Here is a 59,464-nt window from a genome sequence, read left to right as displayed (position 1 = left end):
AGGGGACTGGCTGTGGGGGCTGAGCAGCATCAGCATCAGCCTCTCATAGCACAGAGATACCTTTCATCAAGCCAGGGAACACTGAGGATGAAAACTGACATGGGCACAGTGGCTCAGGCACTATACAGAAGAGGATTTAAAAGCAGTCATTATAGGGAAATGTTCCTGTGCGTTATTCAAGGCTGGTAAGTTAAACAGCAGGCAGAAATTTGGCATTTTACTGTAGGAACAGAGACTGAAAGACAACTGAGAGGTGAGAAAGAGCGGGTGTATTATTCCTACAAATCGAGCTTAAATTAGTTTTTAGATTAGTCGATAAACAGAAAGTCAATCTGCAATTTCAGTGATCAATCGAGTTTTGTTTTTATTCTTCAGCAAAAACACCCAAAATTCACAAATTAGCTTCTTAAGCTTATTTTCTTTCTTTTTCTTTTTCTTTTTTTTTTTTTTAATTTTCAGACTTCTGCAAAAGTAAACTGTTGCTGGACTGTTGAACAAAACAAGAAAACTGAATGCCAACTATTTATGCTATCTCCTGACATTTTATCGGGAAAATAACCCGGTATTGAGAATGAAAATCAACTAAATACTATAATAATCAATAATAAAAAAAATAACAGGTTGGTTTCCAGATTAATATTTGTATAAATCAGTTATTTAATGTTTTTTTGTTAATATTGGTTAATTAATACAGGTATTATTTTTCATCTACAAATCAAAAATATTTCATATATTTATCGGCATATATGAGTGACCTACCTGACCATAACAATTCCTAATGTATTTAATTGATTGTTAATATCAGTTATTTTCTTGATTAATCGTTGAATCATTTGCTATATAAAACACTAGTGTGCTCAGTTCACTAAAATATGACTTGAGAAGCTGGAACCAACACATCTGACCCATTTTTAACTGGCAAATGAATAAACGATTAATTATTTTGAAACTGATCGACTGATGAGTTAATCAGCAAATTATGTCAGCTCTAATGAAAATAAATGACGAATATTTTAAACTTTTTTTTTTTTTTTTACAACAGAGACATTCGCGAGGTTTAAACAATTATCAAATTACACCTTTTCAAAATAAACAAATGTTTGGTTGTAAAATCAAACAGTTGTATTAATTTGACGTGCACCTTTCCTCTCCGTCCCCTTTAAACGGGGAGGTGCTCCGGTGCTCACCCCCAGCCCGGGGCTCTCCGCTGCGCTGCGGGAGGGGCAGAGAGGGAGCTCGGGCTGGCTGAGAGCGGACGCGTCGGAAACCTCCCCGGAGGGGCCCCGTGTAATTCGATGCATGCTGTTAAAGCTTAGAGTATATTGTCTTCCCTTTGCTTATGAAGCCTCCACCCACCGGCCCACCCTACATTTAGCGGATCATGTGACTCGGGGTAAGTCATTTGCAAGTACAACAGTTCTCTGTGCGCTCCCATTCATTTCCTGAGAACTGCCTGAGCTGAGCAGCTGAGAGGCAGAAGGGGAGGGAGCTGCTCACTCACACTCACTCACACACACACACACACACACACACACACATACACACACACATTATCACACACGTACATACAGGCAGAGTGAGAGGAGAGAAGAGGAGAGGAGAGGGAGAGGAGGAGAGGAGACAGAGAGGACTGTGGAAAGGAAAACAGTCTCCTAGTCTCCACGGCTCTGCAGCTTCTGACAAGGTCTGTGCGTTTTTTTTTCCTCGTCCTGTTCCTCTGCTGGCTGCTGCTGTGTGCTTCGTTTGTCACGTTGCTGGGCTTTGTGCTTGTGTTGAGCGCGTCTCGTTCAGCTGTCATTTCTCTGTCAAAGCAGATGACAGCTCAGATCACCTATGGCATTGTGTTTGGTGACTGTCAGTGGGAGGAGGGGGGGGGGCAAGAAGACCCTGCATGGGGCTGACCGGACATGCAACACCTATTCTATTCCCTGTGCAAATCCAGAAGCTGTCATGACGAGAGCAAACAAAACTGATTGCACACTGAGTGACCACGAGCACGAGCAGCATCCTGACTTCACGGTGCCGGCACCGGTTGTGAAGTCTCCCTCGTCTCACTTATTTACCTCTGAAGCAACTTCAGGACTCATCAGCCCGCTGTAGAGCAACACTGACTGAGCGTCTTGGTGGGGAACAGACGCAGAGTGTGAACTCAGACAGCACCGCACCAAACTCTCCCTCAGCACTTCTCGCTGGAAAAAAGTTTGCTGCTTGTCAGAGTTTTGTGCATGCCTTAAGAGAGCTGTGTGTGTGTGCGTGTGTGTGTTTGTGTGTGGGTGTGCATTTGTGTGAAGCATTATGGTGTGTGTGTGTGTGAGACAGGCTTGTTTGCCTACCGTTTCCTACTGTAGCAGCTTAGAGACAGAGAAACGAAGCTGTTAGCAACGGGTTAAACATTAGGAGGCTCGGGTAGCGGAGGAAGGACACTGGGGGGTTGTGTGTGTGTGTGTGTGTGTGTATGTGTGTGTGGGAGTGTTGCAGGGGTGGTGTCTTGGATGTCATCGGCAGCGCTCTCACTTCCAGGGTAATAGTCATTGGTATTGATGGGTGGCTGTCAGAGAGGCAGAGAGCCACCAGGTTGGGGAGAGTGGCCGGGGGCTGGCCCTTGGCTGTTATTTTCAATTACAGGGGACTGGGGCAGAGCTGACAGCAAAGGCATTTGTACATCCAGCAAGGGGGAGGAGGAGGGTGTGTGTGTGTGGTGGGTGGGTGGTAGTGGCGAGAGGAGGGGAGGGCGGGGGAGCAAGAGAGAGCAGGAGGGAGGGAGGGGAGTGGGAGGGGGATGAGACTCTGGCCCCTGCTCCTGGGTTTGATGTGGAAACTGAGCACTGACCTCTGTGACTTTACCCCCACATTGTGGAGAGGCCCTGCCTTGCCTTTAACTATGTGACAACGGTAGGGTGTGTGTTTGTGTGTGTGTTTAAGCGGGGGTCTCATCCACAGGAAAAAAATAAAACAGAAAAGGAGGGGTCATGTGTGTGTGTGGATGAGACCCCCTGCAGCTCACGGATGTTCAGTGAGTGAGATTAGTGGCCATTTAAACTCTCACTTAAATCCATTTACAAAGGGGGCCTTCTCCCTGTGCATGAATAATCAGGCTGATATCACCACACATGCAGGGACGACTCTTGTTGGAAGAAGAATCATATTGGAGCTGTGAAACAGAAAACATACAAATATTTCCTGGCGTCGTCGACCAAGTCAGCGAGGCTTGTTATTAGAGGAGGGTGATATTAGCTGAAAATAATATCATAATTCTGCAGGGCATTTTTTTCAGCTCAGTCTGTGCTGTACTGAGTTCAGCGGCTCAAACCAGCAGCACTGACTGCACCTGCTGTCTGAATCAGCGCTGAGCATCACGGCCGTGCACTGATGCTGATGTATATGCTAAAATTCAGCTGGACGGTCATGCGATTGGTCGGCCTGGAAGAAAAGTGAGTGAACTGGAGTCAGTGTCCTCTAGCTGCTATCTCCTTATAGCATTTTGTGTTTATGTCAGTTCATGTGTTTATCAAAACAAAACTTGGCCACTTCTTCTTGTCTTGCACTGTACGTCATGTGGCGCATGGCCAGTAAGTCAAAGTCCCCCGAAGTAAATAACAAAATACGCTGTTCGTCCATGCTGATGATATCGTTTCTCTGTGCCGTTCTCTGTGGTTGAAGGTCCGGTGTGTAGGATTCAAGGGCATCTGTTGTCACAAATGTTGTGTTTTTATTAGCGTATAATCACCTTGAAGTAAAATCTTGATGGGCTCATGCTTCTACAGTAGCCCAGAATGGACAAACCAAACACCGGCTGGGGAGGGTGAGGCGAGGGGTGTTCAGTTGCTTGCAATCTGCTGCCTCACCACTAGAGGCCTCTAAATCCTCCACACTGGACCTTTAATGTTTGGTTAGGCACAAAAACAACTTGGTTCAGTTTAGAGTTATATGACTTCAGGTTAGGGGTCCTTTAGCATCATGATCTCAACAACAGTCTCCTTGTTAAAAAGCAACCTCTGTCTCTCCCTGTACTCAGACAGGTGCTTCATCTTGAGATGGTGAAACTCTTTTGCTTGTTGCTTCTTTCCGTACAATGCTGTTGAACTCCCGACATTTTAATCACATAGACAAACTACACAGGTATTATCGTGAACAGTATGATGTGTTGCACCTCTGCTTGTTTCACCCCACAGCTGCATCACACTGCTACTCCCTCACTGCTTCCTTCAATGGCTCACCCCCCCCAACCCAAGACACGGTCCAGGGGCTTATGATAGAGATCAGTGCAGGTGGGGGCACTCAATTAAAAAGCCAATCACCAGCGGATAGACTCTATCTGTCCATCAACACCGCTCTGCCCAGCACACTTAATTGCGTGGCAGGATTCCCCCACTAACGGCATCGTCTGCCTGCCACAGATCAGAACGCACAAATTGGCCGCGTGTTGACAGATTGAATCTTTCAGGAAGATGTGGCGTGCTGTCTTATTCAGGGAGATGTGAAATTCCCAGTATTACCCCTAATCAGCTGGGTTAACTGCTGGCATATTGACTGACCGCTGTATCATTGATCCAGGTGGGTGTTATGGAGTGTATCATCATTGATTGCAGATAGACTGCAGTGGACTTTATTGCTGGATTCATTTGGGTCCCTGACTGTAAGACAGGGCCGAAGAGGAATGAGGCAGATTACAGAGATTGGGCATGCTAATGGTGCATTGTGGGATATCCTGTGGCCCCTGGTGTTAGAGGTGGCATTGCGTCAAACCCGGATCTTCAGCCGCAGGAGGCGGCCGCACGCAAAGACCCTGAAACACATACACAATGACACACACACACCCACGGGCGAGCCAATAGACTAGCATGTCAAGGGCATGCACATGCAATGTGCAAGATACAGTGCACCCAAAAAAATGGCTGGCTTTGTATCCTGATAGATGCACCTGCCCAAAACAACAAAGTCCACAACATCTGCTGTTGTTGTGCTGCAGTTTCATTCTGAATATCAAGCCATGCACTGCTAGTTACGTCGAACTTCCTGTGCACAGAATAAGAATAATATTAATAGGTGACGGCTGTGAGCTGAACTCCCCGCGCTGCTGTTTCACCATGTCAGAAGATGACAAAATGTTCTCTCTCCCTTTGCGACTTCTCTTGTGGATTCAACCTTTGACCCCAGTGTCCAGCCCACGTTTGTTTACCAAAAACTGAGTTAAGGGTGTACAGAGAGAGAACGAGAGAGAGAGAGAGAGAGCACGGAAAGTATTGTGCAACAGCCAGCGACTCTGAGGCTGATAGTCTAAATAGTGAGCACAAACAGAAAGAACTACAATCTAACATGGGTGTTTGCAGTTCGTCAAACATGGACGTGAGTATTCTGATTCCTCGCTGCACTGCTCTGTGAATACTTACTGAATGAGGAGCCTCAGTTGCTCCTAACTGGAGCGACCAAGCTTATCTTTTGATGGAAAACTCTCCTCGAACAACAAACATGCAGCCCGACCGGCGCAACGATCCAAGTTTTTTTTTTTCCAGTTATGACACCGACTCTAGAGTAGCACACTCGCAGCTTACTGGAAGTGACTCATTTAGCAGAGCTTGCCCCCAGATTTGAGGCTGCTCGACATGTTTCCATGGCTGAGATGGAAAGGTGTGTGAATGAGAGGCCTGTCTATCTCTGCTAATGTTTCCCCTTTATTTTACTGTAGCCAAATATAGTCAGTGAACAGGAGGAAGGAGAAAAGGCAGGAAGCCAAGAAAATAGGATGGGAGCGCACTCAAAGTCAGCGTTTTCTGAGTGCTTTGGACCCTTTTCTGAGCTGGTTTTACAGGAAGAGTTTCACTTTACAGACTCTTTGGGGAGCTGCATCGCTCTAGCCCCTGTGCAGATGGTTTCAGCAGACCTGCACCAGGATGCTGCATGGATCCCTGTGAACTTTGTTTCCAGTTGTACTGTAGGTCAACTGTTAGGAAAGGAAGTTATACATGCAACATGTGGAATCCATTTGGGGTGCCTGCGGCATTCCACGGGCTCTTCGGCTGTAGCATGCCACGGACCGTAACTCCCCCCAATTAGCCGCTCTTCAACCAGGTATCAGCACGGCACGGCATTAGCTAAAAAAAAAAAAAGAGCGGAAAAATAGTCACAGTGAAGGCGTGAGTAGATGAGTAATAGAGGTAAGCGCGGCTGCTAGCTTTTAATTGAGTGGTGTTGCAGAGCTGGAATGGGTCAAACCAAGAGGAAAATAAGTGCGCGCGCCTTTGATGTAACAAGTGTCAGTGCGCTGGAATGTTTTGGTTGGTCCGTCCCTGTCTGTTTCCATGTGCCGTGCCTTGTGTCAGCACAAAATGAGGTTAGATGGGGTAGGCGCCTTGCGACGCCGCATCGAGGACTCTGCAACACCATTGAACACGAGGCGAGATGCATGCGTGCTTATGTGTTTACATCCATGCCTGCACGCATCGCTTTGTTTGTATCACAAGAGATAGCGAGTGAGAAAAAAAGGGCACAGGGAGAAAAGTGAAAAAATAACAGGGTGTGTGTTTAAGTGTCTGAGCTTGTATTATTTCTTTATGACTTGTTTACCGCAGATACTGTAGATGAGTCAGTGTGTTGGTGCTTCTGCATGCTTGCGTTGTACAGTTACTGTAAAACATCTAGGTCGATCTTCGAGAGTGCATGTGAGTGCACAAGTGCTGTGATGCATGCAGTAGACAAGCTATTGTGAGTGGTATGTACACAGTGCATATGTTGGGGGGAGGGGGACCGCTCACACACACGCATTCAGATGTAAATGTTGGAACACAAGCACACACACACCATCAGAGCCTAAGGGGTATATAAGGCAGTAGCCTACTCAAAGAACCCCCCCATTAGGGCAGGAGTGTACTGTACTGTCATCCCTTGGGGAGGGGAGGAAAAGAGAGAGTATGTGGGTGGTTGGTGGTGGTGGTGGTGAGAAGGAGGCAGGTTATTGTGAGGATGCTAATCTAATGCATCCCACCTCCCTGTTAGGGCGACAGACGAGAGCGAGGTTTCACTCTGACCCTCTGCTCCGGCTCACAGAGAGCAGCTGTAACCTTTGCATGAGAGGAGACATGACTTGGTGTCATGATTCTCTTGCCTTCACTATATGTTCTCACAGGGTTGTTTTCTGAACGCAGACCGTCCACAGCGGTCGCCATTTCTCCGTTTTCTAGCGGTTTCCTTGTGCTGCAGCCATCGAAGCATTCATAAGAAAATAATGCCAACATTTTCCAGTATTTTATTTACAGTGAATTCTGTACAGGCCTGTGCCCACGTCGCACCTCTGTCGGCCTGAGATGATTATGAAGTACCGCAGTGTGGTCACCTCAACCTAGGACCTGTGCACTCAGAGTAAATAAGAGACGAGAACAGAGTCACCGAGTGCATTTTTTATTGATTCACTGGCGCTAACCTCTTTCTATCTCCCTCTCTCTCTCATGCACACATGCTGTACAGTATGGCCCTACAGTGCGTAAACTTCACCATGAACATGCAAAGAATATCGCAGTATCCTCCTGAAAGCTTGTGCAAGCATTGCTCCTTACGTTTATCCTGTTTTGCTCGGCTCCACCTCCCCCCTCCTTTGGTACAAGTGAGGTTTTTGTGTCAGAGGCTATTTTAGATGCACAGCCACTGACCCTACTGCATTTACTGAGGTGTGTGTGCCTGTGTGTGTGTGTGTGCGTGTGCGTGTGCGTGTGCGTGGACGTGTATTACTCTTTTTACACTGTCACAATATGGGGACTCATCCTCCTTATGGGGACAAAACAATTCCCTTAGTGTAAATCATTAAATTCTATGGTGAAGACAAGTAGTGGTTATGGTTAAGTTTCCAGGAAATGAACATACGCCTAAAAGAATCACCCTAAAAATGATGGAAACATAACTGTGTGTGTGTGTGTGCATGCGTGAGGGGCGATCTACAGAGGTCTCCCGATTATGTCGAGACACGAGGGCCTCAGCGTATTGGCTCTTTAGGAGCTGTTTTGTGGCGTCTGTTTGTGGTCCCTTCAGCGTCGAGCACAATTCAGCCCTCACGCAGAATATTTAACTTATTCTTTCTCAAGATTACATCAAAATGATCTTCAATTGGACATAAACGGTCCAGAACGGTGTCACAAATTGCTTTGACTTCTAAGTTGAGGCTCGCTTGAGTAATGCCACCTCACTTTAGCGCTGTCACGGTCACAGCTTGTTTAGCTTTCTCTGCAGCATTTGAGGCACATGATGCAAGAGGATGTCAGACTCTTCTGTTTACCTCTCTCTGGAGCACTGTGGAGGAGTACGTGTGTGTATTGCGCGTGTAAGTGTGTGTGCGTGCGCCTGTGTGTGTGTGTGTGCATGCACTGTAGGTGTGTGTGGGTGGCTGTTTGTGTTGAATGGGCATCTTTATTCTTCTTTCATGAGCGCAGCAGCAATATTGAGAGACAGAGTTGCGTGAGTGCGTCTGCCTCCTAATCTAAGATAAATATGGTTCGTTGTGGGTGCAGGCAGAGGTCACGAGGTTTGCGAGTGTGGTAGCCAGATTGGAGAACAGAGCAGGGGCTCAGGAAGTCAGTTTTATAAGAAGTGCGTTTGACACGCAGGCTGAGACAGACAAACCAGACAGCGACCGGCTCTTCTTTTCGCTTTGAGTGTTTCCTCTCAGAATAAGTAGCTTCTTCATTTCCCACAGTTTCGCTGGCGGAGGTGGGGAGCTTTCACAAAGACAAAAAGCCACAGAAAAAATTCAAAAATTTGCGAAAGATTTCCCTTTTGCCCTTTAAAAAGCTAATATTTGAGACGGTTGATAAAGAAAAGCAAGGTGTTGAGCCTTTTATCCCGACAGCTGACATTTTAAAGAGACACTAGAGACAAATCTGGTTGAAGTAGTATTTCTGACACAACTCATGTTCAGCTGAGTGTGTTCAGGCTGACTTTTAAAGTGTGTGACAGTGACAGTATGTGAGGTTTTGCTGACTGTTTGAGCACCTCTTATTAAAATCTGCACGTGTTTTCTTGTGTAAACATACTGACACACTTGTGGTGTTGTATGTTGAGTCCACTCAGCAAAGTGCTCCGACACATCATTTTCGTGTGTGTGTGTGTGTGTGCGTGTGCTAGTGAAGGCAGTGGACTTGAGCTGCATCCGGCGACCTCATCCCCCTCATCCCGACAGGATTACTGACACAGGATCCCCCTGCCCCTGGCAGAAATAGCAAGGACCCAAGGGCAATCCACCAGAATATGGGAACTTCCGTGGGCCTTGCTAGTGTGCAAGTGTGTGTTGTTTGTGTGTGTGTTTGTGTGTGTATGTGTGTGTTGTCTGTGTATTTACATGGGTATCAACTCTATAAATGGAGCTGGTTTCCTCCCAGGTGCTGAGCTCCCTGGCTCAGGCAATAACATGAGTTCACTGCTCTCTCTCTCTCTCTCTCTCTCTCTCTCTCTCTCTCTCACACACACACACACACACACACACACACATTGCTGAGCCCACTTCCATGAACAGATACTGAACCCAGGCTCATTTAACCTTACATGCAATCCAATCTGCATTGCACAAAATGCACTTTTTTTTTTTTTAATTAAACGACTTGCTGTCCCCTGTAAACCGGACCACTGAAGGCTGTAAGAGTGAAGGTCTGTCATCTGTGAGGAGTGCCACAGTGTGTCTGTTTTTCTAAACTGGGTCACAAATGTGCTGGGTTTTTTTTTTTAGCTGGGTTACACCACAATGGAGCTTGATTTGTATTCTGACGTGCAGGTCAATCAGATCAATACTCACCCTTTGCCGTCTCCATTCACCCTGCGCACATTGTTCTCGTGTCCATCTTTGCGGCTTTCTCAGCCTATTCTCCTCCGTGTCTTTGCTTTTGTAAATGCTTATTTTATTCCGTACATGGCATTTTTTGACGGGCATTTTGTCGATAACATCCTCCCTAAGAGTGGTCATGTTCCATTAAGTCATGAGTCTTAGAGTATTTTGTTGCTGTTGGCAGGCTATTTAAATAAAATTAGCCTTTATTATGTGTTTATTGTGCGGCCGAGTTTTGTTACGTCACGAAAAAAGGCCATTAGATGTGTTTTTGAGTCGCAGGCTGCATGTCTGAGGGCTTTCATGTACATCATATCAAATTCAACAAGAACCGATGCCTGGATAGCATCACACAGATAGAGAATGACGTTCAGTTTAAATTGATGGGACCTGATAAGCTCCTCGTGTTTTTCCTGTATGTCCCAGAGATGAAAACATCCAACACATGAGAAGTGTATTCAGTCTAATAATAGCTGTGCTCATGAAGAAAGCTGTGTTTTCCCTCTGTGGAACTGATTTATTCCCAGAGGAAAAGGGCAGGGTGTTTTGAGGTAAAGTGCATCAGTTGAGTGCATCTCTAAGGGGTTTTTAACCCTAAAGGGAGCTTGTTTGTTGTTGTTTGTTTTTTTTTTCAAAGGGTAGTGCATATAAACTGTGGTTTGATACCACGGTGCTCGTCGGGGGTTACAGAAGTCCACGCTTCTGTGAGCAGCGAGGTAGCAGCACTCTGCTCTCTTGAGCCCCGTTCAAAAATGTCCCAGAAGCATCCAAAAGACTTCACTCGCAGCTCCTGCCAAGGAAAATACGGCTTATGAAATGGAAATTCTGAGACCATTCACAGGGTGCCAGGAATGATTAGAAAAAAATGGCTATGTCCATCTCAGTACATCCAGGAGTGAAGTCTGAGGGAAAGCACACATCCCCACCTTGCTCGCACAGACACACATAACAAACAGCATCAGCACTGCTTACCTGGGCTGTGTGGGGTTAGAGAGTCATTCAAGGGAAACTCCACCGATTTCATACATGAAGGTCAGTTACCTCGTCATGGGGAGTACTGCTCAGCTTGTGAAAACAGTTGTTATGTACCCTCCGTGGCTCTGGGGCGGGGGTGGGGGGTTGGTTCAAGCCTGACAAAATCAACAATAAGTGATGTCATCAGAGGCTGGAGACAAATTCCTAACGACACAAATTGAAAACATCATTTTAAAAGTCGTGGTGTTTACCAGGCAGGGAGTATCTAAGGAGAAAACAAAAGAAAGAAAGCACTGGCTGCATTGTGGGAAATGCAGGAGCCGATCGCTTTGGAGCTCGACCCTAAAGGGCTAAGAGTCAGGGCATGTCAGCCTGTGCTGCTCTGATTTTACAACTTTGATCTGTCTGTTGTGAGGGCGCAACTGTATCGACGTTTGGGGAAGTTTCGAGTTCATCTCAAGTTTTTGTCTGAGCAGAGGAAGAAAACACTCTGTGGGAGCTTAAGTCAGCCATTTTTCACTTCCTCCTATGTAGAAAAAAGGGTTTGAGGTTGAGAGGCTGCTTAGCCAAAGAGTGTAACAAGTGCACAAGTTGTTAATCTTTCACTCTGTGCTGTCTGACGATGATTCTCACACTGCTGTGGCAGTCCAGAGGACTGGGGACTGGGGAATTTACACTTTATCCTCTCGTTATGATGTTGCTTTATGTGGCATAACTAGCTCAATTACCAAGATGTCGGGGCATCAAAATGCATTTTTTAATTGAAGGAAGCATTCCAGAAAAAGTTGGTAAATTAAGCTTTAGCTAGACCTGCCTGAGACTGCACTCAAAAATCACACATTTCCATGGCGTGTTTTTTTCATACAGTAAAATATGTCCAAAAGTCAGATTCTGGTTTGGACTAAACATGCAGTTTATGCATTTTGGCTTTGTATGGCAGCGCTGACCTCTGTGGGTTGAAGGATCAATTCTGTTGAACCTTCGACCACACCAAGCGCCGTTATTTGCCAGAGTGCAGTTACTCTTTAAGTAGTAACTCTGCAGGGAACCATTTGAACAGCCTCTCAAGACCGGAATGAGGCCAACAAGATGAGGTCACGAACAGACACGGCTTAACATGAAGCAGACTGAGGTTGAGATCGAAAATCAGCTGTGATTCAGCTGTTGCTCCGTTGCGTCTCCTCTGCCAGAGAACGACATGACTTTCACCAAACATGTTTCAGACCCTCTTCTCCAGAGGTGTCACTCCGCCGGGTCTCTTTCTCTAGCGCGTGTTTTCTTTGTTACCCGTCTAAGGAGCCTGTCGTCAGCATAGTCAGCTCACTGCTCTGCTAAAAGTTGCTGCGGCGAGTGACTCAAAAGAGAGGAAGCGGAGGAGTGCGCTGGTGGGCTTGCAGTTGCGGGCCGGTTATCGGGCCGACGTGTCACATTGGGGTGTCCAGGGGCACAGAAGAGGGAAGTGAGTCGCGGCGAAGGCCAGCGGCACACAGCGCAGGCAAAAACACAGGAAATGCTCGTCTCACATCACCTCCAGCCCTGTCCTTTTTGTGCATTTTCACATCCAGCGCTAGCTAATCGTTTGTTTTTCGTTTGCAACATTCTGAAATGTTTTCCCTCCCTTGCTTTTCCTTTTTCTCCCTCTCTCCTCTTTGGTGGAGGACCGGGTGGGAGGGGGTCTGTTGGCATTCTTGCACCGTGTGCTTTGCGCTCGACCGGGCCTTGGCTCGGGTCCATATCCCCTCTCTACCCTCTCTCGCTTCTCTGACTCCCACCCCCCCCCCACCCCCCCTTCTCAACCTCTTCAACTCCCCTTGGTTGCTTCCCGAACCACTACTCCTGCCAGCAACTCCGTGCTCTCCGACAGGCCCCCGCCCTCACTCACTTCTCTTGCTATCACCTTCCTTCCTCACTAACGCTTCCTCATGTATCTCCCATAATTCATCGCCCCCTTCCCTTCCCCTCTCCCTTCTCCACCCCTCTTCCATCCCAGCCCGTGGCAGCAGGTCCAGCCTCTGTGACACAGATGCACCCAGTTGCTCGGGGCGCTCGACATGGGAACGGAGCATCGGCGGGGCCGTCTGTTGCAGTGCGTTTCGGGCTGTGTGGTGTTCGTGTGCGAGTACGTGCACACGGGAGGGGGAGATGAGAGAGGTTTCAAGAGTTTGCTTAAGATTAACTTTGACAAAAAAAAAAGAAAAAAAGGCTGCTGTGTGAGCGAGCACCCAGAGGCGGTGTTGAACTCACAGCACAGGTGAGGTGAAGCTGAGAGGCGTGTCCTGGATGAGCCGGGGACCTGCTCGAGCGGGCTTGTTCAAATCGTTGCGTGTTTTCCTTTTGAGATGTTTTGGGTTGGTGCGTGTGGACATCTGCACATGTGTGTAAAGGCGTGGATGATATCACCAGCGTATGAGGTCAACGTTTGGTCTCAGAAGGTCTGAGGCTTTCTAGAGACGCTTGTCACCTCTAATTGATCCAGCTAGTTTGTTCAGGGTCGCCTTGCCCGGGCTTCATCCTTCCACTCCAGCTGGCTGCGATTGCCTCCATCAGCACAGAGCCGATAGCCATCAGCGAACTTGGAGATAGTGGACCTGAGGTCATAGATGCAGCTATGTGGTGGGAGTTTCAGTCCATACTTCGAAATGCATTAAGAGACACACAAATAAGCACAAACAGGAATGGGAAGAGGGCAGCGCACACTGAAATATGTATATTTGAAGATTTTCTTGCTGTGGGGACTGGCCTCAATCTTCACCTGCTCCCTTTGCCGTTTTTTATTCTAGGGATTTCGGTGGGGACAGGAGGGCGGGGAGGAGAGAGAAATGAGATGCCTCAACACTCCACTGCCCTCCTCTCTCCATCCAACTCCCCCACACACCTGGGATGGCCATTTCATTTCAGAGTGCAGCAAATGGAAAGGTGATCTTAATCTACCCTGTTTCCCTCTAACCCCCCTCCCTCTCTCCATCTCCCACACACAGAGCCTCATACCGCTGATGGACAGCACACTGCTGTTGCCTAAGCCTGCCGCCAGCAGACCAAATTTAGTGATAGAGAACGCTGGATCCACATTGGTTTATTACCTTGAACAAATTCTCCTCATTTCAAACTCAATCTTTGTTCATATTGTTATCTTTTCGGTTTGCGGTCCCGGAGCGCTAACTGGCTGACATGAGCCTTTCACAGGAACAAAAGCAGCTGACAGTCGACTTCGGTCAAAGTATTTCGACATGACCTCCTCAATAAACAGCTCCCCGCTGTTAGCTCATTACTCAGTGTTAGGTCTCTCTCACTGCTGTTAGCTGTTTAATCATTACAGTCACAGGCAGAGGCATGCAATGGCTATTGATTTCCTATGTATAGCCCGCTGCAGGCCACTTCATTAGGAAGGTGATCACAAACCACTGGATTAACTGGACTCTAGGCACATTGGGAAAGGTTGTTGCTCTGACTGTGCCATGCTGTGCAAAATTTAAAGGTGCTTGCATCTTTAATTCCCAGCAACAGGAGCGTGCACGTTTAGCATAGGGCGCAAATAAGTTTGGACGATGTGAACTTTATTTAGGCTCACAAAAGAACCTTTTGAAAAGGCGATTTTGCGTGAAAAAGCTTTCTTTCCCCTCCGAGGAGGACAAAATGCCAGAATGATGGTCATCTTGAGGAAAACAAACCTCACTTTCTGCCTCTCGCGGTGCACTCCTCTCTCTTCTTCTCTTGGCTTGAGGCTGGACTGAGGCTGCAGCTCCACCCGCCCAGCCGTTACTATGGCAACGCTATCTGGGCCTACCAAGACCTGAAGCCGAAGGACATCCTGGACAACAATACAATAGCAGCACAGCCAGGGTACCTGAGGGACTTAGACCTGAGAGGCGAGATCTGGGGGGTTGCAGATTGAGAGAGTAAATCCTCCCTCTTTCTCTACCTCCCTTGCACACAAACACAGTCAGGATTAGCCTTCCGCTTGAGAATCTAAGAGGTAGTGGAACAATACGTGGCATTAAATGATTTTTCTCTCGCTTTTTTTGTCGAAATCTGTAAAAAGAGATGTTTTTGCTAACTATCTTGAGTGGATTTCCTGGTGAGTAGAAACAAATCTTGATTACTGGACGGGCCACACGGACAGCAGTGTTATATCTGACATGGTTAGCGTGGTGAAACGATCAGGAGGGCAGCTCCAGAGAGAGAGCGTCACGTCATTCCTGATCGGCTGAGCCTTTTTTGCCTCCACACCAGAGTGGTCATGATGGCTGCGGCGCTGCTCACTGCGAGGACTGGGCCACACATCCTGCTGCTGGTGCCAGCAGTGGAGAGTAATAGAGATGTTTAGAGTCTATTTGCCGTGCTTGCATTCCTCCATGTACTGCTGCTAAAATAATAAGAGGGAGGGTTACCTCAGGTCGGCCCCAGCTGAGGGATACGGAACATGCATTGTTGTCATTGGCTTCATCTGAGTATCCCTCTTAAAGCCACAGCGCGGAGCTGAGGAGCCGGGCAGCGCTGCCCACTTTGCAGAGGCACGGTGCTCAGAGGCAGCAGAGCGAAGAGTGAATGTATGGAAGTGCTGAGAAGTGTGTGCTTGTGTGTGTTTGCATGTGTGCAAGTGTCATATTGTTGTGTTGACATTACAAATATCACCATGAGTGTAAAACAATATATTTAGGAGTGTCAAACATGTCAAAATTGCACTTTTCCATCTCCAAGTTCTCAGTTATTGTTTTAGTGTATCAGTGGTGGGAGAGGAAAGATTGTCTTGCTTTCTCCATTGCTGCTGAGTAACTGTATATCAAAGCAAGTATTTGTATTCCATTGAAGTGTTAAGCGGATTTTATTCAGCGTCATGATGTGTTATTAGCCCTGCAGCAGCCCACCAGGCAATTGAAAATCTTTATTATGGAGAAGAGGGAATCACGCTGTGCACCGACTGAGTTTACTCAGTTTGTGTGCATCTTTTGTCTGTCAGCTTCTGATGGTTTTTGAAACATGAATCCGTGTCTATTTAAAATGTGTTTATTTCTCAGTGGGTGCACAACATTGTAGATGTCCATGTGTGAATAACTGAGTGTGGGACCTGCTTAGTCATGCTAAAAACACCCGTCTTACACCTCCTCTGTATCCCTTCACAGGCAGCCTAAGAAACAGGATGTTAATGCTTGACGGAATGCCTGCAGTCCGAGTCAAAGCTGAGCCCCTGGAATCGGAACAAGGGGTAAGAGAGCAGTTGTTTTCCAGACAATTCCCCTTTTCTTTTTTTCTTTCCTGCTTTCCTTTCCGTCTCTCCTCCTCCCAGCAACGGGCCGATAATCACTCCCAGGCCTGAGCGAGTGAGCGAGTGAGCGTGGGGCCTAAGAGGAGTGGTCGGAGAGCATGGTAGTAAGCGGGAAGAGGAGAAGAACCAAGAAGAGGAGGGGAGCCACAGCTGGAGAAGGAATGCACTGGGGTGTTTTCGGGGAGGTGACTGGGGCCAGCAGAGAGTCTGTGCTGGCTGAGGGTGCTTGCGCAGATGTAGCTGCCGCTCCGGGGAGGAGGGTCACATGGGGAGCTCTAAATCTTATCCGTCTGCCCCTTTACGTTTCCCCTCGTCCTCCCACACTCTTCTCTCTCACTCACACACACCAGCAATCTGTCTTTCACTGTAGCGGAGAATGCAAATAGGCAAACACAACTCACCTCACGATACGGTTCCTCTTCAAACAACCGCCACGGCTCCGTCTCTGCCTCCGCTCCGTCGCTCCCATCCCTCCTTTTGAATCCATCACAGGGAGGAAGTTAATTGTCACTGCAGGAATTGTGAGCTTTAATCGTCCCTTGTCTTGTCTCTGATGAGTTTGTTTTAATCAAAAGGCCACATTGCATCATCCGGTCTCATTCCGAGCATTACGTTCAATTAGTCTGTGTGTATCGCTACCATGTTAGGAATAATGGAGTCACCTCATGCAGGCCCACATACAGTATCAGTGCTCTCTGGTCCAGCATACCTAGAAATAAAGTGGTCTTGTTATGGAGAAGCTGTTGCTAGGTTACTGGGGCTTTGTGTTGCTGCCACAGCTGTGTGTGAAGTGGGTGCAGGCCACTTAATATTTGTAATCATGATGAATTAGTGTTCGGTTATTATTGATTTCCATTCATAACATATCAATAATATCTTGCCCCTTAATGCATCACCAAGAGCACTTTGTGGGACGAGAGCGAAGCAGTTTCTGTTGAGATGAAGCCGGCAGCATTAGCTCTTGATAGATGAGAAGCATACCGGCTGCTGATAACCCACCAGGTTGCCTCGAGTCTTGCAAAGAATTGTTTGGTGTGTCAGTGCTTTGTATTGATAAGAGCTGATTCGGTCTCTGCTCGTCGTGACAGAGAGGCAGCAGGTGGCTCCTTCCTGCTCCCAGCTGTGGCTCGAGGGTCTGCGAGCCGCGCTCCTGTGCTGCTACCTAAAACCTGGGGCTTGAAGTCATCCTCCATGCGCGTAGTGATGTCAGTCACAGACAGGATGTGAGCACCGCAGCCCACACGGCTTTGAAGTGCACCGAGATCCAATCTCGCCCTAACAGACTGTTCCTCCCTTCAGACGGCAGACACAGACAGACAGTTTAGGCTGCTGCAGAAACGTGGTCTTCATTTGGGTGGCGGGGGGCCAAGGGCTTGCTGGAAATGGTCTGCCTCGTTAGACAATTCGCCCGCAAGGGGCTGGAAAATCTGCCCTGCTAAAGAGTATCCCCTAATAAAGACAATGGCATGTGGACAGAGGCAGGCGGGCGGGTTGAGCATATCTTTATATGTGTGTCAGCGTGTGTGTGCATATGTAGGTTCGAGCGCATATTTGTATTTGTATCTGTCAAAGTGAAAGTGGGGGTGGCTTCAGTTTTCCATTCGTGCTGCTTGAAATGCATCTCAGAGTCTAACCCCAGCATGCAACTAACTTTCTGTTTTCCACTTTTGTGTATCACTCTGTTGTTTGGGCCTTTCCACACAAGTGTTCCCCTTTTTACACCGGCGTCGCACAGGATTGGCCAGTTTTACCGGCACGTTAGTAACTGACTTAATTCCTGTCATGACGCTGACGATCACTCCTCCAACCAGCAGAGGGGCTAATGACAGCGAGCCTGACCCTTCTGAATGGAATGGAACAAATGAAAAGTGGGATTCATCAGCAAAAACAATCACCCCCCTTCACGTCAGTTCACTTTGTTACACTTGGTCGTTATTGCAATTCTCATTGTTTTTTTTTCATCCATACACGTTGAAGACCAGCCCCCACTCCTCCTCTGATTGGGTCCCACCTAGACATTTTTTCTAGCCATTGCAATCTAACCCTAACCCTAACCAAGCAACAAACACGAGCCAATCAGGACCCTTTAAATTGGTCTTTTAAATTTTTATTTGAATAGATTTTTCTGCTGAATCTGCTTTCATGTCTCCATTACAGACTAAATGAATGAACGAATTCATGCTGTTTCTTCTAATGTTCTCTTCTAGTTCCTTGACTCAAACTATGTAATTACTCCATAGAAAATTATGACAATTTCACTTTACCGCTTCAGTGACCATGCTTCTTTCTTCTCTCTTATTTCCGAAGTTATGCTGATCATTTCCTCACAGACATTTGGGAACAAATGCCCAAAACGTTTCCTGTGTTTCTGGTAGTTGCTGAGCTCTGAGGAAAACAGAAAGCGATGCGGCTGTCTTTGGGTCAGCAACGGCAACAGTAGTACCACTTTGAAACACTAGAGGGGGGAAAGTTGAAAAGTTGTTTGTGTTTACACTTGAAAAATAAATCTTACTGCTTTTTTCTAAATTTCTGACCTGCTAGCTCTTCTATCTGTTCGACATGTTCAGTTGTACTGATACGTCTGCAGTAAGTGAAAGCTGGCCTCTAATTCAGGATCCAGTTGCATGAACAGGTGTGTGTATATTTGCCACAGCAGCTTCAAACATGGCTCAGGCTATCAGAGTTTAGGGCTGGAACGACACGTGAGTTTTGTTAAGCGTGAACAGGTTGGCACATATCTGTTTTCTTCAGCTTCCTCTTTTTAGTCGGTCTTCTTTCCGTGGAAGCGAGAACTGGCAATACTGCAGAACTTCAGTAGCCGACTAGACACGCTCTAAGAGCCCTTACCGAGTGAGACAAGATTTCCAAAACACTGAGATCAGCCTCAATGGGTCTAATGACTTCAAAGCCTTCAGGCAGTATAGCTCCAGGCGGTCCGTGACACTCACATCGTATACCGAACATGCAAACGCGGAGACACCATGTGCAAAAGCAGCTGGATGATAGCCTGAGGGTCTGTCAAGAAAGGCGACATGGAGTTGATGCAAGAGAACCACGGAGGGCATCTGACATCTCAAACACACATATTATCAATTAAATGACATTTCTTTTGAAATGTTTTTCGATGTAAAGCTGTGGAGCAGCAACAATAGACAGAAACTATAATGCAGCAGAGATCAGTATTTCTAACACTAACTCCTCCTGTGGGCATACATATGCCTGCAGGATAATTTATGCACAATAATATAGTAATGAATAAAATGCGCTCATATCTGTGAACAACTACATTATAAAGCATTTATTAAATGTTTGCTTACTTCTTTAGTGTCACCGACTCTGCTAACAAGGAGGGTCAACAACGCTGACTCCAATCAGCTGAAAGGGAATCCGTTGCTATGCACCTTTGAGTGTAAGTTTGTTGTGAAGAAAACTCTCTCTCTGCAGAAGTGACTGTGTTTACGCGAGTCTCCGGCCATCAGAGCTGGAACTTAGCAGTCACCCCGGGGACCCGACTTACAGCTTCATGAGTGACAGGCGACACTTGCAACTTGAAAAAGGAGCGTTAATTCAGGCAGAGCAATAAAGCGGGGCTTACGTCAGCTGATTGACGTCAGCTGCTTCATTCATGCTTTACCGCTCATTCGCTAGCTGTTTGGCCACCAGCTGACTTTTCAAATCCAATCATACCCTTACAGGTGTTCAGCATTACAACCTGACACCTCTCACCGCTAAGACCCTCATGCTGCAGCTTTCTCTGGCCTCCTCCTGTTCTGACAATGATCTATCATGTGTTTATTAAGGAGGTTGCTTCTCCCCTCCCCTCAAATAACTATTTGCTATAAGTGGTCAGATCCTTGAGTGAAGTGTCACTGACTGAGCTGTGCAGCCAGAAAGAAACTAAAGAGGTTCCATAATGGTTTCTTTACCACAGCACAATAAAAATAATAATTTAATCAAAAAGGCTGGGGTTAAGCTTGCGTTATCTCAGCCTTCATATTATCCTAATGTGTAATAAAGCTTTAAATTATAAACATTTTTTGCCTAAGCACCTAATTACATACATAAATCTGCATATAACCCAATAAAATGCTTGGTGGGTGGTAAGATGAAGCAGACCATAATGTGCTGTGAACCTTGACTTGACACCGCTGACCCTGAGCTGAACCCCACCAAGGTCCAGAGGCCGTCAGAGGGCATATTTCACGGGGTAGGGTTTGTTTTCCAGCTGAGGAGGAGTCACACAGGGAGAGGCACATTTTGATTCACGGGGTCGCAACATTTCCTGTAGGCCGAAAACGAGTATACAAGTCTGGAGTAAAAATAGTAGGCTACTACATAAAATAACACACACACACACACACACACACCACTCAGAAAAATTGGTAATTCACCACAGACCCACTCTCAGCCAGCATTACATAAGGGGAAAGAAATGCGAGCCTCGAAAAAACAAAAGCGAGGCTGGAAATCCACGGTGGAGAACGTTCCTCATATCTGCTGCAGCTGGAGAGTTTTTCCCGTTACTTTAATGAGCTTTTCCTGTACGATCAGCAACGAATCCTGGATGCGCTCGCTCCCCGATGGCCCTAACGGTGACTCAGCCTCTGAAAGGCTCCACTGTGAGGATCAACACCGCTCACCACACACTCGAGCACTCCTCCCACATCGAACACAGTCAGTCCAGGTCTGCTGCATCACATCTAACGTGCCTCATTTGACATTCTGACAAAAAAAAAAATTTGCGCTATCAGAGGAGGTCCGGAGTTTGGAGTCCGGAGGAGCAGATAGCTAGTAGCGGGGTGAGCGCTGCTTTTCAACTGTGCATGTTCTTCATTAACTTTTCCAAGTAAACAGGTTCCTGAGACTGGTGCGGACAGATGGAGCGGTTGTGTTACAGTCTGCTTGGTGTTAAGTGAAAGATGTGTTGAGGGAGACGCCGAGCCACCGGCGTCGGCCTTAGGAGGCCCATCGCTGAGAGACAGAGAGAGAGACGGTCAGGAAATTGAGCCCATATGATGTTTTTCCACCGTCACAGAGGAGATTTAGGAGAGATACGAGGGGGAGCCAGGAGAGCTACGATTCCGTGGGAGTGATGGAAAACAGGAGGAAGAGAGCGAGAGAGCGGCCCACGCCAAGAGAAAAGAAAGAGAGAAGGAGGCGAGTGTGAGAGACGCTATCTTTGCTCCTCTGCGTTTCATCAGAGAGTGACATCATGCTGACCGAGGGGACCTCGCGGGAGGAGCTGAGCGTTTGAATGAACATGAGGAAATTAACTGCTCCCCTCTCAATAAATGTCACTGCACATACCTTTCTGACATATCTCTATCACGCAGTGTTATTGTTCCTGAGACTGAATACCTGCTCAATAACAGCCGTCCTCGTCCTGAATTCATTAACATATCAATTTCTGCCCACAAACAGATTAATTGTTGGCAGATTGTCTCGCTCATTTCTTTCTTCCCTGGTGTGTGTGGCAGTTGAGTGCATTTTTAAGATGTTAAAATGCCAGTCAGTGGAGGAAAGCTCTAACTTCAGCTCTTCTTTTGCTCCCGCAGTCACCTAAAGTGCGCCCTTATTCTGCGATGGACGGCGTCCCCTTCTTCCTCAGCAGAGTTAAAGCGGAACCTCCGGAAGACCTGCTCGCTCACGACCTGCACTTCCACACGCAGACTGAGCCCGTCGACCTGTCCATCAACAAGCCCCGTCCCTCCTCTTCATCCACCACCCCTACCACCGCCTCGTCATCTTCCCCTCTCAGATCCGCTTTCTCCCCGTCTTCTTTATCGTCGTCATCCTCCTCCTCCTCCTCTCCATCGGTTATCACCTCAGCCTCATCGGTGCTCACGCCGGGGCCTCTGGTTGCCCCCGGAACCGGGGTGAGAGGTCAGCCGTATTTGCACATTCTGCACTCTGTGCCGCCGCCTCCATCCAGCCCTCTGAGCCTGCAGGGAGCAGGGAAGCTGGCCAGCCATGTTCACCGCATCCCAGTTGTGGTACAGTCACTACCCCTCATGTACACCACTGCCGTTCGATCACCCTCCAGCCTCAACAACGCCATCATGCTACCTCTGCTGGACGAGGTCAAAAGCCAGGGCAAAGGTGAGACCATCCTCCCCAAATTCACTCCATATTCATACGGCTGACTTAAAACTTTAGGGATTTCTATGAAACCTCTTTCATTAATTCCAGTTAGAAACTCTGGAATTTCAGAGGTGTGCCAGCAATTATTCAAGCACTGATAGAACTGTAAAGGAAATGGTGATGCATCATGATTATTTTAGTTTCACTCTCAATTAGAAGCCAATTATCTCACAAAAACATATTCTCCTAATCAGTTGGGTTGAATATTTTCAATTAATTCAATTCAATGAAATACACTTAGGGACTAATCTTTCTCAGGGGTGTTTTAAAGCCCCCATTCATCTGACTTAAAAAAGGCCTGTGACAGATTGGGCTGTTTCTGGGTCACAAAACAAGAGATGGCAGAGACACGTCCGTGCTGGCATCAGGCGGCGAAGAATTAGCCGCAGCGCCTATGTGATGTGGCGAGAGATATTCCAGTGACAAGCTGTTTGTGATGGTATGTTTGTCTTCCCTGACGCCCTACTGTCTTCACTCAAACAACTTGCAGACAGAACGCTGCGAACGCTGACAGTGTGTGCGCGCTCTTTGAGAGACGGCCCCTCAGGCGGTAATGTTCCACCTTCAGAGCGAGGATGAGGTTTACAGGTTGAAAGGCTCTCCCATCTTTAACTGACAGAGATTTTGCTTGGCTGTCTCGGATAGCCTCTGGTGCAGGCAACCGGGGCCACTCCTGTTGTTAACTTTCTTCCTATCGGGAAGCAAATATTGAGGCAGTTTGCGTGTTGGACCTTGCTGCCCTGGCCCAGACTGCGTTATTGGTTTTCTCTCTGGGTGTGGTTTTACTGCCAACCACTGGGCCTACAGAAGGTGCTTCTGTCCAACTCTGAGCACACACAGGCCAACGGATGGCTGTAAAGAGCCTCGCGTCTCGTCCCTCCCTGCAGGATGGACAGACACACTTAAGTCACACCCGTGCATGTTCTCTCCCTGAAAGGTAAACAAACAGCGATGTGTAATTAGAGCATGCGTTCAGACGCTTGGATGGGACGGTCCCCTTAGAGACGGGCGTTTTAAATGCTGGATGTCTGCTCCCAAGGATAGGAGAGGGAAGGAGGAGGAAGGACAGGAAAAACAAGGCTTGCATAAGAGGGTGTGGATGGATATTGAAGATGGGTGGCACTCGCGCAAACACACGCAAGCACACATACGCACATCGGCCCGGCATCAGCTCTGCCCAGCTCTGAAGGCACCCAACACAAAGGAAATGGGCTGAATGAGTGTTTTAATGTCGGGTGTGGTGCGCCCAGTCACTTTTAATGAGATGGCAACCAGCAGACAAACAGAACGTTTAGCTATTTGTTGCACTTAATGAGAAGATTTACATAAAAATTCCCACAGTCGGAGGTAAATGAAATAAGTGCTGCAAGATATCGTATTTGTGTTTGGAGTTTTCCCTTTCAGGTGTCACTATTGGTTGATGGGCGCAAAAATAAGTTGTTGGCATCAGGGGAGTCACTAAATAAAGCCCATTACGATCATATGAAGTTCAGCGAGAGGGTCAGGAGGCCACTTTTACCTCGTTTGACTTGATGCAAACCCGACAACCACGCGCAATGATGCAAGTCTCAGTCATACTGAAGCTTTCAACAGAGATACAAAACCACTCACATGCACACACACTTCCACTCACCCTCATGCACACACACACACACACACACAGGTTGGCCATCCTCTTTAAGAGAGGGTGGGTACCCTTCCTTTCACTGCTGTCTCCCTGTCTCCGGCAGGAGGTTGCCATGGAAACAGGGCTTGACTGGAAACAACAGGAGAGAAAGAAAGAAATCCGGTGCTCTGCCCACCTCTCCACCAATCCTCCTTTGTGTCCCTCGCTCAAAATACCCCTTTCCAGCACACGATGCATTTCGATCTAATTACAGGTTTTCCATAGGGTAGGCGAGCTGGTGACCACTCTGCATGTCTTAGTCTGCATCAACAGTTTGAAACCTTTAAAGGAAAAAGCTCCAGCGGAGTTACAGTATTATTTCTGCAACCCACCCCCTGCCAACCCCCACCCCCCGAGTAATAACACCATGTATGCTCCTAACTCTAGACCCTTATTATGGGCCATTACGGCCACAGTCTCGGCTGGGAGGGCAGAGGGGTGAAGTCCTGATAGCTTGTAAAAGCACCAGGCTTACAGTAGCTGGATGTTGCAGAACTCGGTGGAAAATGCATCCCAGTGCATTTGGTGTTTGTGATGATTACATCTTCACAAATAAGAATAGCTATTCGTTATTGTAATATCTTAGCCACGCAGTTTCCAAGTCCTGTCTTCTTCAGTTTTTTTTTCTAAATTACTATATAACTTAATCAGTGTTTAATTGACTGGATTTCCAGCAACTTTTCTGTGACGAGTAGTCCCTTGCAGGTTTTTATTTCATCCTTTCTTTTTTTGCATTCATCTCTGGAGTTATCCAGGATGTACGCAGCCTGTGTCCATGGAGACGGAGATGACAGAATGGCTGCAGGCTCTGGCAATATATCCAATGAGTTGTTCAGGGGAGAAGTTGTCACAACTGTTGGAATAGATGTAACTTTGTCATGCAGCTCCAGAGACAGAGACCCCTGCGCTCATTGGCTCAGAGGGTCATGGTTAATAGCACGCTGGCCAGTCAAATGTTCAACATGTTTTTTTTGTTTTGTTTTTTTTAGTTACTGTGCAAAATGAAAGAATCAAAGAAGGGAGAAAGCTAGCTTGCTAGTTATCAGGATGTTCTGTGAAAAGAGCGCAGCAGCAGCAGCAGCAGCGAACAGATGGATTCAGACTTTTGTGTTGTCTTCAGGCCTTTTATGTTGTGTCATTACCATGAATATGATTCTCTGTCAGTTGCACATGTAGGCGAAAAGAGAGCAGAGTTCTCGGCTGAGTCGCACTCATGCATGCACACATGCTTTCAACTTGGACATATTCGATGTTCACACACACACACACACACACACACCTACACAGTCATGTTCCATTACTTCTGGGGACATTACACAGATATTCATTTTCTGGACTTACCCTAACATGACCACAGCCACCACTTGCCCAACCTTAACTCTTACCCTAACTTTAACCCAAGTCTTCACCCTTAATGACTTACACTATGGGCCCTTGTGTTTTGTCCCCGTAAGGCAGGCGAGTCCCCACAACATGAGTAATGCACACGCACACACACACACATTCACACTCACAAACAAACGCACAAATGTTTCCACTGACTTCCATGTCTGTGTCCCGTCCTGACAGCACACACAGACCCCAGCGGCCTGTCGCCAAGGCAGATCAAAAGTGACAGCGATGACGACGACCTGCCAAACGTGACCTTGGACAGTGTTAATGAGACCGGCTCCACTGCGCTGTCTATAGCCCGCGCCGTACAAGAGTGAGTATCATGATCTGTGCACACGTGTGAGGGAAATGTTGAATCTCCACACTGACTTTTCTCCTCTACTGACCCTAACAGCTCTAAAAAAATCCCTGTATCTCTGTCTTAAGCGGTTATTTCTGTGCTGTCATGTGACCAGAAGATGTCTGGGAGGTACGGCCTTCCTCCTCATGCTCTTTACTGTTGCTTGCTGTCAAAGTTGGTGATATTGGGCTTTCAGTTTGTTCCACTGTTGGAGACAAATAGCTTTCCTTCTCTACTGTAATAAATAAATAAAGTGTCACTTCTTCTAGAAACTCAGGCTGCAAATAACAGCTATTTTCATTATCATTTTATCAGCTGATCATTTTCTTGATTAAACGATTAGTTGTCCATAAAAAGCCAGAAAATGGTAAAAAAAAAAAAACGCACTTTTTGTTCAAACAGGCTTTGAGGTGAAATGTGTTGTCTTGTCCACAACCCAAAGATGTTCAGTTTACTGGCATAGAAGAGTAAATAAACCAGAAAATATTCACATTGGTGGAGCTTAAATCAGAGAATTTGGCCATTTTTTAAATAAAGAAATGACTCGGTTATCAAAATAGTTGGGGATTAATTAAATAGTTGACAACTAATTTTATTTTATTTTTTAAATGTTCTTAGAACGTCTCAGAATACGTGTGTGTGTGGATCTCTGTTCTTTTATTTTGAAGATTTAGTCCTCTGCAGTGGATCTGGTTCCAGTCTGGGCTCTCAGGACTCACTTATGCCTTTTATTAGTGGTGGGGAAAAATCATGATGGGAGATATTCCTTAATGTTACTGGAATATTATCATCATGACTGCGATGATTGATCTAAATGATCTATTTTTCTTCACATGCTTAGCATAAACGACATGTGTGCTGCAGCAGACTGTGTTGCTAGCACAGTCTGCTACTCTGCAGCCTAAACACCAGCTACAGCAACGCAGTACAGTGTCATATGTGAAGGATATTAATTTAAACTGATTTCTTATGGCACCAGTTTAATGAGCAGGAAGAACTAAATCTAGCATCTATTTTATTTACCACTTTTACATGCAGTATAGCAACGTTGCTGCTGAAATGAAAGAAAGACTGACTGACATGTGACGTTCGGTGTCTTTGGAAATATGACTCGTGATATTAAGTCTCTAAAAGTGTCATAAAGCAAACAAAAATCGCAATAAATCATAATATCTGATCACAATACTTGTAGAATCCTCGTCCTTAAGTTTCCAAATACACATTGAATCAGCACCCAAGTATCGTGATAGTATTAGTAGTATTCAGCTCTATTGTTTATCAAGCTGCTGTGGCTGAAATTTTCAGGCTTCAATGTCGATTTGAGGGATTACAAAAATTCACAGCGTGAACTTTTTAGAAAGTTTGATAAACTGTACAAATTAAAAAGTACAATGTATGCTAAGCTGACGAATCAGAGCTCTGACATCAGAGTTGAGAGTACAGAGGTTTATTCTCCCTGACATTGCTCATTGTTAGTCGCCCTGGATGAGAGCATCATTTCCATGTAAACCCAGTGTAAAACAGAGCGTTGTGCATAACTCCATGCTCTCGTAGCTGCTCTCGCACATTTGGATGCATCGGTGTGGGTGTGCAGCTATATGCCTGACTGCGTATGGCTCAGACATACTTTATGCCCTGTTCGGCCTGCAGACATCACAACTCCTGCGGTGCCAGTCCATCTGTGTTGAATGAAAAGACTTCCCTCTCCAGTGGATGACAGCTTACAGTATCCCGATCAGAAACAGGAAATCAGACGCAGAGAAACATTTGGCTCGGCCCTGCCCTCCTCCCCCGGCCGCCCATAAACCCGGAACAGTCATAACTCGCCGCCTGGCCAGACTCAAGTTAATGCCCATAGGACTTTTATTTAGACTAACTGTAAGGAAAGTATTCCAGGACTCTGTGAGAATCCTGCTAATGATGTAGCAACATTAACAAGGCCGACGCTGACGGCGGGCCAGCCCCAACTGGCTGCGTTTCGGCTGTAACGAGTCCAGTCCAGCTTATGGGGCTTACATTGTGTACAAGACATTGCATTGTTTGCTTGTGCATTGCTGGCTGCGGGAATATCTACAGTAACAGAACTAAGCAAATGATTGTGGTGGCACTGTGCAACAGAAACCAGTTCTCTGGCTGTGCTTGGTTAGCGGTAGTGGAGGGTGCCATGTTTCAGGGAAGACACACACACACACACACACACACACACTGCAGGACTCAGGTTTCTGTGCAGGTTATTGAAAGGGACAGGCGTGCCCCTGAGTGCCACACGTGGGCTCCGGGTGGTCAGAGGAGAACAGGGGTTGGCAGGACCCAACCTTTCACTGCCCAAGCTTTCACTATGGAGAGAAATCACCAGCCGGGCTTGGCGATGCCCTGCCAGGGCCTGCCCACACACTCACTTCTCTGTGTGCAGAGTGCAGGCTGTGCTGTGTGGAAACTGCGCTCCTGTGTGTGCGGCTGTGCACGGAAAAAGTGCGCGTGCACGCCCGTGAGCGTCGGTCCTCCGGTGTGTGCGTGTCGGTACTGTATGCATGCACGTGTTTCTGCACAGTGGACAGAACAGCTGGTTCCAGAAGGAGGTCAGCCATTGTCAACAGGAACACAGACTTGCATGTTTGTCTGTGAAAAACAAAGCAGTCTGTAGTCTTCTTGAGTTACACGCCGGTTTGGCCACATAGAGGGAGAATGTGCATTCTGTATTGACACAACACATGCGCTCTGTGGACATCTGCACTGCAACAGAAGCCGACAGCACTTCTTTGAAATATATCGGGCCATTGTGTTGCTGTATTTCTTTTCTTTTCATTTGAACGGCTGCAGTGTGAGTACAGACAGAACTGCTTTATGTAATTTAGTAGCCACATTTACACAAGCAGTCATAAAGAGTGTATCAGAGAAGTGCAAGGGCGGAGGCTGGGAGTGCCTGCAGCTTCCAATCCAGGTATCCATATATAAATAAATGAGTGAAAGGAGAGAGAGAGTGTGTGTGTGTGTGTGTGTCATGTGCTTCTTGGGCAGACTCCTCCATATTCATGCGTTTCCCTGGGGACGGGTGGATAGGCTATTGTGGGAGAGCACGAGTGAAAGAGAGGAAGACAGTTGGAGAGAGAGAGGAGAGGGAGAGAAGGTGTGTGTGTGAGTGTGTGTGCGTGTGTGTGCGTGTTGGGGTTTAGGGGCTTGCATTGGAAAGGTTGGCTCTGCTGAAGTCTGGCTGGTCCCCAAGGGCCTGGAGGCCACGAAGCAGAGCAGGTGGAGGGAGGGGAGGGAAGGGGGGTGAGGCAAGGGGTAGTGGCCTCGGACAGGTACAGGAATGCCCAGTGGGCAGTCTTCCAGTGCGCACACACACACACACACACACACACACACACACACACACTGCATTTCCTGTTTCTTGGTAAATCCGCTATCACTGCAGGCCTGTTTGAGAACTGTGTAGCTGTCGTTCTGACCTTGTTTCCTCTAAGAAGTTAGATAAATGTGTGGTGTGTTTGCATTGTATTGCATTGTGGGAAACGCCCATTACAGGTGACGCACACGCACACACTCCCTCGCCGCTCCTCCTCTTCTCCGTCTGGCGGTCTAGCTCGCGCAGAGCGGCGGATGAAGACGGGGGGACAAAGGAACCAAAACAGAGGTCAGCTCTGTTTGAAATCCTTCTCAGCTGTACTTCCTACTTCTCCGCGCTGCTCTGGGAGACACAAACAGACACATTCACACAGCTATGATGCCGCGGTGACACAGAGTTCAAGGCAGTGTGAGTTTGCCCCTGGGCTCACATGAGAAAACACAACAAACTGATTCTCACAAAACAGCAAGGACGCATATAGCCAGAGATGTGGAATTAAAGATATATTGTCTATGCAAATAAATACATACTGATGACTGTTTATTGTTTTCTACTGATTTTGCCACATTTTTTGTCTCACAAGATGAGAAAGACGTTGCTGGTTTACACCAGAAGTGTGAGCGCAGGGATCATTTACTATGGATGTACAAATACAGTAAGGCTGCTGATATAAATAGCAGCTAGCCACAGCTAGTGGCATCTTTGAGAGGCGAAGTGGAATAGATGAGCAGTGGTGAAGTCTTCTCAGCCCACAGAGAAGCAGGAAAATCCTTCACCTGCAGCCGGGACATGGCGAGTTATGAGTTTTGTCTTGTTTGTTTTTTTCACATGACATCTGGAAATGAGCGCTCGCATTTAGGGCTGCAACTGTTAATGAACTGATATTTGTTTCTCCATAATGATCTTCATCATAAAGAGCTGAGAGCGTTGTCTTTAACTGTCTAATTTTGTCCAACCAGCAATTGAAAACCCAGATTTCAAGTTTGCACTGATACATAGCAAATGTTTGTCTTTTTTAAAATTTCACATAAATGGCTTAAATGATAAATAGAGCATCAAGGTAGTTTCTTTTCTGTCGATTGACCAGCTGATGAATAATCTCTCGTTATTAATTGGATTCCCAGTGGGCAGACATAAAAAATTCTGATCCTTCTCACATGGTTCGTAAATCTAAGTGGAGTGTCTGTTAACCTTTGTTTTGCTGCTGAGCACTCATAACGAGTTTGTGTCTGTGAGGATGAAGGATCAATAATCAGTAGCATGTCTCACGCCGTGAAATTTCAAGAGTCCGAAAAGGATTAAACCTAGAAATCTGTAAGTGGGCTCTTGAAGTGGAGCAGTGGCGACCGCAGAGTTGTCACCAGCAGCGGAGAGGCAGTCGAGGCACGTTGAATGAATGAATTTATTATGAGAGGGGAGCCGTCGTTCCCTCTTTGTTTTAGAAGCTGTTGTACTCAGAGCTTCCTAAATTATATCATAATCATGGAGTCACTTCATGGATGAAGTCAAAATGTAAACATCCGCCTCATCTGCTAGATGTCTGAGCTCAGAGTGTTACCACTGTTAATCCTGCCTCTCCTCGTCACTGCACCGCACACACACACACACGCACACTCACACACACACACACACACACACACACAGAGAGTTTGGATTAGATTAATAAAAGGTCTGGTAATCATGCCGAATGTTCTCCTCGTGAATACACTTCTTAACTAAACTTCTAAATGTTCAGTTTTGACATCACGTTGCAGTGCGATATTTTCTGAACTTAGAGAGAGAGAGAGAGAAAGAGAGAGAGATGAGAGAAAGAAATGAGAGAGAGAGAGTGAGAGAGAGAGAAATGAGAGAGAGAGAAAAATGAGAGAGAGAGAGATGAGAGAGAGAGAAATGAGAGAGAGAGAAAGAGAGAGAGATGAGAGAGAGAGAAATGAGAGAGAGAGAAAGAGAGAGAGATGAGAGAGAAATGAGAGAGAGAGAAATGAGAGAGAGAGAAATGAGAGAGAGAGATGAGAGAGAGAAATGAGAGAGAGAGAAATGAGAGAGAGAGATGAGAGAGAGATAAATGAGAGAGAGAGATGAGAGAGAAATGAGAGAGAGAGGGAGAGAAATGAGAGAGACAGAGAGAGAGAAAGAGAAATGAGAAAGAGAGAGAAAGAGAAATGAGAGAGAGAGTGAAAGAGAAATGAGAGAGAGAAATGAGAGAGAGAAATGAGAGAGAGAGATGAGAGAGAGAGAAATGAGAGAGAGAGATGAGAGAGAAATGAGAGAGAGAGAGAGAGAGAGAGAAAGAGAAATGAGAGAGAGAGAGATGAGAGAGAGAGATGAGAGGGGAGTTGGAGTCCACTTCATATCTGACCTGTGTGCTCATTTCCTGTACAGCTTCAGATTGGCAGTAAGCCAAAAGCAACAGGTGATCTGTATGTATGAGTGTTTTTCTATATATCTGTGTGTTTGTGGAGCCTGTGTGTGTGTGTGTGTGTGTGTGTGTGTGTGTGTGTGTGTGTGTGTGTGTGTGTGTCCTGACTGCATGAGCACATCTGAGTCTGCGTTTGACAACTCGTGCTTCTGTGAAACAGACAGGAAAGACAGGAAGTGGGTTGTGTGCGGTGGAGACAGTTCACTGGAGGGCCCGTCTGGCAGCCCCTGCTCCTCTTTTCAGATCCCTCCAGCACGAGCGAGGCCGCTCCTTCCGTGCCCTCCCTGCTCCCCCCTTCACCCCCTCCCCACCGCCCCCTCTCTCACAGTACCTGCTTTTCGATATCCACAGCAGAGACTCTGAGACCTGGAAGAAAAGCAAGTGCACTCCAGCACTGCTGACAGTTAAATATATCCCACAGATCTTACTCCTCCCTGCTAGTAAACAGAGATGTTCTTGTTCTCTGTCTCTGCTGTATCCTTTTCTTTTCTCGCCCATTCGTTGTGTGTGTGCAGCAGTCATGCGTTTATCGCTGTGTGAGAGGCTGTGTCACAGCCGGCATGAAGTGCAGACCATCCACCACAGATCTACCTCCTTTTTGTTCTTTCCTGGATTTCTCCCTGAGAGTGTGTGTGTACGGCATCCTGTTCAGAGAAACGATGCAGGAGGACATTCAGATTTTCCTCAGATATGATATGCCACCACACTGCGAATACCTTGCATGCAGAAGCACACGCTCACACACTCACACGCACTTTGCTACAGGGCTTCGCTGTTAGAGGTGACAAATTATATAATCAGCAGAGATATTGACGAGTTATTGGAGAGGAAACGTCATGCCGAAATGTACTGATGGCAGAAATAACTCAGGAGTCATTAACCTCATTGAGCAACATTAAAAAATAAAACTCCTCCATCCCTCCACCTTTGATTGATGAAGGTATCGGAGCAGTGAGAATACCAGCCTGCTTACCTCATCTACTCCCTCGGAGTTACTGGGCAGCAGTGTTGCACTGCCCCCTGCTGGTGGAGCTACTGCAACACCACTTCACATGGGAATTGAATGTATTATATTCACCTTTATAAAATCCTGTATATACTATAAACAGCAATTTTAAATTGACAGCTAAACTTCACGAAAGAGACAAAAAATATATAATATATAATAAATATATTTTTTCAAACATTTAATATAAATTTATTTTTTTCTGAACTGTTTCCACCTGTATTTTTGCAGCTGTGTGCAGCTCCTCACTTTCATTTGTGCACAGCAGTGTGCGAGAATAGTGTCCAACATTGAATTCAAAAATCTACATTTAAAATCTGCATACCACTGTTTTCTGTGTGTGTATTTTGTAGCATTTTCAGTCTGAACACACTGCGTAATGGAAACCTGCTTAGGCTTAACGTGCAGAGTCATCATCACACTCTGATGATGCTTTTATGTTGATTCCTATTCTCATTCTGTTGCAGCTCCATGTCCCCGTTCAGCATTGACAGCATACGGCGCCCACGGAGGTCAGAGTCACCAGACTCCAAAAAGAGGAGAATCCACAGATGTGACTTTGAGGGCTGCAATAAGGTGTACACCAAAAGCTCCCATTTAAAAGCACACCGGAGGACGCATACAGGTCAGTAGGTCTTAACGCTGTGATGTTGTCCGTTCAAGTTGTACAAAAATAAGAATATTTACACGCTCAGAAAGTCACAATCTTATTTGTGTTACACAGTGCCATGGGCTTGCAAATGTGTAATCTTGGTAATATTGTGCTAAGAACTGATCTGGAACAGGTCAGAGGTTAATGCCAAATCCAGACTGAGACCAGAGCAATGTGAGTAACAAACCACAAAACAAGAAGAAAACAATAAATGCCCATGATTCGTTCTAAATGTGGACATAAATCATTAAAAACCAAGTAAAAATGAGCATCTTTAAGCATCTTTCAGATCAATACCTGAGCTCAGACGTATGGAGACACTTTCACACACTGGTTTCAACACACTGACACACTCTTCATGTAGCTTGAGTGGAGGACAAAGGCTGATCGTGGAAAACTGGCCAGACCTGAACCGAAACAGGCTTAAAACCAACACAAGGATCAAGAATAAGATATCCATGAAGGGCCCATAAGGCTGGGTTCTCTTAATCTTGTTCTCAAACTCAGATGACAGATGTGGCTGTAGTAATGCATTGTGATGTCTCATAACTGCAGTCATAAGGAAGAGCAATCACCTCAGTTTGTCACAACCCCCCCTCATGTCTTTCTTTAATCACAACGGAGGGAGACGGCGCTTGTGCCCGCTGTGAGGTCGCCCCCATGCCTCATTGTCTGCTTTGAGCCGAAGGTGTGTGCTGTTATTGACTCAGCCATCGCATCGCGTGTCACACTCACGTGTCACGCTTCGAACAGCCAAGCGGCCACGGCCACGTGCTGACGTGTCACATCACGACGACCTCTGTGACCGTGTAAGCCCGAGCACCGGCGGCGCTGTGCGTGGTAGCGTTTAACTTGCGTGAGGTATTTCTCATGTTGAGACGTTTGCTTTTTACAGTCGCTGACAGGGTGTAACGAGGCATTTGGTTTCATTTAGGACTGAATGAGCGGAAACTGGACTCGTGCATGTTTGTTTGTTTGTTTACAGTAAACAGAAATAATACAAAGAACGCTGTCACTGCTAATTGATTTGATCCTACGGAAATGAATGGAAGCCACCGGATGCCTGAAAATGCTTTCAAAAATCTGTCAAGTGGTCAGCTGTACATGTGCGTTATGCTTTATAATTGCTTTAAATTAAGGAGTTTTAGCTCCTAACTTGAATAGCATGAGTGTAAGTACGGTTTGAAAAGCTCCACACGCTCTCTGGTGTGGTTTTAAACACTGACCTCCTGAAGGTGCTCTGGAATGCAGCCACCACGCCCTCGCTCTATTGTGACTGCATGAGCTCTCAGGAAGAACAGTCATTTTTGTACAAGCAATTGTGACGTGTGGCCTTTTAAAATGTTAGGATCATGCAAAACCTGATATAAAGATATAATAAAGGCTTTAAGCTGTTTTTATAATCACTCATAGGAAGACTTCATTATTCATACGGCATCAAATCCAAAGTTTGGCCACATTAGAGTTACTAAAATGTGTAAATGATCAAGTGGCAGGACTGAACATGTGATCTACAAGCGACTGACCGTGCCCTGTGTTTCCTGTGTCCCTCTCCAGGGGAAAAGCCATACAAATGCACCTGGGACGGCTGCACGTGGAAGTTCGCCCGCTCCGACGAGCTGACGAGGCATTACAGAAAACACACGGGGGTGAAGCCCTTCAAGTGCGCAGACTGTGACCGCAGCTTCTCCAGATCTGACCACCTGGCCCTGCACCGACGGAGACACATGCTGGTGTGAATCAGACGGAGAGAGATAAAGAGAGAGAGAGAGAGAGATCAATGAAACACACACACACACACACACATGCACACACACACACACACACACACACACACAGGCAGCCGGGGGAGCGGGATCTCCCTATGAATGTTTTTCCGCTGGCCTGGACACACACACACACACACACACAGTCATGCACACACACACACACACTCTCATCCGTCACGAGGAGGGAAGATGGAGAGGCGCACAGAGCTTGTGGAGCACAAAACAGGGTCACTTCTGGATCCTCCTTGGGTTGGAAGGAATAGACGGCAGGATCTGTTATTGTCATTGTTTGGAGTATGATAGGGAACTGTCTTTTACAGCACTGTTTGTAAATGTTTCACTTTGATTTTTAAGATGAATTCGCACTCTTCATTTGGACAAAAAAAAAATATATATATAATGCAACCTGCAGCTGTCTCTTTTTGGTATCTTTCTTTTCATTATTGTTCAAATGGCTGCTTTTCCAGCATTCATAATGTGAACGACCCCTTTGTATGGAACGGATTCCCTGTGCGAGCAGAGAGAAGCTGGGCTGGATCACAGGAGAGGACTTGGGCCTATGTGGAGTTAAAGGCAGTGTTGCCTCCCTGTGAGTGTGATTTGTGACCAGCAGAGGGCGCCGTTTCACCACGGATGGTCCCCCCTGTTCTATCCGAGGCACGCCGTGTAGAAGCTAACATGGGGCTGGACTTCCACCTCTCTCATCGCCAGCACACAATAAAATGACATTAACTCAAACAGCCACAACCGGAATGGATCAACCTCATCAACACATCCACTGTTTTCAGATGCTCACTGCTTTATTTCGAACAAACGACGACCGGACATGCATATCATCATCACCAGCAACGAAACACGCCGCTAATGGCCCGCTCACAAGGCCGCACAACCCCAAAATCTCATCCGTGCTATTCTTTATGTTGAGCCTCTTGAAAGCATTTTCTTAAAAAAAAAATCTTTGGTGGATTTTGTGCTGTGATTAGCAATCAGTAAAGTGCAATCTTAAAGGATAAATATACTTTCAGTATGACAACGTTTTGTTTTATTGAATCTTGCTTCTTCTTCTTTTTTTGTTTCTTTTAAATGCCTGCTTATTGCTTCTGTTAGACTCAGAAAAATACAACCCCTCATGTACAGTGAACTTTGAAACAATCAGAGGAGATATCGAGTATGTGACAAAAAAAATAGAGGCACCTTACAGACTCTGCTTTCATTCTGTCCCGATCTATCTGTTGTTATTCTTCAGCTCTGCTTTCTCAGCTGGGTTTGACCGTGAAAGGAACTCGCCTTGTGGTTTTGCACAGCAGCACTTGACCATAAGCTGAAACTGACATCGGCTGCAGTGTTACAGGGATAGCGTGGTACCTGATGTACAATACAGAAGAGCAATACATACTGAACAAAGCGATGAGGAGGATCGTCAGCCTCCTCTTTGTTCTGTTTGCTGATGTCAATATCAATATCGGGGGAGAGGTTTCTAGAACTGGGCCGACTTCTCGCTCAGTGCCACGACTCCCTCTTTTGATTGGTTTGTAGCTCCGGCGCAAGGCTCTAATCTGATGTTTGTTTAGTTTTATTTTATTTGTCTCAAATACAGACAGTCACTTGAAATGTTCTCACCTCAGACCAGATATATGTCAAGATTATGATCTGATGTACCTGAGATTTGGCCATATTATTTGCTGACAAATGGAGGAATCACATATGCATACACACGAAGTACATTTCTACATGCATGAATACTACGTGCATGTAGAGTGGGACTACATTTTAGATGCAGTTACTGGCAGAAATATCTCTTAGAGACCAACACTTGACCTCAATCAGGAAATTCAATTAAAAAGTATATTTTTACAGTCCTAATAATACTTTTCATGCTGCCTAAGACCTGCAGACTTAAACTCAGAGCATCAGGCCAACTCAAATTATCCGATAGTGCTGCTAAATGCATTTATTGGACCAAAGCCAGTAAAAAGAAAAGGTAACCTTTTTGATAATAGCACCTTGAAGACCACACACACACACACAAACACACACACACACACACACACACCTGCACACTTGCATTGAGCTTCCTCCCTTTCAGTGAAGTAGCCAGATCCAGGACGTCATGTCCACACATGCAGCCCAGTGCGTGTGACAGCCCTTTGATGTAACGGAGAACGGTTATGTATGTCATCATTATTTATGTATCTTGTTTGCGCACATGTCATTATGCCCAGTCGTATTATCATTTTGGCAAAAGCATATCAGCACCTTGTTTGTTTATTCGTATGATTTTTCAAATTATTTTATTTCAGATGTCAATTTATAAACAAATAATCATCATCGTATTTTATCATCCATATAATGTATGAGGACATTTTATTATTGAGGGGCACTTCATCGTTGCATATAACTCTTTTTCTTCTGTAAAAAGGATCTTTTGAAATGTTGTAATATATGTGATAGTGAAGATAAAACTTATTACAAAGTTCTACAGCCTGTATATACATTGGAAAAATAGGGCTTTTGATTCGTAGATGCAGGAAATACATTTATACATGTAAAGTCTTTTTCAGAGACTGTAATTTATCTAATTTGATATACAGTGAAATGGGGCTAATGGTATTCATCATGTAAATGATCATATGTGATGTTATATAACAGTTTGCTTTCTTTGGTTTGTGGTTAAATAAGATCATGGTCAAATCATTTTTATTCCCAAGGCTGAACCAGTGTTTGCTATAACCACCAAATTATTTATATACATTGACCGTATTAAGGTACTCGATTCCCTGTGTTGCTATTTTGCTATACCTGGACAAGAAATTCTAACGACCAAGCACATATCAACCACACGTGTACTCTCGTATTCAGTGTATGACGTTGCATGCCTTAATGCACCAGCTTTCGCTCAATTTAATTAGACTTGAATATGGTGTCTCCACAGGACAGGGTGTATTATATTTCCCTTCAGCATCTCTTTCCTCATTTTGAAGCATAATTTTGTAACGGTAACCAGGGTCAAAGTTATGCAATAATAATGAATAGTGCCTCACATTGCAAACTCGTAATATCAGCTGCTCTGCGCAGACTTTCGATTTCAGCATGTGTGCTCAAATTAATAAATTTCAAATGGGAAACCATGGATTTTGGAAAAAGCACAGACAACGTTATGCAAGGCGGACCTCTAATGTTTCACTTTCTTTTCGCACTGAGCCTTACGCCATCGTGTCCAATGCAGCATCCTTCCATAACACTTTCACAGGCTGTTAATAGCTCACGTTGTTACTTTGCTTGCAATAAGTCACTTCCTCTGAGGGGAGCGAAACTGAGTTACAAAGGCCTCTTGATGTTTCAGCTTCATCACATGAACTCATCACAGTGGCTCCATGGAAGATAATGAGGAGTCCTGCTCACAGGGAACAAGTCCTGTGGCTGGGATTCTGGCTGTAGAGCGACGCCTTTGTTAATGAATACTGATCTTACACTTCTCTATCAGTTCAATATCTATTTTACTTTCTGTGTAACATCTGATTTTGAGTTCCTGGTTTTGAAAATTTAAGTAGTGAAGCCAATGCCTTTGTTTCGAGTTTGCTGATATTACGTACAGTAATCGTTGTTCCTGTATTTATGTAAAGTGAGTGTAGTGTAAATATATTCAGATCTTTTCATTCTTACCGTTCAAAAAAAGAAAAAAGAAAAAAGAAAGAAAAACAGTGGTATTGCTCAGCATCGCTTCAAAAGGGAGATTCTGCTCACGGAATTCCACATCTGTAAAAGAAATTTTAAATCCTGATATTTTTCAAAACTTCAAGAACAGGTGTCCTTCTTTTTCTTTTTTTTTTTCTTTTTCGGTTACACTTTTTTCTTTTCTCCAGCAGTTGTTTAAGTATCCAGTCAGTGTTTTGCCTTTTTCTCTGTATTTTTCATATGGATGGAGCTGTGAAATTAAAGTTCAAACATATACATGTATATCAATATGAATGGAGGCATGAAGGTTAATAAAGTTGCATTTTGTATGTAAGACACTGGTATGGAGCTAGTTGCTATCTACGACTGAGATGGATGGTATGTGGTTTCGATGTCACTTAGTCATCCGAGTACTGTACTCACATTCTCCGGCATTCAGAAACCTAATCTTGGTATTAGAGCAGGCATTTTAAATTATGGGTGATATACAGTACAGTAGCATGTACACATCTGATCTCCACAAGAAGGGCAACCATTGATTCACCTGCTTAGCTCCATGTACAGCATGCATATAAAAACTCTTTGGTACATGAAAATCCTCGCTCACATATTTAACATACAAGCCAAACATTGCATACCTCTGTGTGCTATCATGTTGCTGTGTTATCATCTAGTACCAACACAGGGCGGTATTTAAAGAGCTGGTATGTTTTAACACAACATGCAGTGAATACAGTTTCTGAGAACAGGTTGCGAAAAGAAAACGCCCAGTACATCCTGTACCGTGCTCTATTATAACTGGATCTGGATGAATGTCTCTGTCAGCCAGCAAAGGATTCAGATGATCACAATAGCAAGGTTTCAATTCCCACATCACAAAGCATCTCTGCGCGCACCGTACCACATGCGTGATTTATCACTCAGGAGGGCCCGTGCTGTGGAGGCTGCACGGTGCAGGGAAAAGGAGCTGAAGCGACATCAGAGCGCTCCTCGGAGCGAGGTGCCCCCGCTCTCAGGACAAGCTCAGACAGCTCTTCTGGTTTGCACTGCCTCTCCTGGCACCGTCTGTCAGCGCCTCTGCTATGACTCACGTCAGTGACTTTTTCCAAGAATTAAAAAAACAAAAGCAGGAGTAATCTTCTGTTTTCGTGACACCGAGTTGTTAGTAAGAACAAGTGCAATAAGGGTGTGCTCCTGACAATCACAACACCGACGATCAAACACTGGGGGGAGAGAAGGACGAGCATGACTCGTAGTTTGGAGGTCAAATTCTGTAAATATCCCACCTGCCCTGTCTCTTGTTTCCTCTTGTCAGAATCACCTTAATAAGAACAGACTTTTTGATAAATATGTTCACAACACTTTCAGCTTCTAACTGTAACATCTCTGCAAAAAAAATACTAGTTCTTTTAATGCATCCATGCTATTTTCATACAGTATACAAAAATTGTAAAGAAAAATAAATAACAAAGGAAAATCTATGTCAGTTACCTGAATGACAGTTCTAATCTACATCAATACCACCAGTGTATGGATATAATAAAACGCTGTAAAGGTATGAGAGCTCTTGTGTGCTGAAAAGAACTTTTACAAACAGAAGGACCGATGGAGAAAATTAACTTTACTTTACCACTAACCGTCTAAAAGCTTAATGTACTTAAAAAAAAAGTGAGTAAATCTAAAATGAAAAATGTAGAGAAAAACTCCAAAAGTTAAGCATTTAACAATATTTGAAAAATCAGACACTCCCAGAGAAATATTCAACACAAAACCTTTATTTGCACTGCGAGGGTCACAGAGCTTCATAGCACGTCTGATCAGTTTACACTACGTCTTCATGTTATGAAGCTAAGACATAAAATACTGCAACAGGGCGTCTGTTGCAATACAAATATGTGTATGTTTTGAAGTACTGCAGTAATTCACTGGCACATACTCCGCTGAGCTGCTCTCTTGGCTGGATGTAATAACATTCTATAGTTTAATCCTTGTTAGACTTTAACAAAAATAAAAAATAAACAGTCTCTGTGATTAAAAAAATTGTATCCTGACACAGCAGATACAAAATATATACATCTGAACAAATTATAGAGACTTCAAAAATCAATTTTGTTCCAGCTGACTGAAATTAGAGAGAAACCTGTTCAGAAAAAGAGACAGAGGGGGGGCAGCCAACACGCACAATCATTTCAGCAAAACAGAGTACCTGATAAAAGAACACCGTCCCAACGGGGCAGCTTTGTCTCTCATTCATCCAAAAAAAAAAACCAAAACAAAAAGGAAAGCAAAGCAGTTAAAGGCACTTTCAAAAGGTGTTTGAATATGTTGATGGTAGTCAAAGAAACCAAAAGCTTACACAGATGTTCAGACTGGCAGGTGCTTAGCCTAAATCTAAAAAGAAAAAAAAAGAAAAAAAAAAAATCTCAAGCTCACAGACGCCACTTTGAAAGCACCTCTGGAGACGACTCACCAGAAACACGATGCTGTAATCCCGACATAAGACGCCTAATGCTCGCACACATGACTCACTACCAAAACAAAGTCGGGTGAACCAGTCTCGATTCGTCCGTCGCAACCACTTCCGGGAGAAGGAAAATGACTCTGACCTGCTGCTGAAGTTCACTCCTCGTCCACCGTCACTCTTCAAATGAGATGCTGCTGTGTGGCCCATTGAAATAAGTTAAACCTTTTCTAGAATTAAATAAAAACAACACAGGGGCGTGGATGCAGAACATTCATAACGCTGTCCGAATGACCACGATTAATATCTCATGCCATTATCTTCCTCTCATTTCAGTGCTGTGAGTAAATGCAGATTTTGAGCAAAGTACTGTATAAATCTGGCAGTGTTGGAGTCGCGCTGCGAGCACTGCGCTCACACAGTGCTCGTCCCAACATTTCTTCCTCCTGCGGGGTCTTTTAGCAAATCTAACAACTTGCTTACGTGCAACTGTAACTAACCGCTGTCCATTTCTTTATTCCGCGCACACACACGCGCTCACACTATCAGTCTTGTGACCTTCAAGCTAAAGCAACACATTCTTTGACCTTCCAGCTCATAGCAAATACTGCACCAGCACTTCCAGTATGGCAGTTTGTTATTTAGGTTACTTAAATACATGACATGACATTGCTGAAGTGATCTGTACAAACCAATTTAAGTTGTTTACGTACTTTGCAGTGCAATAAAATAATGAAAATAAAGGCTTAAAAAGATTCAATATTATCTCATTATTACATTTGGCAATTATTTTCTTTTGACTGACACCTTTGCAAATGTCCCCCAATATCGGGGCACATGTGCGGAAATAAAATAAGGCAACAGTAGCATTTTGTCTTTTTACAATAAAAGAAATTACTCGTGGGCCAGCACTGCTAATGATAGCCCCACTGGGGCGTGAGTGGAGCAATCCACAGTTTTTAATTTGTTTCTTTGCTGATATGTAAGTCCACGTTGACTGAGACATGATTTGCAAGGCGTGGGTTTCTAGCTCTGGTGTCTCTTCATGTGCAGCGCCAGGTGATCGGAGCGGGAGAAGCAGCGGCTGCACACGCCGCACTGGAAAGGCTTCGCCCCGGTGTGTTTCCTGAAATGGCGAGTCAGCTCGTCAGAACGGGCGAAGCGCCACTCACATCCCTCCCAGGAGCACTGGTACGGCTTCTCTCCTTCAGCAGACGAGATTTAAAAAAAAAAAAAAAAACGAAGCAAAATGAAGCCACCTCAGACAGACAGCACATATTTGGAGGCATTAGGATCAATAAGGCTCTAATTACTGACAAATGAGTGTCGAGTGATGAAGAATCTGATGCTTTTTCATATGTGCAGCCCCGCTGCGAGCCATAAATCAGAGCGTGCCCTGTCTCTCTCCCTGCCCCCTTCAGGAGAGCTGCAGGCTTTATGTGATTTGACAGCGGCGAGGTGCGGGCCACGTCTGTCAGCAGACTGAATGCATCTGCATGCCAAGTACCTTTTTATGCACTCACCACCTTCACCCCAAAACAAGAAGAGCGACTCGAAACATTTTACCTGTGTGGGTCCGAAGGTGGGCTTTTAGATGAGAGGACTTGGTGTATACTTTCTTGCACCCTAAAGAGAAAGAAAGCTCATTGACATCAAAATACTGTCCTCTCAGTCGGATGTGGTCTAAAGGTAGAAACAAGACTCACCGGGGACGTCACAGTGGTGAATCCGCCGTCTCTCCAGATCAGGATTATTCCTTCTGTTGTTCTTATATGGAGCCGACTGGGCCAACACTGGGGACATTGGGCCAACACCCGGTGCCGTCTGAACTGGTGTCAGGGTTGGATGCTGGACTGGCACAGGACCTGGGCTTTGGACTAATCCAACATTGGAATTCTGGTCTGGGCTTTCGATAGGAGCTACACCAGAAGGCTGCCCTGGATCAATTGGATTATGGGTCTGAAAAGTTAACTTAGAGGCGATGCTGGCTTCGTAGGATGGAGGTGGGGACAGATTGTGAAGGAGCTCCTTCCCCCTGTCTGGACTCGAGGGCTCGGAGTTTGGCGGAGACGGCGGCAGATAGGTCGGTCTGTGCTGATGGCCTACATGTCGAAAACATTCATTCTGAGAAGTGCTTGTGGGTTTGGCGCAGTTCTGCGCCGGGCCTACGTGGACGTTTCCCATGGGAAGACTCAAGGGGGCCATGGGGATGGAGTTCAGCTGCGATCCGTGAACGAGCTGCTCCAGGTCAGAGTTCAAAAGCTGAAACAGGGGAACATCCTGGAAATCTGGCACTTCTTGCTTGATGTAAAAGTTCCCGCCAGTGGTGTCGGCTGCACTGAAAGCACCTGGGTACTCTGGGAGAGCTGGTGGCACTGCGTTGCCCTGACAGGTGGCGTGCATCAGGGAGTGTGATGGCTCTGTTTTGATCTGTCTCATAGTCCTGCAGAGACCAGGGTGCAGGTACGTGACGTCAGGAAGGAGCAGGCTCATGTTGACGCTGTAAGGGGAAGCGAAGTCCTCGGTGAAGGGCGGCTCCAGCATCAGAGCGCTGTCCCTGCACAACATTTTGGAGTTTACGCCGTCCTGTGGAGACAGATAGCTGTCCATCTCTGATTTACCCTGAAAGACAGAAAAGAGGGGGGTGATCAGCTCAGCCGCGGAGCAGTTTGGACCTGATTCAGGCTCCCACATGGGTTATTGGTGTAAATCTGTTGATTCTGCAAAAGCAGTAAGACAGATGCACATTCAGCACTACATTCATCACGGACCCTGAACGCCCCAGTAGTTTTCTACTGTTGTTCCTCTTCTAAAATAATAATTCCAAATGCCCAAAGAAGACCTCCACGCATGACCACAACTACCCACCATTCTCCCCAAACAACAGCACTGACTGTTGTGAATGCACTCGGGGATGCGTTTGAGGCCTGCGCTTGTGCACACACTGCCACATCAGAGACGCCACCGGCACCCCCTCCTTTCACAAGCAGCAGACGCCCTCCTGAAACGCTCCAGCCCGAGCTGTTTGGAAATACATGGCCGAAATTAGAACATCCAGTTGCTCTGCAGCGCCACGCATCTCCTCCGCGCAAGTTTCGGGGGGCGCGGGCGCAACGCTTCGCGTCCCAGCCGTGCCGCGCGTGGTGTTCAAGGCAATGTCAGCATCGGCGCACGGAAGATGCGAATTTTGGAGCAAACAAACACGCAGGCCTGCCTCCAACATCGGGCTCACATCTTTACGCGAAATCAGCCTGTTTTGCTCTCATCAGCAACATGCGGCGAACCAGCGGGTATCAGTAAACAACGTGATGCTGTGAGGCAGATGCAAAGGAAGGAAAAGAAAATGCAATCCCCTACCAAATTGTAATCATGAAGAGAGGACGCTCCCGGGTCGGCATCCCTCGTGTTACACAGCACTTGCCCATGATCTTCACCTCTGAGACCGTCGGCTGTCAGTGGCGCGGCGGGTTTACGGAGAAACTGCGCGTCCTGCCCCGGAGCGACCCAAACATTATTCCTCACGGCAGCGGCCATAAACGCAAAGGTACTGTCTAATTATCCGAAATCTTTCACGAATAAATGAAGCATAGGTGGTGTTTTGTTTCACGGCAGTCTGTACGCGCATAGAGCCAGCTGTCAAACGTTCATTCTGCCTATTTTGCGCTCGCTTGTCAAATTACGCAACTGCGTGGAATCGGCGCGTCTGCAGGGCGGGGCCGAACATGTACAAAATAAACAGGACGAGCAGGCGATCAGGATACGCCTAACGTAATGAATACTGTGGTTGTACGGCGAGGTGAAATGGCTGAGGGTGGAAGCCACACGGAACACGTGGGGAATAAAGAGGCAGCTGGGGGAGGCGAACGAGGCGAGCCACCGGGCGGTTTATTCACACTACAGAGTGGAGGGAGTCGGCTGCTTTAACCGGCGCAGCCGCCTTCTTTGACTCATATGACTTGCAGTCTGAGCAGCCTTAGAGAAGTCAAACTGCAATCGAACGCAATTATTTATTCAGAAAGGGTCGGTTTAGTTGGGAACTGTGTCACCTGCTCACCTGGCCCATCAGCTCAGCACAACTTCCCCATCATTTCTTTCTTTATTTTTGACGCAGTTCTCTGGTTTTCTTCAGAGCCTCCAGCACGCTTGGGTCCTGGTCTGGCATGTTAAAAACGCCACTGCAGTGCAGCTGTCTGTCAGGACTGCATACTTGATGCCAACATTCCTGAGCCAGCAGTGAAGCACACACACACACACACACACACACACAGGCAGTGGATGTTTCTATTAAAATAGCTCAGCATTTCACTCAAACGCATCGTGGGCCACACTTGCATTCAGCAGTGATGATCTGCACTGAACCTGCCTGCAGTTGTCTTAACTTTTCCTATAATAAACCAAAAGTGCTGCATTCAAGTACTTATTTATACTTGCACGTTTTCTCGTGACCTTGCAAGAACTCAAACATATGTTTATCTGCCTTTTTTTTTGTTGTTTTGCACATCCTTGGATATACTCTAGATATCTGGCTCAGCAGTGACAAAAGATCAGTAATCCAGCCTCCAGCAGTCTTGTGATCACGTGTGGCAGCAGCTTTATACCTCAGCTTAACAAAGCAGAAGTCACTTGACTGGGTTTTGTTTTTTTTCCCACACAGGTGTATGAAGTATTACCACATGTCAACGATATTGCCAGTGCAACAAGCTGGAACTGGAAACACAGGTATGCCACAACGCTGGCACGGATGTGGACCGAGGCTAAGCAGCATTGCTTTGGAAGAAGAAAAAAAAAAAATCTGTGTGTGTGTGTGTAAAAGGATTTTTTTTAATGTGACATTTACGGCCGCTCCCATCCGCGTTTTTCTTCAGGCGGTTTCTGTCCTCGCATTAAAATGTTGTAACTGCACCCACTGAAGGCTTGACTGAACACGTTTTAAATGCGGAGTATCTCCGAGGTTAGCTCGGGTCATATGTGAAACCTAAACATATTGAAAAAGATGTTGCAGGAAAGACGGTTTTTACCATTCGCACACAGGCTCAAACTCAGATCCAGTGTGTGGAAGTGAAAGGTCTTTGCTGTTCAGGCCCTTCAGCAGTGAAACTCAAGCACAAAGTCTTTTTCCTCTCCTAGATCCCTCTCAAAACTGTTTTTTTTAAACAGTTCCCCAAACTCACTTCTCATCTCGTCATTTCTTTTATTTTTTTTTCATTATGAGCTCCCTTATAATTTGAATTTCACTTATTTTTTAACCTTCTATCACTGTTATTCTTCATGTTCTGTGAAGCACTTTATTATGTTGTTTTTGAAAAATGTATTAGACATAAGTTATGATCAGTATTGTAATTATCAGAAGTTGTTTTGTGTCTACTTAATTTATTTTGATTATGTGAAGATATTGTTGAGGATATCACACAACTATTAATATAATCACAATGATTGCTTGTACATGTACATATTTCTCACGATGCAGGAAAAAAAACACCCCAAAACGTATTGAAATGGCCGCTGATCATCCAATTAGGAGGCGACTGATTGCCCGCAGTGTGCTGACCTTTCCGAGTGCAATCCAAATCCACGGATGTCTCAGCTCCAAGAGGAGCAACTGTCATTCTTGGCCGCGGCTCTTCCTGTACAGCGAATGTGAGCCGAGCCCTCCTCCATATCCCCCCGCATTAAAACCTCACAATATGCCCAACAACTGCACAGCAGTGGAGAGAGAATGCACGGTATGTGCTTACAGCATCACAACTCTCCTCTCCTCTCGCATGGACTAATATGGCCAAGCCAGGAGGGGATAGGACAATAAACACATGTAGCACGTTGCTACTGTAAGCACAGTGTGTGTGTTTTTTTTATATTGAAAGGGTAAAACAACTTTCGGTACGCCGCTTGAATTATTTGCCGTGCTTTGTTTGTGTAACGGATATGACTAATAGCGTGTGTATTCGCTGCAGCTGTATTATCTTAGTTTATCTGTTAATAATCTTAAATGTTATGACATTCAGTGTAACACAAGGAATACAAACAAATCCTATGCTCTATATATAGTCTGTCTTCAAGCAGGTGCTTGGCACTCCCACCAGAGGGCAATGGTCAGCTGCAGTGGAACTCGCCTTGTGCCTTCACGTGCTGGATCTTGGTGCTGCTGAACCATCAAAGCGACGCCGTTAATGCATTCCACTTTTATATTGTGTATAATTACCTCCTATAGCTGGCGAGCGGAAACAGCAATGCGATGCTTTTTTATGCCATCAGCTGACACTTTCATTTAGCACTATTAAGACATTTTTTTTTTGTTTTTGGTGCCATGTGCAAGTTAATTTTAAAGCACTGATTATTTTCTCTCGGAGTTAAAAGCTTGGCATGTGTATTGACACAAGGACGATTATTTAAAAAAAGCGTGCCTCATACGCAGTTTGTTTGACTTTCTGTATTCTCTTGAAAACCTCGAGGATGGGCACTCTGAATGATAATTTATTTCATGTCAGCTTTACCAAAGCCTGCCCTTGAAAAAAAAAAAAAACAGAATCAATAATTTCTTCTTTGGCTTTATTATTTCGTCTCAAGTTTGGCTGTGTTACAAGCCCGGCTTGTTGACTCTGTGCAGCATTTATCTGATCTGACACAGTTTCATTAGGCATTAGTAATCATTTCCATAGCACACAACATTAGAGCACTCCTGTTTGTAAAACAGCAGATGAGGCTAATGCCGTCCTCTGGGGAGAAATTCAATATAATTCGTTAATTAAATGGAATAATTTAATTACAGTAACTTCATTCATCATTCATTCATTCATTCAGCATTCATCAATATAATTGTTTCTGGAGCCACCATTATAATTGAGGTTTAAGTGAAAACAAGTCCGTTTCTAATGTTGGTAATGTGCTGACATAGTTCTCCCTCCCTCCATTTGTTCCTCTCTCTGATCTTCCACCATGCCGTTTCTCCACAGTGTTTTCGTTTGATAGCCGGCCATACCACATCAGCAAGACCAAAACATTTATTACAGCCATTTAATTTAACCTCTCTACAGGCACGGACAAGAAGACAGAGATGATAGCACAGCCGCACTGAAAGACTCTCGCTGTTCAGCTTCTAATCTGATCCTCTCTGCTGCCCTTTCATAAAGACACCAGAGTATTACCCTGACTCCAAACATACCTCTGCCATTTAAACTGTCTTGGATTTCACCACAAAGACGACCAAATAGAGTCCAATTCATTCTCCAGGGCCGAAATAATAAAACATAATTTTAGTCTAATCTGCCTAAAGAATGTCCTCTGTTTGAAGTTGACAGTGCTCTATCTTCTGGGAGGAATAATTGCCTTTTGAGTACAGCAGGAGAGGCCACTGAGGTAAGCCTGTCGAGGGTCTGCACCTTACAGGTGTGCCCTTGGCCAGACAACCTCCTCGTTGTTCTGAAGAGAGAGAGAGAAAGAGGGGGAGAGAGACGGGGGGGGGGGGGCAGACTGAAAGAATTCATCTGCCAGTTGAAACTTTACAAGATGCCGGCACAGCAGCAGCGGCACTCTGCATTCTGGCCAGAGTGGAGCGAACAAAGACACACTGATGTCCGGTAATTCCTCCCGCGTGGTGCAGCTGACAAACTCTTGTCATTAAAGCTTTATCACTTTGTTGGACAGGTTTTGTGAAATCGACCTGGTTGTAATCTGTTTGATTGGGACAACCGCGCCGGTGACAAAGTCACTGACAGTTATTGTCGAGAAATGTAAACGACACTCCTCGCATAGTGCGGGCTTTGTGTGCACATTTCAGCGCATCGGCCCACACGGCCGCTGAAATCCTGCGCCGCCATTGATCGTGAAGTTAAACATTCATTTTCCAATCATTTGGGTTACAGTGTAGCCACGTATCGGCGTTATGAGGCAGCTATTTCTGACGCCTTCTCCCTGAGACAAACCGAATCTCTGCTTCATTTGTCAAACTTCTCTGCTGCTTTTTAATGGGGCCTATTAATTGAGCGGAGAAATCTGTCCCTTTCTGAACACGGCATTGAAAGCTGCTGAACAGCTGTCCCAGCTCTGGAGAATCATATGGAAGAATGCATTATCGGCCTTGTTTGAATATTCCCTTAGATTTGGAATAATCAGGCAGCTATTCAGCAGTGAGATGGCCACGCACAGATGCCAAAGCACAGCTGAGGGGAGCACTGCGGCGCGATGCCGCTCAAACACACACAAAACCACTGGCATGGAGAACGTGAATAATGCAGGTGTGCTTTATTTCTGAATTGTGTGCTTATCATACATAATACTGCAGCTAAGACGCTTTCTTTTCAGTCCTTTCATCTCCCTTTTTTCTTCTTCCTTCTTGCCTTGTTCAAGGTGATCCTAGCTCTGCATATGGCTGATTAATCTTATTGCACAGTAGCTAACATTGATCACAGAAATGATTAGAAATGCATTAGTCAGCAAACTGTTTGGAGTGGTTGGGTTTAAGTGCTAGTGCCAAGCTTTTTTCCATAGGTGTCCATGTTTTTAATTTTGTTATATAGAATTTTGCAAATGGATGCATGCATGCCGCCCAAATACAGCATCAAAGCTTTAATGCTTACAGACATAATTTAATCTCCTAGATGGCAGGCCTGATGGACTGTGTAGAGAAGGCATCCCTGCTAAATTCATTATGCTAAAAGTTGCTAGATCTCACTAGCTGATGAGAGAGAGACAGAGTAGCATAACCTGTGTTTGTATTTTCTGCTGTATAAGATATTCTGGCGGTGCATTGCAATGTTGATGAAAGTGGACTTCTTCGTTCAGTGTTGACACTTTTTTTTTTTTAACCACAGAGCTGTCACCAAGTTAAAAAAGTGAATGCTGCAGACTTCTACATACGGCACGGCAGCCATAACCATAACTATAATGTGATGTTTAGTTCTGATTTCAAATGTTTTTTTCATGTTGTCGCCGCACAAATAAGCCGTGCTCGACTGCATGCAGTAGTCGGCCACAAATGATTTAAAACAGTGCTGCTCAAGTGCTAATTTGTTTAAAAAGTGACACTGCCACCTAGTGAATCAACCTAAGATGATCTGTTGTTTCACACTTGAACGTGACATTCAGAAGTACGGGATGCCGGGGTAGCCGTTTGCCTGGGAAACAATGCAGGTCCTTAATTCCTACAAAGTAAAAGCCAACTGCAGAAAACGCTGCTTTCATCCCAACAGACTTTTTGAAGCCATTCTTCATTTTCCCCTGACCTCACTGACTGCAGCCCCTCCTCCTCACTCACGGCTCAGACGCCTCCTTTAATCATTAAACAAAGTCTTTCTTTATCCGCAGAATTTCTTTTCTTCTCCTGATTTCTGAGTTCAAGTTCACTCTAAATGCATTTTAGCTTTTAGATTTATTGCACTTTTGTGTGCGGGAACATCCATACCAAAGCTCCAGTATGTCAGGTTCATCAGGCTGACATACTTTGCAGAGATCATAAGCATTAGGGAACAATTATTCATACCGTTATTTTGCCGTTACAAAACAGGACACACGGTCAGTTCGCAGCAAAGAGGACAGACTGACATATTAAAAGTGACACGCTAGAATAAAAGGAAATAAATAATCAATTGCCCCGCTTAAGTAAATAGGCTAGTGCAATTTTCAAAACAGCAAAATGCACTTCATTACTTAGCAAAGGGACACCTTTACAATTAAAAAGCATGGCATCCCTTCAACAGCAGAGGTGCAACTCATAAGGGTCCCACCAAGACAACTCTTGCCACATGTTCAACACTCCCTATTAAAAACCTGGGGAAATTAATGAGCTTCCATTGGCACCCTCACAACAAAGGGATCTATAAAGCAGGCTTAATGTTCTCGGGGAAACTTTACTCTTCAGTAGTTCCCAATCAACCGGTAGCAGCAGATTTTGTTTTATTTCCCTTGCAACCTACAACGGGAGCTAAAAATGCTACTCACTGCATCTTTACATAAATGTTATCCTTGATTGAAATTGCTTTAAGCTCATTATTAATCAAAGATTTGTCAATAATTAACCATGTTGGGTTGTCAAAATCTAATTATGCATGACTATACTTGGATATTTTTAAATAAAAGCTGAGCAGAGTGCTTTCAGAAAATCTATAAATGCCAAACAACATGTATTTGTTATTCATTCACAGTTCTGCTAAAAGAGTTATAAAAACAAGCACACATGGTGTATGCGGAGAACAAAACCCTCTCATGTTGTGAGCATTGATTTGTACTTTCTACCTGCTTGTACACAATTAAGAACACTTAGGAATCAAAGAGCGCAGAGGTTTGGAGAAAGGTATTAATTAGAACTTTATTTATGCAGATGCTTTGTAAATTTGCATAAAAAGCAATTCCACAGATGGGTTTATGGCAGTAATGACTGTTCCAGTCTGCAATAAAACATCTGCTTAATCACAACAGAGACAGTCAATGGCTGCTGCGAAAACAGGCTGTCCAAGTACATCTCAAAGAAAGTACTGAGGTGAGGCGATGGTGTGGACGGGTTAGAAAAAAAAAAAGCAACGAGATTTAGGAAAAAAAAACCCTGTTCAAAAGCAGCGTTAGTTAAAAGGGACACACTTCCCCAAAACATTTGCTGGTGGTACTTTGAGGGCTCTGATGTTGAGAAAAATGCCCTTATCGTGTTGGCAGAACAATCCACTTACTGTGTCTAAGAGAAGAGCGAGTTTTGTTCCAAGTCAAGCCAAGTCTTTGTCTGCGTGTGCCAACTATTTTGAAAATATTCCACTTTGTCTTTTTAATCCATGAGAGCCACACACAGATGCGAGCTTGTGAGCGCACACACACACACACACACTCACACACACGCATGCACACGGCAGTGTGGCTGCAAGGTCACTCCAAGTATTGATAAATCACCCAGCTGTGATTCCCTCCTGACAGCTCAAACTAACATCAAGCTGGATGGGGGAGAACAAAAGACCATCAAGCGGCCCTTTTCCTGACACTTTTATTCAATCACGGCCAGATTGCTTACGACAGCACCAGCAGCTGTTTCGTCTTCATCTTTCCCCATTTGATAAAGCGTGTCAAGTCATATTTCTGTAAGTACTTCACCTCACCCCATACTGTGCAGATCCGCAGCGATTCGGCATATGCACATTCCACATGAGGGGATCGTCAAATGGGTCAGGGAGTAATGACACCCCTCTGAAGGTCGCACCACACTGGCGTGGGGGTGGGAGCAGGTAGGTGGGTGGAGGAGGAGGGGGGGGGGACGACAAAGCAACAAGCTGAAGGTCAAAGATAAGAACAGCCGCAGAGATATCTAAGATAGCCAGCAGAAATTAAACAATGAGGGAAAGGCAGCAGGGCTTTGATTGTGTGATTGTGTTGTTTAAGAGAGAAGGGGGGGGGGGGGGCTGTTGGTGCTTGGGATTGTTATTTTGGGATCACCATCCCGCTCATAGCTCGTCTGTTGACCTTGTTCCTCATGGGATGGAGGCCTGTGATAGGACGGAGAAATATTGCAATGTCCATTGTTTGTTTGTGATCAGACATCAGCGCGGACAGAAATTAGATTTCCATTTCGCCGCTGCCTTTTAATGTTTACATTTAGATCGCTATTGCAGGCCCCGCTTTCCTGCGCAAGTGTCTGATAACAATTACAGGTGTTTGAGTTTACTGTAGAGGGGGCGGCTGCCATAGCTGAAAACAATGATTGCTCTGATTACTGTCATGCAACTATTTGAGGTCATTAAGTCATGTGAGTGTTGCAGCTCGGTGCTGATAGTCTGCACAAAGCTTTCACGTGAGCAAAGGAAAAAAATACAAATATTAATATTAATGGAAGTACAGCTGGAGTCTGCTTTCACGTGTGCCAAACAGAAATAGCCTTTCTTGACTGGGCACTGCATGTATCAAACTTTTACCATCCATCATGAGAACAACGGTCACACCAGAAACTGTACTGTCGCCCCTGAAAACTGTGTCGCTGGAAATAAACAGCAACACACCTGTTCAAAGTCACACGTCTCATAGCGCTTCATCCGAAACGCGCCTCAGGATCACCTCTTCAGGGTGTTTCGCCTGAAAAAAAAAACAAAAAAACAGATCTTCCAAGTCGGGCGCTGTCTTGGCCGGAGCGAACGGCCGCTCGCGCCGCGGAAAGAGAGACATGTAAATCAGGTGGAATCTGGGAGACGCTCGCATCAAAAATGGGACAGCTCACTCCACTCAGACTTGGCCTGGCTCCCAGGAATGCAGTTAGCTAGCACACAATCACTGCCTATTCACGGTGGCACAGCTGCTGTGGACATATGTTCCCCACCAAAGGAGGAGGACATCAACCAGGTGCACCTTGAGCAGGTTAGCAGATGAATGGCGTTCAGTCCTTTGACAGTCTGCCCTCGTCTCGCCGCATTTTGCCTCGCTCGACAAATAAGTTCCTCTCCGGCGTGGCCTAAACTTTCCGCATACATTCATCCACAGCAAGCTGAGGGCATAAAGCGTGACGGCAACGGCGTTGTTTTGTGATTGAATGCTGGACAATCAGCGGTAACTTTACTTCTGTCAATATATATCTGAAATCGGTGACATTTCTCAATCATTTAGGCTGTTTCAGAAGGACAATGAACCTCATGGAGCAGTAATAAGGAATATTAAAAGTAAAAGCGCATACAAAGACTTTTTTACTAGCCCTCAGCAAATGACCATATGTGGGAGAAAAGATTACATTTATTCATAGCTGTCTTTCATCAGGAAGCTTAAAACCCAAACTTCGAATGTAACCCCAAATTATATGCATATTGAGCTGACCTCTTTCACCCTTTTTCTTAAAGCCATAGAGGAGGTGTGATATGCAAAAACCCCGCAGATCCTTCAGCTCATCATTTAGACGATTTCAGCACTTTTGGTTTTTCCGGCCGTCCAAGGGTGATCACGCCAGTCGCTAATAGATAAAGAAGAGCACCCCCCCATTAGCGCGGAGGTCACACGTGTAATGTAAAAATTCTCAAACCGAGCTGTCATCGCGGCCAGAGAAAAAAAACAATGTGACTTGCACTTGAAATTCACTCGATGCAATGTCAAACACTTTAAATCGTGAGACAGAGAGCGCGCGCCAGATAACTGCAATCCATTCTCGCATTATCCATTGTTAACACTCGTGCTTTTGTCGCCCATCTCTGCAGCTATGACCTATTTGCTTTAGTGAAGTGCTCTGGGGCCACGGAGCCATGTGAAGGTTGTTCACCCATCCAGCAGGGCCATTTACAGGAGAGAGACCCCAGAGCCGAGCCGCTGCAGCTCTCTAATGACTCTATCAGCTACACTGATGGGAGCAAATGGCACCCAGAGATTTCAACACATTCCCTGAGCACGCATTATATTCGCTCTCCTTATTTCCGTCATTGTTTTGTAATGGTAATGCACAAGCATGCATGTAAGGACATTGTAAAACACGTGTTTTACTACACCACAGCAATATAAGAAAAATTGAGCAACAATACACACACACACACACATCAGGTTTACTCTAAAGTTAAGAGATTATGATGCCGCTGCCATATTAAGTTGCTAACACATCTTCAAACGATCTTTTAGCTCTTTAACCTAAATACAGCCTCGGTATAATTATTGTGATTTCCAAGGGAAGCACGGCTGATCTTGCACCTCCATCCAACAATTACAGGAAACTATGTGTAAGATGAAAACAGAATATGTGCTTTCCTTTGTGAGAGCTGGTGCAAAGTCACAGGAGTATTCATTAAGGCCTTTGTGTCCTGTTTGAAATAGTGCTGTTAAAGGCTTTAGCTGTGGGCATCTCTCTGGAAGAGATATAATGATCCTCCAATTAGAGATAGAATCATGAGACCTGTTTATTAGTCCTAATTCATCTCCTCATTGTGCTGAGCATATCAAATACCACAGAGGGAAAAAAAAATCAACAATTTGCCTACCATAATTACAGATCTATTAATAGTTTCACAACAATGACAAGCAAAGCTATTCACATCATTTTCTATAGTCAAGAACCACACTGAACCACTGTCAAATGTATCCATTAAAGCCTGCATTTATACCAGCTCACTGACATCTTGCATTTCAAAGACGTCTCTGAGCCTCTTCAGATAAATTACGCTTTTTCATTAACAAGAATGGTTTTGGTATTATTAATTCTAAATGGATTTTCAGACACCTCTCTACATTTGTAGCTTATCATACAATAGCAGGCTTTTGTGGCTGTAAAGGTATTTTCCATTAAGAACAAGAGGATGGGGGAAAAAAAAAGCCTGCGACGCATTGTTGAGGCTTCTGTTTCGGGAGTCTGAAGGTAAAAAAAGGACGCAAAATGACAAATGAAAATCCTGGTGCCTGACTTGAAATGCAGAAGTTAGTATCCCACAAAGTTCAAGACACATAAACACGGGGAGTGTTGTTCTCCTCAGATAACCCCGAGCTTTAAGGTTATTACGCTTTCATTAATTCTAAAAGATGAATGAAGACAAAGTGAACATAAAATTCATGACTGGTGATTGAACCCTTTAGGTATAATTAGGTGATCTGTAGTACAACCTATTAGAGTTTGTCCAGTAAACTATTTTAGCATTACATCAAAGTCTACAAAGGTATCCCCTTACCTGACCTCAGGTAAGCATTGGCTCTGAGCTATATGTTGTTGTTCATCTTAGCAAAATACTAATTTCACAAGCGATCTGTATGTAGATGCTGATTAAACTAACTTAGTCGACACAAGTTTAAACTTTTTGCCTGCGCTCCATCTGCTGTAGGTCCAACAACACACATTTGTCCAGACTGCTCATTACTTTTGTGGCTGTCAAGCCATCCTTTGACTAAGTTACAACAAGTTTGCATTATTTCTCTTCAGCCAACGCTTCCTTACAAAAAAGTATGATGGTACTGTGAGCGTTGGGTGGCTTTTTCTAGTTCAGTGGTAAGCTGTCATGTCACGGTACAAGCCATAAATCATGGTATCGGTCATGGTCTGGCCATGGTGTCAATACTGTTATATGGTAACAACATCCAAGGTACAAACACTGCCACAGCTCAACAGTCATCATAGTACTATGCGTCTATATGCAGTAGGCCTACAGTTCTGCTGAATTGGTCATTATATGGTGGTCCGTGCTTAAACACTACAATGACATTAAATACATGCAGTCTACTGTATGCTAGGCTGTCTTTAACTAAGAATACAAGCCATGACGGCAGTCTGACTTCTGGCTGTGAGAGGTATTAAACCAAACGGCCCACAAGTTGCTCTCCCAGGTTGACTGTTACTCCGCGTTTGCTGACCTTTATTGGAGCTCTGCCTGCGCCGCGGCCTCTGCACCGCCGTGCTGTCGGACAGCCTCCTGATCGCCAAACAGGATCCAGCAGCGGCAGCGTCCAGTCTGAGAAGCGCGAGCGGCCATCACGCGCAGCAACACTTCACGGAAGTGCGCAGAAAGATGCGCGTTTGCGATCCTGGTAAGAAAATCCCGGTATTATTGCTGTGGTTGTTTCCAAATGTTAATGAAACGTTAGCTTAGAAACCTCAGCTTGTGTTATCCTGGAAATTATTCACCTAGAAAATAACAGCACTAAAGCTTGGCCACTAAATCTACCACCAAATTCAGAAGGACTGTTCTAAGTCAATGTTAGCTAACATAGTATTATCTTAAAAAGAGTAACATTAAGCTAATGCGGTTGAAATATTAGCTAAACGTATAGGCTAAAGTTAGCCTCCAGCTAACTTAGAGATAAAACGTACTTTGATGCAGATGTATTGTTGTGTGGATAAAGCCATCAAGCCATCTGAGGTGAAAAGGCTAAAGCTATACCGTATGCAATACTTTATTATTTTAAAGTATAATTTCATTAGGTTGTCATATTTGAGTAATTCCAGGCTTTGAATATTCTAATCCTAAAATGGTACTGTTTTTTTCAGGTGCTGGCGTTTGTCCTGTTTGACTTCCACAAAAACCTTTCCCACTCAAGCTTTGTTAAAAATGAATCAGAAAGACTCCGATGACTGTAACACCCAGAGCAGGGAGCAAAAGCACACTGCAAAATACTCAAGGAGGACATGCCAACACAATGGTATGTAGCATTAGATGATAAACAGTATATGTGTTTTCACCCTTTTGTTTTTTTCTGTTGTTCATGATGTAGATCAGAAAAGGCAGCATCACTGTAATGTGAGGTAACACAGCAGCTTATGCTTGATATATAATAATATTACTGTTTTTTTCTGAAAGTTTGGTCAGGATGATGAGATGCAAAGATGATGTGATAAAACTAATGATGGATATGTTTGTGTCATATGACTCTGATGTAATTAAAATTTTATGGGCATGCTCTGGTGGAAAGTTTAAATGCTCGGAAGAGTGGACTTAACTTCTACAAAGGGAAAGAAAATACAGCTAAGTTTAAGTGCATTACAGTTTAGTGTGTGACATGGGTAATACTAACAGCCTAATGGGACATGCTATAGATTTGCAGTGTTTGGGAGTGCCAGTGCACAGCAGCTGCAGCGTCTTGTCAGTACAGTCCATCCACTCCTCCTGGCTCCAGAATGTTGGCAAGCTGCTCCGATCCCCCAAAATGATGTGACAAGTCGACCTCAAGTCAAGGTAACACTCATTAGCATAAAATAAGTTAATGGTTTTTGACTTTAAAGAGCAACAATGGCAGTATAACAGATTTGATACTGTATTCAGTCCAGCTATCAAACCCCAACCCAGCTGTCATACCGTTTCCTTAAGAGGAATCTTTGCTGCCTCTCTGACAAATAGTACAGCTCATGACAGTAGAAGCAGGGGCTGCTGCCAGCTTTTGGGAAAAAGCTGTGTGGACCGCACCAGCACATCAGTTTCACACGGTGCTGGCTTCCTCCTGAACTCCATCATATTACTAGCCAGAATGAGGCCATCGTGTTGGCACAGCAGAGACAATCTGAGGTCGTCTTACTAGTAAAGCTGAACCTAGCCCAGTCCTTTGCCACAACACAATGCATCATCTGGCAATGTGGCTTGAATGAAATTCTAAAGTTTACCTTGTAATCGAGTTGTAAAATTCAGTCTCATGGTGTTATAAACAACTGTGCAATGTTTTGGTAGTGACAAGCCTGACAGTGCTGTCAACGGTCTGGATGCCCAGCTAATCTGAAACCAGGTTACATTTCACAAACCTCCAGAACAATTACACCTAATGTTTGTGAATTGTTCACCATTTTGTATGACTTTATACAACACTATTTTCCGTGCAACCCAAAACTTGACCCAGCAGAAAAACCCAGAAATCCTGGGTCTTGTGTTTGTGAATGTTGGTTGTGTTTTGGTGTCAGATTTTACCAGAAGTTTGGAAATTAGTCTTCATCATAATCTTACACAATAAAAAGGGCTTGAGAGACAGACTGTCACCTAAAGAACATGACAGAACATGAAGAACTTTTGAAAAATTTAATTGGGGGAACTGCATGGAATACTGCAGATCACGTCACTTGTAACAATATTCTAAATTTTGTTTCAGCAATGACACACTCAATGAAACAGCCTTTTCATTTGTTCTGCTCTTGTTAGTTTTTCTTGTATTTTGTACTGTGGTGCATACATTCATCTGCTTTAATACATGAGATGTGTACACTATCCGGCAATAGGCCTTCTGGATTGTGACCTCAAGGTTTTGGTGCCATAACTTTATTTTACAAAGTGGCTTACCTTGAATTTAGTGTTGTAGTGACAATTTTATACATTCATAACATGGTTTGGTAATAAAAGTTAATTATTAATTGGTAAGGTTAATTATTCTCATTTATTCTCACAATGTGCCCACTATAAATGTATTAGGGTAAAGAAGGATAAACAAATGCTGATAAAGAGAAACCATGTGTTCACCAGGCATCTAAGTGAGATAGACTGAAGCCCTGCTGTCTGTTGGGACAGGGCAGCTCTACTTTGGACAAATTAATCTCCAGTAAAGATGACTTAGATCAACTTTGAAAAACACTAAGATGAAAACTCATAAAATGATTACGAACGGCGGCCAGAATGACAAGTATTATCAACAAAAATTAATCAGGTGCATCTTTTCATGAACTCAATTAATAATGTGCAACAACGGGGTCTTTTTTCCCTGGAATGAAAATTAATTAGCAGGGGAAGGTCACTCGGAGATGCTGACATCACTCATCAGGCCGCTGTGGCAGTTCTAATTATTTGTCTTCCAGGCTTGGCTGATCAAAAATTATTGCCATACCTGAGCAACATTTAGAAAAAAAGCTTTGTTTAAAGCGCTTTTAATTAGACCTGCTATTTGATTAATGCCGTGTAAGCGCTCAGGATCGGCCCTCTTATCAGCATTTCTGACAAGTTTGCTGGGTATTGTTGTGTGAAAGACGTTTTACTGACACTAACCGACTGTTTAGAATCTAATTCGTTCACTTTAGTTGCAATTAAAAAGCTATTTACTGCGAGAGCACTTGTTGATATTAATATAGATGTTGTAAACTTTGACAAAGCACTCTGTATTTATACTTGAAATAAATGTGGCATTAAGTGATAATAAGTAAATAAACTTACATGATGTGCATTAGACCTAATAAA

The 59,464-nt window shown here is 45.0% G+C and overlaps 2 protein-coding genes across 3 annotated transcripts; one reads left to right on the top strand and one right to left on the bottom strand.

Annotated features, from left to right (window-relative positions):
* Nucleotides 1-1,296: 1,296 nt before the first annotated feature.
* Nucleotides 1,297-38,780, top strand: klf12b (Kruppel-like factor 12b). Of its 2 annotated transcripts, none has more exons than XM_041950941.1 (6): nucleotides 1,297-1,393; nucleotides 15,898-15,980; nucleotides 21,596-22,139; nucleotides 25,417-25,552; nucleotides 32,818-32,975; nucleotides 34,560-38,780. In XM_041950941.1, exons 1-6 carry the CDS (start codon nucleotides 1,300-1,302, stop codon nucleotides 34,739-34,741), a joined length of 1,197 nt encoding a protein of 398 aa, XP_041806875.1. In that variant the 5' UTR covers nucleotides 1,297-1,299; the 3' UTR covers nucleotides 34,742-38,780. The 2 variants fall into 2 exon arrangements, with proteins under 2 accessions (XP_041806875.1, XP_041806876.1); XM_041950942.1 differs by lacking the exon at nucleotides 1,297-1,393 and adding an exon at nucleotides 1,459-1,684.
* Nucleotides 38,781-40,205: 1,425 nt separating this feature from the next.
* klf5b (Kruppel-like factor 5b) lies at nucleotides 40,206-44,568 on the bottom strand. Its single transcript, XM_041951479.1, has 4 exons — nucleotides 44,265-44,568; nucleotides 42,614-43,529; nucleotides 42,474-42,533; nucleotides 40,206-42,112 (listed from the first exon to the last, which is right to left on the bottom strand). Exons 1-4 carry the CDS (start codon nucleotides 44,439-44,441, stop codon nucleotides 41,934-41,936), a joined length of 1,332 nt encoding a protein of 443 aa, XP_041807413.1. The 5' UTR covers nucleotides 44,442-44,568; the 3' UTR covers nucleotides 40,206-41,933.
* Between the last annotated feature and the right edge of the window lie 14,896 nt (nucleotides 44,569-59,464).

Source organism: Chelmon rostratus, chromosome 13 (assembly GCF_017976325.1).
Source record: "Chelmon rostratus isolate fCheRos1 chromosome 13, fCheRos1.pri, whole genome shotgun sequence".
Classification (NCBI taxonomy): Eukaryota; Metazoa; Chordata; class Actinopteri; order Chaetodontiformes; family Chaetodontidae; genus Chelmon; species Chelmon rostratus.
The sequence above is the reverse complement of the archived record's forward strand: the minus strand, read 5'-3'. Positions and strand labels throughout refer to the sequence as shown.

Bases quoted from the DNA above. Each gene is read 5' to 3' on its own strand.
- klf12b (XM_041950941.1), top strand. From the start codon at position 1,300: ATGCTGTTAAAGCTTAGAGTATATTGTCTTCCCTTTGCTTATGAAGCC. The intron at 1,394-15,897 runs GTAAGTCATTTG...ATCCCTTCACAG, and splicing joins AGCGGATCATGTGACTCGGG to GCAGCCTAAGAAACAGGATG. The intron at 22,140-25,416 runs GTGAGACCATCC...CCGTCCTGACAG, and splicing joins GGTCAAAAGCCAGGGCAAAG to CACACACAGACCCCAGCGGC.
- klf5b (XM_041951479.1), bottom strand. From the start codon at position 44,441: ATGGCCGCTGCCGTGAGGAATAATGTTTGGGTCGCTCCGGGGCAGGAC. The intron at 43,530-44,264 runs GTAGGGGATTGC...TCTGTCTTTCAG, and splicing joins CTCTTCATGATTACAATTTG to GGTAAATCAGAGATGGACAG. The intron at 42,113-42,473 runs GTAAAATGTTTC...CGTCTGCTGAAG, and splicing joins CCACCTTCGGACCCACACAG to GAGAGAAGCCGTACCAGTGC.